This window comes from Mustela erminea, chromosome 13, assembly GCF_009829155.1.
Source record: "Mustela erminea isolate mMusErm1 chromosome 13, mMusErm1.Pri, whole genome shotgun sequence".
Taxonomy (NCBI): Eukaryota; Metazoa; Chordata; class Mammalia; order Carnivora; family Mustelidae; genus Mustela; species Mustela erminea.
In genome coordinates, this window is record NC_045626.1 from 62,019,529 (window position 1) to 62,080,893 (window position 61,365).

A 61,365-nucleotide genomic window follows, 5' to 3' on the forward strand; every position below is an offset into this window, starting at 1 on the left:
AGCCTTAGCTTTGCCACCTCCCTCAGGCCTCCCTTCACTCCTAAAAGCCTTCCCCTTCTCTGCCCCTCTGCTTCTGATGCCCTCCCTTCCAACATCGTGGGTGACGTGCCAACAGAGCTCCAAATATCATCTCCTGGGAGGGACCTGTCTTGACTGCCAACCAGAGCACCCTCTTCCCCATCACTCGCCCCTTGGCCCCTCCTACATCTCATCAGGACTTTCGGGCACCCGGGCAGGTGCTGGGTCTGACTGTAGGTGGCAGCCTCGCTCAGCCTCACTTGCCTTGTTCGACAGGCTCACTATATGCTTCATGCATTTCAGTGCATTGGATGTCATTGGGCACTGTTGACATTTGGGGCTGAATAATTCTTTGTTGTGGGGCAGATCTGGGCACTGCAGATGTTTATCAGTGGCCTCTACCCACCCGATTCCTCCTTCCCCCACACCTTACTCAGGTTCCTGGGGGACAGCATCATCACTGCTCTAGGTTGAGGGAGGCTTTCTGAAGCAGTCATGGTTTTTCTGCGCACTCTTGCTCCTGCTGAGGTTGGAGAGAAAAAAAGCAGAGACAAAAGAGACAGGTGAGTCAAGGCCTAGAGGCAGGAACTCAGGGATCCCTTCAGCAGCTTAGAAACTTAGCTCACCAAAAGCAGGTCAGCCTTGGCAGCTGGGGGTGGCCACCGGACTCCCCCTCTTTCCTTTCAGGGATGATCTTCCCTCCTCCTGAAAACCCTTCAGGGCTTCCCTACTGCCATCATGGCAAAGCTGCATGGCTCAGTCTGGCTCACCCACCATCAGCAGCTGGGCCCCTGCCCACACCCACCATCCCTCTCTCACCCACGCTGGTCATTTTGCCAGCCCCCCCAACCCCCTCCCTTGAGCTCAAAGCCACTGTTTGCATGTTGCTCTCAGGTACCTGTCCTTCCCCCTGCACCCCAGGCTCCTCCCTTCTACTCCTCAGGGTCCATTTGGCAGGCATGTCCCTGGCTAGGCATCGGCTTGGCTACAACTCCCTCTTCTGGCATTAGTTGCAGGCTTTAAACCTTAAAAATAAAGCTTCCAGTTATTTTGCCAACAAAAAATGGGTTTATTCTGGAAAAGCAGAGAATGGCAATTCGGGGAAGGGAAGATGGGGCAAAACCATAGGCAAGTCTGGAGAGAACAAAGGAACGGAATACTCTTTCATAGAGGAGAGAGGGCAATTGGGAAGGAACGGTTATGAACAAAGAAGTCCTTTGAAGTAAACAGGGAGTCTGAAGTATAGTGGCTGAGTTGCGACAGTCTCCTTCCCTGGCGTTGGTGGAGGAGGAGAAAAACCTCCTACTGGGGTACTGAGGCAGCTAAAGCAGCCCAGCCTTGCAGGAAGCTCCTCTTCCTGTTGGGTGTGAGAGCGCCCCCTGCTGGCCTCCTGACTCCATTTCTAAACCACTTTCCGTTCATTTTATTTATTTATTTATCTATCTATCTATCTATCTATCTAGGTCATTTTTTAAAAATTTTTTATTATTATTTATTTCTTATGTTAGTCACCACACAGTACGTTATTAGTTTTTGATGTAGTGTTCCGTGATTCATCGTTTGAGTATAACTCACAGTGCTCCATGCAACATTTTATTAATTTTCACATTGGTGACCCTGCCTGCCAAGCCCCAGCCAGCTGCCCTGTTCCCCACACTGCCTTTTAATGTGTCCTTATTGAATGAAGGAAGGAGCGAGCACGTATGACGTGGGAACCTTGACCCTCTGGCTCTAGGCTGCTGGCTGTGGGTTTGAGATGCAACTTCTGGGCCTGCCCTGACCCCTGAATCACCGTGGACCAAACCCAGCCCTTGCCCAGCATCCTGACTCCTGCTTTCCATGCAGACATCCCTTCGATGTTCCATTCTCTCCTCTGTTGTGATACCAACTGCCCAGTGTGCAGTGTTCTCCCAAGAGCATCTGTACCCAGGTACCACATTGGACCCAGATTCTCAGCAATCAGCCTCCCCCTAGGCATTGTGTATCAGGGGAAACAGTGCAACTGAGCAGGAGGCACAGTCTTGCCTCATGGACAGGTGCACACACCAGTCAACACTGGCGACATGCTGCCAGCAAACTCGGGGCAGGAGAAGGTCCCTAACCCTAACCCTCCCCACCAGGAGTCAGTACCATGCTCAGCCCATTTGGGGAATAATCCTGTTGATTCTATCTGCTCCTACCCAGGGAGCAGGACAGGGAGAAAGGAGTACCTTGGCACCACCAGCTGTGACACCTGTCACTGCCCTGATAATGGAGAAGGCTCATGACCATCCGTATCACATATTCTTTTGGCAAAATGATTGAGCACATGAAATGCCCACAGTCTAACGGTCCCATGCATCTCCCCCAACATGCCAGGCATCTCCACTCCTGCTCTGACTCAGGAAATACCAGAGTGGAATCTAAGCCAAAACAAAGTTGACAAGGTCAAGGCTAGGTCCAGGCAAAACTCACAGATGAGGTGGCCATTGTCAGGCGGTGGTCAGTGGCAGGGCCCATCCTGGCACCAGCACCCCAGCCACCTGGGACAATCCCTAGGCTTACTCAGTCCAGCCTCATGCAGGTGGAAGATCACACTGGATTCATCACCTCACACCTTACAGTAAAACATTCATTCTGTAACCTGTGGCTCAAAAGCGAAGGACTCAAAGATGGTGGCAGCAAAACAGTGGAGTAGGGAGCCCCCAGGAAGTCATCTCCCCAATGAATGAACAACTGAACTGTCTCAGGCAACTATTTTGGGACTCTGGAGCCTAGTAAACCACTTGCAGTCTCCAGGGGACAGGTGGATGAAGAAGCTGGTAAATTTCAGTCCATTTCAGTCAATTTCCACCTTCTTTGCAGCATCTACCAACGCCTCAGCCAGGGGCAAACAGCCTTGGGGACAGTGACGAGTAATTCCAGCTCCTGGCAGCACGATTCACAATAACCAAAATGTGGAAGCAAGCCAAGTGTCCACTGACGAGCGAACAGAGAAACAAAGTACAGCACATTCACACAGTGGGGTGTTACTTGGCCGGAAAAAGGGAATAGAGTGCTGATGCATGTTAGAAACTTAGAAAACACTATGCTAGATGAAAGAAGCCAGATGCAAGGGCCATGGGTTATGTGATTCTATTTACATGAAGTGTCCGAATAGGCAAGTCTATAGAGACCACAGGTAAATTAGTGGTTGCTACTAATAGGTATGGACTTTGGGTATGAAAGGTTCCAGAACTCAATAGTGGTGATGTTTGCTCAACCTGGCAAATTATATTAAAAACAATTAAGTTGAACCCTTGAAATGGGTGAGTTGTATAGTACGCAAATTCTTATAAAAGGGAAAGTGTTCACAGGGCATTTGCTTCAAGAAAGCCTGTGAGCTGGGGAGAGGGCACAGAAGCAGGACACACAGTGGTCGGTGAGATGGTCCGCTCACCTCCAGACTGAGGAAGGATGGGGCTGAGCATCACCGTGCACCAGGTCCCCAGGGCGGTTGATGTACCCTTCAGTGTCCCTGCAGAGACGAGGCTGGCCCTCAAGAAGCCAGCTGAATATGTACATAAATAAAACAACTGAGTTTTTCACAGGTGTTCAGCCAATGCTAAGACACCAATTCTGCTGGGAATGGTGGCTGGCATATTTTGAAGGAAGGAAGGCCCCCGGTCCAGAGATCCTGGTGGGAGTTTGCGTGGGGGCAGAGGGCTGGGATCCTGTCCTCTAGCTCTGAAGACGGAAATGGATCCAAGAGGGCCAGACTTCAGTGGATTCAGTCATGTGGCAGTCACCTGCTGATCACCCCGCCCCATCAAGTTTGAGCCAGCCAGCAGGTCCAGGGGTTCCCCGGGGAGGAACCAGCCAGGAGACAGACCTTAGCAGGCAGCCTGCCCAGCCATCACAGGACACTTACAGACCCCCCTTTTGCTGCAGTCATGTGTCATCTCTCTTCCCCGACAGCCCTCCCTCTGAACTCCTCCTGTGTCTTGTCTCATATGGATACTCAGTAAAATATTTGTTTTCACTTCAGCCATGAATTTGACATTGGAACTCTGTCAAAGTTATGATTTTGCTGCATGCCTCTTACCCATATTTCCTGAAACATCCGTCTACCCAAATCGTGGCCCCCGCATCAGAATTCAGTCTGATTTACTGCGTTTCGCCACTTGCTCTGTACCCATTTTTACTGATATATTTGCTCTGTCTGCTCGCAGAGGAATTCATTCACATTTGTTTAATTTGGGGCTTGTTTTCCCGTTATCGGCCTGCACCAAACACAGGCCAGTATTTGCTCCCCTGTCGTGTAAATTCCCTCATCGGCCCATTATCCCCTTATCCACTCCACGCCAGAATTCGCAGACTCTGCTCAAGCTTTGTTTGGCTAAGGGATGTTATTCATTGTTTTCAGAGCTAGTAAAACATGATTGTGTTTCCTGAAGTTAAGATTGTCTGCTGGATCCTTTGTACTGTGTTTATATGAACGCAGTCCCCTTCTGGCACACCTGCCATTTTGCTTGGTCACTTTCAATGCCTGCGTGAGAAAAGGCACTTGGATCCCAGCCGGGGAAGCAGGAATGTGGGAGCCCAGGAGGGGCACAGTCCTTGAGAGGGGGCCAAGGTCAAAGTACGCTCAGCCCCTGGCAGCAGAAGGGAAGCAAAAAAATGATAGGGTTGAGGCTGGATAAACATGTATGTCTTTGTGGTAAATGAAATAGAATTCTGCACATGAAGAAGGGGGGCGGGTTCCCGGCTCAGGATGCCTTTAACAGGATAAAGTAGGTGTGCATGCCACAGGAAGACTGCAAATAACGGCAGCGGCCACCCCAGCTCCCATTATGACCCAGGCATAAGCCTGCACCCGGAGGGCATGGATGACAGAGCTGGGCTGCAGCTCAACATCTAGGACCAGAGAGAGTCTGGGACTTCTCATGGGAAGTGAGAAGAGGAACAGTACCCATCTGTACCCAACAGTACCCAACAGTACGCATGGGAATAGTACCCATCCCTTGGGGTCATTGCCAAGAGTCGATGGGCCAAGAAGTGTTTAGCACAGGTCTGGCACCCACTAAGCTCCTGACAATCTAGACCCATGCCTTTGCCACCTGTGTGGGGTGCCTGAGAGGTGCAGGGAAGCCTCAGGAGACCAGGGTCCCCACAAGCTGGGTAGAGCTTCAGGGGAAAGCTCGCTGCTGCCTTGGAGAGATCAAGGCAGGGTTTGAAATTGAGCAGATTAGAGCTCAGGGGCCCCACGTGGAAGAGGATATTTGCTGCCAGCCCTAGACCTGAGGACAAGAAAGTGACAGAGCCCCCACCCCCAACAGGCTTCTTATATGGTGGCTGGTTGCCTGAGGGGAGGTGGCAGGTCACCAAGGACCTGGACCTTTGTGACAGGTTCTGGGCCAAGTCTTGGAGATGAAGCTATCCTAAGGAGTTTGACTTTGGCCTCCCTGCAGCCCTTTCTGAGGGGCCCCACACAGAGAGAGAAACTGTAGATCTGGGCAGGATGTCACAGACATGCCCCCATGGGTCCTGTGGGGTTGACCAGAAGCTGGTATACTCAGTGACACTGGGCCAGCCAGACCCTCTCAGCTTCAGCCTGGTGATGGTGACCCCAGCTCAGGTGGAGACTTCCCCAGGGAGTAGAGTCCTGGGGACACACTTGACCTCTCCCCCAAAGCCATGGGGCAGGATACAAAAAGACGCCTGTGGCAGATTGCTCTGGTGGGTTTGTGCCTAAGCCCCGTCGGGGGGTCTCCTGGGAGTGTGGTGGGACAGAAACAACCACTGGTTACTTTACATATCTCTGTCTACCTTTTTTTTTTTTTTAAGATTTTTTTATTTATTTGTCAGAGAGAAGAGGGAGAGAGAGCGAGCACAGGCAGACAGAATGGCAGGGAGAGGCAGAGGGAGAAGCAGGCTCCCTGCTGAGCAAGGAGCCCAATGTGGGACTCAATCCCAGGACGCTGGGATCATGACCTGAGCTGAAGGCAGCTGCTTAACCAATTGAGCCACCCAGGCGTCCCTCTGTCTACCTTTTTTTATCCCAACAAGCATGTGTGACTTCTGTGATAAAATATATGTACTGTGCTTAAGTAACAGCCATAGAAAGAAAAAGCAAAGCAGTGGCTTCTGGCTGAAGTCCTAGACGCTCGTGAGAGGCTGGCCTGAGTCTGGATTACGTGACCAGACTTTCATAGCTTTGGATACTGGTGGAAATGGCCCTCGCCCAGCCAGCTGCCTCACATAAGTAGAATGTCTTACTCCCTGCCCATGGCGGTCTGTCCGCCCAAGGCAGGCGCCCCCTAGTGTACAGGGATAAGCTTTTCCTCTTTCCCCAGGGCCAGGCCTGGCTGTATATGCCAAGCTGGCAGGTAGCCGGGGCCTCAGTGCTGGCTGTGTTTCCTGGGAACCATACAGTGACTGGAGGGCTTCCTAGAGGCAACAGCTGAGTTGAGATGCGGAGGACTCTGGCTCGATGAGGGAAAGCTGGAGCCTCAGGGGGTCACAGTGAAACTTGGAGATGGAGAAACTGGTACGCCCTCCGCTACCAGCCAGACTCCACCTGAGCTGCCCCTCTAGCGAGCAGAGTGCCCCAGAGGGGTGGCTCACAGTCTCGGCTTTTGATTTTTGACCCTTTGCCATGGGTACCCCATGCCCTTCTTCTCCCTCCAACCATGTAGGGATGAGCCCACCTCCAGCAGTCACCATCAGTCCCAGCTCCCAAACTAAGGGTGCCAAACAGCCCTCTTGTAGTGCTCTGGGCATAGTGGGGAGGCAAGGGGCTCCCTACGCTGCCTCCCCAATAGGTGCATCAGGACTTTCACGAGGATCCCTGACACGGGGCCCCTGGATAAAGTAGGGATGGAAAGGAGTTGTACACAGCATGGCTGAGGCCTCTGATCCCGCCTGCTGCCCCAGAGCTTCCCAGGGGCTTCAGGCCTTCTGTAGGGCTGGCTCCTTGGCTGCATGGGTTTCACCCCAGGTCTGGCTGAGGGTCGCTCAGAGGCCAGGGCAGAGCAGGCCTGGGAGCGGGGGTTGGGGTTGGTTTGGACCAGGGACTCATCCTGTACCCCCTGATAAAGATGGTTCAGGCCATCCCTAAATGTCACCACTGAGGGCGCCTGGGTGGCTCAGTCGGTTAAGCATCTGCTTTCAGCTCTGGTCGTGATCTCGGGGTCCTGGGATCGAGCCCCACATCAAGCTCCCGAGATCTACGTTGAGTCAGCTTCTCCCTTGGCCTCTGCCTCTGCTCCTCCCCACTTGTGCTCTCATTCTGTCTCTATCCCGCAAAGGGATAAATAAAATCTTTAAAAAAAAATAAAATCAATGTCACCGCTGGGGTTAAAGGTCAAGGGGCATCGTGGGGCATCCTTTTGATGGGAACATGAGCATTTATTTGGGTGTTAGCCTTGTGGGCACGTGTCACTGATACACAGGGAGGGAACACCCTTACATAAAGGTGGTGGGAAGGGAGGAAGAACACAAGAACTAAGGAAGGCAAGACTATGGATGACCCTTTCTTTACAAAGGTAATAACACCATAAAATAACCCTACAGCTTGGTTTTTAACATGTGATCATTCAGATCAGTTGGAGATGTGGGGTCACCAGGCAGATCCCAAGCAGGTGCCCTTCAACCCAGGCTCTCCGTCCCTTATCTGTGATTGATTGGTTGGCCCTGTCCAGGATGTCTTTGGATGCTATTCAAGGCCTCTGGCTGATCTCTGGGAAACGCCCCAGTGCACAGTCAGCACTTCTGCTCCCTGCAGAAGCCCGGCCACACCCAGTAGGTGGATGGGTTCTCCCAGGGTGGTTCACTGGCTGCCCCTTCTGCAGGGGCCCAGGGTCCGTGGAAAGGTTCTCAGGGCATGAGGAGCCCAGGCTGGTCTGGCACCCCCCTCTCCATCTGCACCCCACCCCCCGTAACCCCACCCTCCCCAACCCACCCTACCCCCGCTCCAATTCCCGCACTAGCGCATCTGAAGCCACAGTTAGTCTCCCAGCCCAACATCGATTTACATTCCTCACGCCAGCCACACTCTGATGTTGGTACACACTGTGCCTCCAGGTGCTGAGCGACAATGACCTTGGCCCCCTTGGCCCCGGCAGAGCACACGGCTGACGTCCACCTGTGCATCCGGGCACTCTCCCAAAGAGGCTGCAGCCAGCATCCACGCATAAGACCCGTCCCGCTGGCAATCCATGTTAGACTCTGTTATCACAGAAACCAGAGCAGTTCCCCCCTACACCCACCATTAATGTTTAAACACACATGGGGCAGGAAGGGAAAGCAGGGGGGAAAGGGGAGGTAGCAGGGAGGAGAACTGCGTCCCCGGCCAGCCCAGAGCCCGTCAGCTGGTGAGGTTGAAGGCAAAGCAGGAAGCCACAGTCCCACCCATGTCCTCTCAGGAGGCTGAACCTGGGGAGTGACGGTGCCCACCCCAGGCAAACTCCAGGGGCCAGGGGTGGGTCTGGAGGACTGGGGTGGGTGTCTTAGGGCAGTGTGGGGCTGTGAGGCACAGTGGGAAGGTCCCACCTCCGGGCCATAAGAAGGTCAGCCAAGAGGAGCCCTGGCAGAGACTAGCAGCCCAGAGGTTGTAGGGTAGCTAGTGGAGAAATATAATATAATTATAGATTATATAATATATAATATATAGATATATAATATAATCTATAATTATATTATATTTCTATATAGAGAGAAATATAATATACAAACACACGGTTCTAAAACAGAGCCCTGCAGTACCACCCCACTTCAGCCTTAATCTCTATCCCACTTTCCAGGGACCTGGTGCTGGATCAGCCAGGCCTCATCCTCAGCCTCTCGGAGGCCTTGTCTTGCTTTGAGCCCCCGTCAGATGTTTTGAAAATGCTCATTTCCTTTCTGATTATAGAACTAGCAGGTAGCTTTTTGTAGACATCTTGATAAAGAGACAGAAAGGCAGTGGACACAACGGCATCGTCTGGGACCCCAGCACCCGAGGTGGGAAGCCAGAGCTGAAATTCAGGGGTATCTCTCACCAATCTCTTTTCTTTGCAGGCATGACATACATGCATGCACACACATCGTGCATGGACGTGCACAGATCCACTCACACCTGCCTGTGCCCACCCGACACACTCACCCCACATCACGCATGTGCTCGCATGTGCACACATACCTTCCTTTCTGGGACTTCCCACCCCTCCTGGCTCCCAAATCCTGTGCTCCTGCTGCTTTCATAGCACCTTGTCCTCACGCGGACCTGCCTGCTACCCAGAACAAGCCACAGTGGGAGGGCGGCTCCTCCATTTAGACCGCAGCTCAAAGACCAAGAATGGGGAGCCGTTGCACAGAGCAGACAAGGTGACTGTTTCCTGTCCCCAGGCTGCAGCCACTGAAGAGGTCCTCCTGCTGCTGCCTCTCTTCAGAGGGCACATGCCAGGTGGCCCCTGCGGTCTGCCAGAGAGAATCCATCCTGGTGCTCCTGGTGGGAGTGAGGCTGGGTACGGGGCTTAGCACAGGTCCCCAGCCCCCTCAGACCTCAGCAGTTCAACCCCATGCTGGCCCCCAGCAGGGCCTGGGCTCCAGCTTCAAGGTTGAATCCCAAGCCTACAATGGCACAGCTGACCAGCAGAGGGCAGCAGAGGGTTATGGAGCCATCAGAGCAGAGAGCCCCCAGCCCGCCCCCAGCCCCACCCCTGCCCACTGGGACCTTGCCCTTCCTCCGCCACCCCTAGACCCTGACCCATGGCTGCAGGGAGATGTCAAGGCTCACCTTTCCTTATCCCCCTCCCAGGCAAGCTGTTAGCCTGCGGACTACCTCCCCTTTAGGCCGTTCTGCTGCCTGCCTCCAGCACCAGGCTCTTGGGATCCTTTCTCCACTGCCTCGCTCCCCCATCCCATACACACATATGCACACAATACGTATGTGTTGTGTACGTATGTGTCGCGCACACAATGCGCGAATCACCCTCCTGGACACTGTCCTGGCCAAGCCTGGAGCCCCACTCAGGGTTTTCCTTCTCCACTCGTGAGCCCCAGAGGGTGGGCTGAGTCTCAGAATGTTTCAAGTGGTGCTCATGATAAACACATCCCAGGGGCCGTACCGCCCAGCTAGGTTGCCGCTGCACCACACATCCCGAAGAATGTAACTTCCAGAGCCCAGAGACCTCGGCATGGCAGGTGAGCCAGTGGCACTCACAGTGGTGTTTATAGACAGACACCTGGTCCTCCCCCTTAGGCAGGGGCGCAACTTCGCAGAGCAGCCTCAGGGAGGGTGTTCCAGAATTTGCTGTTAACAGCCTCAAGCCCTCCTCCTCCCTGCTTCCGCCACTGGCCCTGCCTCAGTCCCAGGCCCTTCCCTTCGATGTCCACCTTCTTTCTGCGGCAAACATGTCCAGTGTCTTGGCCTTAACTAGGATCCACCACCAATACTAGCGAGGTCCATGGCCCTAACTCTAGCCTGGCCACTCGAAGGACCCACCCCTGGGTTCAGTTGGCTCTGCACCTGACTCTTCTAAAACTAGCCCTGGCCCTGTCCTCCCTAGCCACTCAACAGGACTACTGGCCCTAGAGATATTGCCCCCCATTCTCCTTCAATCACCCCCTCTTCTGCCCCCCCCACGCCCCCTCCACATTTGGTTGGCTTCTGTTCTGGACAGAAGCTTCTAACTGTCCTCCTGCCCCCACCTATGTCTGAGGAACTTCCCAGGGCCACTTGTTGCACTTAGAATGAACCTCAGCTGCCTCCCTGCCAACCGCATCAGCACCACCCCTTCCCTGCCTACAGCAGTTGGGACATAGCTGGGCCTGACCCTTTCCTGGTATGAGGACCAGGGCCTGGCTGGCTCAGCTCATCAGCACACACTTGTCCCTGCCATAGCAGTTGGTGCAGATCAGGTGACCCAAGACAATGTGTCCTGCCCTGGGTGTGGTGATGGTCCAGGTTGGTGCAATAAGAACGGAGCCCAGGGTGGCTACTGGATGGCTAGGTGAGAGATAGAGACTGAGGGTGACTGGGATGCATTGGGCCCACAGGGCAACACAGCTGAGGGGAACCCAAGGAGCAGAGCTAATTAAGCAGAGCCTTGATCAAGCATCACCTGAAGCCCAACTTGCTGCAAATCCTCCCAGCTACATAAGCTTGCAAGTTCCTTTCACCATCCCACTCAGTTTGCCGTGAGTTTTCTGTTCCTTGGAGCCGAAAACTCACTGTGGATATATCATCACCATCCACTCCCCCGCTCCTGCCCGATCGCCCCTACTCCAGGACACAGCTTCCCTCTTCAGCAGGCCAAATGAGTTCCAACTCCAACTGCAACTTTTTGCAGTTTTTATTCCTGTCTGGAGTGTACCCGAAGACCCTACTGCCTCTATGCCCACTGTCCCCTGACTCTGGCCAGGATATTTGCTGAGTGCTGGTCCCTCATTATTGATCTCGCACATCCCTTTCAAGTCAGAGGTGGCCAGGTTTGCCCTGGGTGAGCCACGCCCCCCAGGAGGTAGAGTGAGCTGGGGCATTACGCCCCCACCCTGGAGCCCTGGGGTTTGCAGTCAGAGGAACCCGCACCCATGTCAGGATTCACCACACTGGTCTTCTGTTTTCTTGGGGGCATGTGGGGGGGGGTGTTGTGACAGTTCAGGGGAATCATATTAGGGGCAGGGCACAAGCATTCCTTCTGTTTTGATAGGAAACTCGTGTTTTAGTTTTTCCTCTTCTGTTTCCCAACTAGGAGTGAGGAGGCCCAGGAGGGAGTGTGGCTGCTGGCCCTATTGACCTGCAGGATAAAATGCAAATATCCCCTTCACAGACAAGGGGCTGTTCTAGGCCATGGTGAGCTCTGGGTTAAGGACCACTCTAGATCTCAGAAAAAGAAGAGAGTCCCCAGGTATCTGCTCTGCCACACCTCAGTCGCCAAGAAAAAGCCATCTCCCTAGGTTGACAGTGGTACACCAGGGCTTCCAATTAGCTGTGGGGCACAGCAAGCCACTGAATCCCAGAGTCCCATTTCGGGAGGACGCATGCCAGCGCTTGGTTCCACGGGCCCGCCTCGTTAAAAGCCTGTCTTCCCAATTATCTGCAGCCCGCTTGCCTTGGGGATAATTGGCTCCCCGCAGCTCTTTTCGAGGTCCTCTGCCTCCAGAGGAAACAGGGGAGGGGCGGGTTGGGTGGTGCCCACCTGAGAACAATCACATTGGCCCACAACGAGTCCCAGAGGTGCCCATTGGCCCCCAAAGGCCCAGTGCCAACCAATAGCGATGTCCATCCGGAAGTCATTGCATAGAAGAGGAGAATGCCCCCAACCCAGACCCTCAGGTCCAGACTCTGGAAGGACCCCTAACATTCCCCCCATCCTGCTCCATTACCCAGGGGAGGCTGCCCCTCCACACCCCTCTGGCCGTATCCACTGCCCAACCCCCAGTCCACACCCTCTTCCTCAAGCACATTTTGTCCACCCTCGTGAGCGCACACCAAGAGTTTGCAACCCCCTACCCCCCTATGGAGAGCACCAGGGTGACAGGCCAGGCCAAATGTGCCTTGTGTGTGGTACTGGGTCTCTGGCTAGGCAGGTCAACAGAGCCATGGCCTCGGCTGGGTCTCTGATGAGTTCAAGAAGCTGGTCAAACCTATGAGGTCCCTCTGAGAAAGGGTACAAACAAATCCCGAAGCCAGCCTCCCTCCTCAGGGTGTTGGGATTGATACCCTCACCCTACATGGGGTTCCTCGGCAAATGTTTGCAGAGTAAGTGACAGCCCATGGTGGTGAAAGAGCCTTGGGGTGCACCTGGGGGCCCAACCCAGACCCCTGATCCTGGTGACACCAGGATTTCAGTCAGCCCCGTGGAGTGAGGGCTTGGCAGGATGGTCACTTCAAGCCTTCTCCACAGGGAACAGGTCTAACCCAGCTTCACTTTGCTCCATCCAAAGCACAGTGTTTTCAAGGACAAGGGCATTTTGTAATGAAAGCATTTGATGAGTAACAGAAACAACTTCTCACTTGCAACAAATTGAATAGAGCCCCGCTGCAGGCTCTGTGTGCAGACAGAGGCCTCCTACCAGGCTCTGCTCCCGGGAGGGGGTAAGGGAACCCTGCTGTCCCCCCTGCCCTTGGTGCCAGCCTTGGTTCTCTTATCCTGTCGCTGGGCTTCCTGGACCCCTTCCTCTACTGCCCTCCTCCACGGCCCCTGCTGACTGGGGACTCTGGCTGGTGTGGGGCACTGGCCACGGTCGCCCAACAGCCGAGAGCATCTCCAGGCAGTGGCTTCCGGGAGGGTGGAGAGGAGGCAAGACAGCCCACCCTGGCAGCCTGTGAGCATCCCCTCTGGGGGTGGAGGTGTGAGGGGTCTGCAGCTGAACAAGGGCGACTCTGGCCACCCAGAGGCCAGCAGAGGTGTGGCGAGCCCTGGGTGGCTCTGATGGGGACACTCCCCACCACCGTATCTGTAGGTGGGCAGGGTTCCGGCCTCATCGCAGACATGGCAAGAGAAAACCCTCAGTGGGGATGGGAGAAGCATGGATGGGATCTGGGGGGGGGGGGGGATTGACGGAGGGGACGCACTTGGTAGCCACAAGCCTTTTTTTCTGAGCATCAAGAGGAGCTGGGCTTGTCTGGGCTGGGGCCCTGCCATGGTGGGCAGTGGCTCAACTGGTATACACCATTTGTTGCCACCAGCAGTGTGGTTTGGGGAACCAAACCTCTAGGCTCCCTGGGCTGTAGGATCCCATCTTTGGAATGAAGAGGCGGGTGCTCTTCCAGACACAGTGCCCATGGGGAGGATAGGCTCTGGGCTAGCTTCCCAGTCCACCTTGGCCATCCTCTTCCCCCTGTGTGCAGGTCTGTGCTCACTGAGCCTGTATCCCGAGGCCTGTCGGCTGCCTTCTCTTCTCCCTTTCTCTTTCATCCTGCCTGGTCCCCTGGAGCTCTCCCTCCCCTGCCTCATGGTTCAGACCCCAAAGTCAAACACATGAGAGACCAAACTGACCCACAGGAAGGGAGGCAGCCTAGCTCAGCGCAAAGGTGGGAGTGGAAAAGTGTTGTCTCCAAATGTGATGTAAAGAAACCGCTCCAAGTGCCTTAAATTGCCTGAGGCTGATGTCTGGGGAGTCAGGAGTTGGGGAGAACACTGTGGAAGGTACCAAAAGCTTAGACGGGCCACACGGGTCTCAGGCTCCAGGCTCCAGGCTCCCCAAAGGACTTGCAGCTTCTCAGGAACCCTGACGCCAGGTCTCAGGCAGAGCATTTCCTACAAGCCCCTCTTAAGCTCCATGATTTGGCTTGTCAATAAGCTCTGAAGGCCGTGGGGGTGGGCACCCTCCCACCTCCCTCCCTCAGCTCAAACCAGAAAATGTGTGCATGGCTCACCGTATGGTTGGTTTTGATTTCCAGTGTGGTTCCTCCGATTTCACAAGATAATACCCCAGCAGAGACATTTACAAGGAAAGGAAATGAGACTGTTGTCGGTGGGTATGGGGGGAGCATCTATGGGGTTATGACACTCATCTGAAGTAGTCAGGACCCAAGGTACCCTCCCGGTGCCCAGGACCTCTGATGCCCGCGGCATGGAGCCAGTGGCCAGGTGTGGGGGAAGGACAGGCAGCAGTGGGTAGATCTGCCTCCTCTCACTCCTGCCTTTCCAACACTGTCCTGACGCAGGGTCCTCACACTACCAGTTCTCCTGCTCTTATCTGGCTCCTTCTGATCTCTCTTCTGAGAGATCCTTCTTCAGTACCCACTAAAGCAGCCCTCCCACCCCCCAAGTTCTGTTTCTGTAGCATCCCATTCACTTGTATTTCCTCACTGCCTGCCCCTGCCCTAGCACCTGGCATGCACCTGCCCTAGCACGTGTGCCTTATAGTGACTTCAGTGCAGTGGAGAGAGGGGCTCCCTTCCCCCTGGGGGACCTCTGGGGTCCTCTCTCAGGCTGAGTGCACAATGGACTCCATTTGCCCATGTTCTGTCCTCCCAACCAGACAGAGTATCTCAGTGGTGCTGGGAGGGTGCTGGGTCAGGGGCCTGGCTATGGGGCGGAAAGCACAGCCTCAAGATCTTGGCCTAGCTATGGGTGTGGGCGCAGCCCAGCTCCCCGACGCTCCCACCCCATAAATAAAAGATTCCCTTCCTCCTTCTAGCTTTGCGCAGCCGCTGCCTGCTTGTTGGCCCGGCCCTTTGTGCCCACGCGTTGCCATGGAGACAGCAATTCAAAGGCCTGGCACTTCAAGGTTTCCCTCCTCTCCTGGTGGGCCGGGCTGGGGCAGGGGTAGCCGGAATGGTTGCGGATGCCCTCCCCTTTCTCTGTCCAGCTAGAGGCTCAGCCCTGACCGGGCTGGGGTACCCACTCCCTCTCGCTCTAGTGCAGGTGGCCGACTGGCCTACCCAGGAACAGGTGCGCTCCTACAGGGACCTTATTCAGAGTTGGCTATCATGGGGAACCTGAAGTATGCTGAGCCCCAGTGAGACCTTGTTCCCCTTGGTCTCTCTGCAGCTTGGCCTGGTGCTTGGCACCGGGTGCACATAGAGGGTGCAGCAGCGTCACACAGTGGCAGCCCTGTGACTCCGGACGCGCCCTCCCCACCATCCAGCCCCATTTACCATCTGTACAGTGGGCTATTGTCTGCCTGGGCTTCCCCCAAGGGTCCCCGAGGCTCTGGGACACAAGCCCGCAGAGACACTGCCCCCTCCTCCATGCCCACAGTACACGAGGGCCTGGGGCTGGCAGGGGGCTGGGCTCCACGGGGCCCCTGATCCAGGACCAAGCCCATCCCTCCGCTCCTCCATGTTCCCTGTGGGAAGCCTGTCTCTGAGTCACCCCATCGAGAGCATAGCAGGGTCTTTGAGGCTCTCTCCCTTTCTCTACGTCCTGTGTATCACTCATACTTTTTATCTCCCCGCAATCCACCTTTAATCATCTCCTCTGACTCCTGCAACTAGAAAAATCCACAGCGGAATTTGCTGGTTGCAGCCACTGCCTCCCACCCACTCCAGCATGGCGAAGGGAGAGGCGGCCATTTGGGATTCACTGCCACTCAATGCAGCATTTGGGCACATCTGGGACGACTTAAATCCTGTTTCCTCTCCTGCATATGGAAGTGGCCGTCCACCCTTTAACAAATATGCACAGATGTGTGGGCCCAGGAACAGGATGCCCCATCTATTTGGGGAGACTCCAGCCCTTTGCTCCAATCCTGGAACTCTGGTGAGGGGGGCCAGCCATAGACCTTCCTCTTGCCCCCAAACCCAGGCAGGCTGGACCAACCAGGCACTTCCCTAGGAGTTTACAAATGGAGAGAAGGAAGCCAGAGAAAGGCAGAAGAGCTGGCTGTACCTTGGGCTAGCTGCCCTGGGCCTCGGCGTTGCAACCATCTTCCTTGGCAAGGGGTAAGGACACAAACAGGCCTGGTTGTACAAGCTAGGGCCATGTGACAGGGGACAGCAGAAGGTGGGCAGCTTTCCTAGAGGCTGTCCCAGCACAGCAGCTAGGCAACCCTCCGTGTTTTACCTTAACCTCCTAGGAGTAGGTTCCCACTCCTGGAAGGAATTAGGGATGGTTGGATGTCCCTTTGCAATACAGAGTCCCCTCATGACCAGACAGTGTCCAAAACGCAAGTTCAAGGTGTCTGATGACACCACTGGGCCCAATTCTATCAGACAGGAGGACACAGCCATCTCCAGGCACTGCCTGCTAGCATCTTGGGTCCAAAAATGGGTGTTTAAGTGGACACGGGTGCCTCAGGGCTGGGTCAGGGCTCCAGACTCCATAGAGAGAAAGAAGGTGTGCAGCTGCCAGCTTCTCGACGTGAGTCTGAGTTTTGGGCTCTGTTCCTCCGAGGCTCTGCTGTGGTTGAAATGGTTGCCCCCCCCCCCAATTTATAGGTTGAAATCTTAACCCCACAGATGATGATACTAGGAGGTGAGGCCTTTGGGAGATGTTTAAGCCAAGAGGGTGGAGCTCTAATGGATAGGATTAGTGACCTTATTTTTTTTTAAGATTTTATTTATTTATTCGACAGAGATATAGCACAAGTAGGCAAAGAAGCAGGCAGAGGGAGAGGGAGAAGCAGGTTCTCTGCTGAGCAGGGAGCCCGATGTGGGGCTCGATCCCAGGACCCTGGGATTATGACTTGAGCTGAAGGCAGACACTTAACCGACTGAGCCACTCAGGCCCCCCTATTAGTGACCTTATAAAAGAAGCTCCAGAGAGGTCCCTTACCCTCTCTGCCATGGGAGGACACAGGAAGCCTATGACCCAGAAAAGGGCTCTCACCCGACAGGGCTAACACCTGATTTCAGACTTCAGCCTCCGAAACTGTGATCAATAAATTTATGCTGTTTATAAACCAGCGGTGTTTTGTTATAGGAGCCTGACGAACTGCGACAGGCTCAGTATTCTTTCTCCACAGCAAAAGCCTCCAGTGGGCCCAAGCCCGGACCCCAGGACGTGTCTGGAAGGGATGAGGCTGAGTCAGACTCTCGGGACCTCTGGTGTGGTCCATCCTAGGGCCTGGAACAAAGCAGGTCATTAAAAGAGTTAGGCCTTTCCCCACCCTCACCCCCTAGTGCTCCATCATTCCCAAACACGAGCTATCACCAAGGCTAATCTGGGCTCCCCAGACCAATAAGCAGATCCCCTCTTGGCCCCACCTTGCGTAGGCATGGCTGGCTGAGCCCCCCGTCCAGGAGCCACCTCCCCTCTTGCTTCAAGGGAGCTAAAGGGGTGCTTGTCCCACCCACATCACTCAGTCAGGAAGGGTTAAGGTTACAGTGTAGGGGGGTTGAACCCAGCCTGTCCGAACGTCAGGACTAGGGGTCTCCCAGCACATTCTACTTTCCTCAGAAGACATGGAAGGAGGCCAGAGAGTCTGGGAGACGCCGTCACAGCCCGCAAAAGAGAGCCAGCTGGGTCTGAGTCCACTGCCCACTTGTGCCCTACCCCCACCCAGGAGCTCAGAAGGGGCCACCCCCTCCTTCAGCCATCTGCGAAGCGGCTGACCTCAGCCCACCAGGAAAGGGGCTTGGACAGGGGACCTCTGGAGAGTAAAAGCCAGATAGCTCAGAACTCACACTTTCATGTCCAACAGTGTGGAATGGATGGACGGATTCTACCCATGGGGCCTACCCACCGCCAGGAAGTGCAGTTCAGAGAGGGTCCCAGGCAGGACAGGTGTTGAGGAGAGGGGGGCAGAGGAGGGTGCTATGGGACTAGGCCCCACAGGGAGAAAAAATGGGCACATACAAACCACCTGAGCCACAGTCTGGGTCACCACTGGAGGGAGTGTGATCTCACTGCTCTCTTCTGTGTATCCCAGATTTTTTGCTAACAGACCTTTATATATATACACTTTTATTTTAGAACAGTTTTATATTTATAGAAAAATTGGGAAGATAGTCCAGGGAGATCCCATATACCACACACCCAGTTTTATCTATTGTTAACATCTTATGTTAGGATCTGTAATTGATGAACCAATGTTAATATGTGATTATCAGCCAAAGCCCATCCTTTATTCCTATTTCCTTAGCTTTTACCTGATGTTCTCTTTCTATTCCATGATCTGCCTGAGTTTTAGTCACTGAAACTCCCCAAGAGCGAAGGAACATGGAAGTGTGGTTGGCTAGGGGGTCCTCCAGCTCTTACCTCCCCCAGCACCCACCCCACCCCCCTCCCCAGGGCCACAGGCATCTCAGCCTCCCCAAGAGGCAGACCTAGACAAAATAAAGAAAGAGACTCACCGCACATCTGGTTTGGCGCCCTTCCCCACTCCTTACTCCCAGGGCCTCAGTTTCTTCATCTGTGACATGGGCCCAGGCTGCTGTCACATCCCCACCCTGCTCCGGCAGGCAGCAGAGCCTTCCTTCTTGATTTTGGCTGTGGCCAGATACTTTTGGAGGCTGGATTCCCCACTTCCAAGAGTCTGGGTCCCCCAGATATGGTGTCCCTGTCCTGGGGCTTGGGAGAAGGGGGCGCACCTAGCCTGCTCCTCGCAGGGCCACACAGGAGGTGTGTGTTTCCTCACCTGGCAGGTGGAGTAGCTCCTGGAGGTACCTCCCCCAGTTCTTACTCCCCCCAACCAGTGCCGCCATCCTCCCATCTCCAGCTCAGCCTCCAGTGAACAGGTGACCTTTTCCACAGAAAGCTCTGCCAGGACAAGACAAGCTGGTAAGTTATGGGGCAGGGGAGATCCACGTGCTCTGCTTCGGCAAGAGTGGCTCTCCCATCTCTGGTCCCAGAAGCTCAGCCCTAGGGCTGTCCAGAGCTCCAGCTTCTCAGGCACTCCCCCCAACCTTGGACATGAGTAGATAAAGGGCGGCCATGTGGATCCCTGCAGAATGGACAACTCAGGCTTCACCAGCTGGCTCGGTGCTTAGGAGCTAGCAATCCGACTCTTCCAAGCGGCCCTCCCTAGGTCACTGGCCCCTTCTCCCAACTGATCTATACCTCTAGACATCCCTAGGTAGGCCCTGCAAAATCAGGGACTCTTGACCTGTTTGGGGACACCTCCCCCCCTGTTTGGGGACACCTCCCCCCTGTTTGGGGACACCTCCCCCTCAGGGGTGTTGTTCCCCTCCACGTTCCACTCCTCTTGTCCTCCCTTTTCCTGTTGATTCTCCCTCATATGAAATAGGTCTCAGCCCATTTTGCCATCAGAGAAACTGAGGCGAGGAGGGACAGGGACTGTTCAGAGACACGTGGCCAGTCTGTGGGATGCCTGGGATTTGCTGGCCACCTGTGACAATTGGCGACAGCTGGGGCTGATAATGTGATATGGGCGAGGAGAAGCACCGAGGGCTGGAGGACCCAACAAGGAGGAGCACCGAGGGCTAGAGGCCAACCAGGGCAAGCCCACGTGAATGTGGTACTGCTCCCCAGAAGCAAAACAAGAGACCAACTAAAGCAGGCCTCTGCCAGCACAGCACCAAATGAAGACAAAGGGGGAGCACATGCCTATAGGTGCTTTTCAGCAGCTCCCCACGTGTGGGACAGCCAGGAGAGCCCCTGCCTGCTGCCTTGTCCGGATTGGTACACAAGAGGAGATGGTGTCATTTGTTTTATTTTAAAATAATGCTTTATTTCCTATTTTGGATCCCCCGGACTGTGATATGGAATAAAAGGAGCACAAAGAAGCATCTCCCTCCCTCCCCATCTCCAGTCACCTGATACCCTCAGCCCTGCCTTCAGGTGTCCCCTCACTTCCCCGCACCAGCAATAAAAGTGGGTGTCCTCCTCGTCACTCTCAGAGCCCTACCTGCAAATGTCCTCTCCCTCACCACCTCCAGTCATACATAGAGGTGTCCCCTCGCTCATCACCCCCAGCCATACATACAGTTGTCTCCTCCCTCCTAACAGTAGCTGCAGGAGCCCCCCTCACCAGAGCCAGTACCCCACCTTGATGAACTCGCTGCCCCATCAGGGGGATGGGGTAACAGCATCTCGTTGTAATTTAAATTTGCATCTTTCTCATTCCAAGTGAAGTTGAGCCTGTCTTTTGGGTTCATTTCAGGTCTTGGCCCATTTTTCTCTTGGGTAGTTGGTCTTTTTCTTACTGATTTGTAAAAATTTGTTACAGCGAACAGTGGCCCTTTGAGAAATGAGTTGCCTGTATTCCTGGTTTCTTGTTTATCTTTTTATTCTGTGCCCCCTGCCAGGCATCTGCCTTTTATTTTCATGAGAGTGAATATATCCATCTTTTATTTTATGGCTTCTAGGTTTTGCGTAATTCTTAGAATGATTCAAAATTACAGACTTTTTTAAATCCTTCTAGTAGTTTTACAGTTTTGTTTCTCCTTTTAAAGCTTTGATCCATTTGGAACTATTTTAGTGTCAAGGAGTGAGGTAGATTTCCCCCAAATGTCTATGTTTAGTTGTCCCAAGACCCTATATTTATATTATGTATTTTGAACTAGTTATTGAATTATCCATTGTTTTCTCCTGGATTTCACCTGCTCCCTTCTCATATTTGCACCAGAGTCTCTTGCTGGATTTTCTTTCCTGTCATCTGACTGTCCATGGGCTGTGTTAATTATTGTGGTTCTAGAACATATTTTAGGATCCCACATGGCTGGTCTACCTCGGTTAGCTTATTTTTAAAATTTTTCCTGGGTTTCTTTGCTCACATATTCTTTCATGTGAACTTCAGAATTGCTTTGGCAGGGCCTCTTGATTTATTCAGAGAACAAGCAGTTAGGACTTCAGCAAAGCCAGAGGAAACGCAGCACCCAGGGACCAGCACCGGCTTCTTCGAGCTGACCTGTGCACGCCCCCCGCCCCCGCCCCTGCTCTCCAGGCCGACCACGCCCCGGGGTGGAGTGCGCAGGCGCAGTGCTGTCCAGGGTGCTGGGCTGTGGTTCGGCCCCTGGCCTTGGAAGGAGAGTGTCTCAACAGAAGAGCAGAGGCCCAGGACCTAAAATCTGGATGTCCTCACTTGCCTATGGAAAGGGAGTTAGTCGTGGGGTTCTTTGGACCCAAATGTGAGTCGTTCTGTCACATGTCCCTGAGCAGAGTCAGCCAGGTCCCATGGCCAGAGCAGGTGGGCAGCACTGGGCACAGAGGTCCAGGTGAGGATCCAGGCCTTTGGAAGGTGGCTCTGGTCACTCCACTGAACACTCATTCCAGAAAAGGCCTACGGGCAGGTGGGAGGCAGCAGCCAGTATACCCTCAGTATTAACTTGTGTATGCTCAGCCCAGAGCCTAGAGCCTGGGACCTGGGGCCTGGGCACTGATTGAAGCCTTCCAGGAACCTGCCCCCCAGGCTGGTCAAGAGTGGTGACTGGAGACTTGCATCCAGGACATGGGTAGCCCATGGTTCTACGCCGAGGCCTCTCTTACCTGTTCCTCAGCTGCATCCCCTGGGGCCCAGTTTCAGTTTTCATAGTGGCTGACCTGGGAGAGCCTCACCTGGGAGAAACCAGCCACTTGGATGGGCTGGTGAGGCAACGGCACTGAGCAGGGGCTAGGCTGGGGTGAGTAGACCCCAGATGTTCTGATGTAGGCTGGAAAAGCGTCTCTGCAGCTGGCAACAAACCTCGGCCAACCTGGACTGTCAGCAGGAATCCTGACTAAAAATACCCCAGTCTCAGAGGCCCGCCTGCTGCCACTGCCTCAGAACCCCTCCTCACACCAGGCACCAAAAACATGCCCTTCAACCCCTGTGCAAGACACTGACGACAGGACCCATTGAACAGATGAGAAAACCTGGGCCCTGGGCCCGGTGAGCCCCAGCCCAATCCCCAGTCTCCAAGACCAGCCGTAGAGAACAAGCTCAGTGATGCAGAACAAAGCCTTCCTCCCTGGGGCTCAGTTTCCCTATGTGTATCTTGTGAGGGTGAGGGGAATGGGAATCTAGCTGAGCTATGAAGGTATCTGGAATTGGCCTCCCAGTGTGCTGAGTGTGTGTTGAATGACTGAATTACTGAGCAAGAGAGCAGATGAAAGCATTGAAGGGAACAAGGTGAAGGGGTCCTCCATAGCACCCTATGGGTGGGAGTTCTGAGCTCTAAGGGGGGGCTGACACTTCTCTGCCTTCAAACACTCCATCTGGTAAATGGAGTACATCTGCTTGTCTGTGGATCATGGCAGCTCAGAGGAGGGGCTCAGGGAGCCGTAGGTAGAGCAATAAAGGGCACTGAGTCTGAGTCCAACAGAAGACTCCTCACTGTGGCCCCAGAATGGATCTGGATCTGTGATGCCTGCCTTGCCTTTCACTCCTTTCCACTCCAGCTGACAGCTGGTGCCACACCTAGTCCCGCCTTCCCCAGCCCCCAGGTCCCTTCACCAGGTGTACCCCCGGCCCAGTTTTGACCACCTCCTGGGCTCCTAGTGTGAACAGTGCATCCCAATTTAGATGTCACTGTTCGGTGGGTGGCTCTGGAAGGATCCACATTCCCTGCAGGGGTGGAAGAGGGGATGAATCAAATGCTGATGCTTTGTGCACAGTCTGGGTACCCCATCTTCCAGAACTTTGCCCCACACCAGACTTTGGGTCCTCAGGGACCAGAAGTCTTTTACTCATCCCTAGCTGAGAGACCACCAATCTGCTGTACCTGCTAGGAGGAGACCCTGAGTTCACCCTTCAGTGACCACCAGGGAGCCCTGCGATTTTATGTCTCCCTTTGGAAGCCAGGAGACTGGGCAAATCTAGCCTTGGGAGCCAAGTGCCATCAATATATGTCCCAATCACCCTGAGTCTCCTCCCCTCTTCAGGCTCAGTCTCCTATCCTGGAGTCTGGCCACAGGAGTTCCGGGTCAGCCGCAAGGGGCAGAGCAAGGTAGTGTGGTGAGAGTCACCACTGTGCAATGTATATGCTTCACCTGCAATCCCCAGCAGCCTTCTGGAGGTCAGGGTGCACATGGCTTAAGGGGCACACCTAGCATGAAAGAATCTGGGGCTCTGTCCTGTAGGAGGAAGCCCCTGTTCAATGCAGAGGTTGGAGGTATTTGGAGATGAGCAGACTGGTGGGATACCTTGGGATGTTGCCAGGGGTCAGGCTGTCATCCCCTTCCCTATAATGGTTCCAATTGCTGCTGTATATGGCTTTAATGAATAAGAGATGAGGAAGGAGATTAATTATGGCATAATATGCACCAAAGTTGGGTAGAGGGACTCCTCAGGGGTGCAGGGCTGATGACAGAAGACCAAGACACCCCCTGAAGCCATGAGGTTGGGGATGGTAAGGGGCTTATTGGGAAAGCAGTGACTTTGGGCAAAGGTGGCTTTGGGAGGGGTTTCCAGAAGGTGGGTCAACCTAAACTCCCCTGACCTCTGTTTTCCTGTCTATAAAATGGGTAGTGGTAGTGGTGTCTCCACCACAGGACAGAATGGAACGATGCACTTAGCTGGCTTGGCATAGAGTCATCTCAGGCCTCAGGCAGGCAGCCACCCTCTGTGGTGCCAGCAGATGGCAGGCTGGTGCCCCCCAGCTCCCTGGCACTGGGACCATATTCCCAGCCGCCCACTCAGAGTGCCAGGAAGGGTCACATTGGAGCAGCGCCTAGATGGCAGGCACAGGTTTGCTGCAGGAACTTTGAACTTCCTTCCAGGTCTCTCTTTGCACTGCCCTAGGGTGGCCCAGAATGTGTGCAACAGAGGCCATGTCCCTTGCTTCCCCACCCACTCCCTGGGAAGACACTGGAGTAGAGAATGCCTGTAGCTCCCCCTCTGGGCTGCCCAAGCAAAGCCACCACAGGCCTGTCTCTCCAGGATAGAAACAGGCTTCTAGGGTGCCTGCGTGGCTCAGTCATTGAGTGTCTGCCTTCAGCTCAGGTTATGATCCTAGGGTCCTGGGATTGAGCCCTGTTTTGGGCTTCGAGCAGGAAGCCTGCTTCTCCCTCTCCCACTCCCCTGCTTGTGTTTCCTCTCTCGCTGTCTCTCTGTCAAATGAATAAATAAATTTTTTTTTAAAAGAAAGAAAGAAAGAAAAAAGAAACAGGCTTCTGGGAGCCTGTGGAAGCAGCAGCCTTCTAAGGAGTTGAATTGTGTCCCTGTCAACACAGGACCAGCCACAGCAAAAGGGTCCCCGTGTCCAAGTTGGATTCTATGAGTAAACGTGGAGGTCTGAGTGAAAATCCCACACTGTCCATTAGGGTCCCGATCAACCCTCTCATGGGATAGAAATGGACAAACGAGTGACAGCGACCAGGTGACCTAGCCCAGGAAGCATCAGCATCTGCTTTGCCTACAGACTGCACTGAGCCCAGAGAGGCCAAGGGGCTGGCCCAAGGTCACACAGCTAGGAGAACTTTCTCATGCTTGACATGCTGATGGCGAAGTCCGGTCCCCAGGATGGTGGTGGTGGTGAGGCCGCCACACAGCAGTACCAGGTCTCACTGGTGGGGTGGGTGGGCTGGCAGAGCTAGCAGAAGGCCATAACCTACATGTGATATATCTAAGGGGAGCAATGGCGGGCAGAAGCCCAGCTCAGGTAGGAGTGACAGGTCTGTGTAGCCTAGAGAGCAGAGCTATAGTCCTCAGACCATGCCTATTCTTGGTCCCCAGGGCTATGTGTCCAGAAAGCCTAGGGAACTCAGATCACTGGGACCCAAGTGGCCTGTCATCTCGGCACCCCTGCTGGACCTTCCAGGAACTGATCGGTGTAGACTACGTTAAATAAAGGGGCAGTGTGTGGCCAAACTCTTCCCACAGGCTCTCTGGCTTCTGCCATGGGGGTTGCCCTCAGGGCTGGCTGCAGCCCCTGTCAGCCCTCCCCGCTGACTCCTCACCAACTGTCATGTGCCCTCTCTCTCTCTCGCCTTTGGGCCCTGGGTGATAATGGCTCCCCATCTGCTCTCCTGGGAAGTGTGCACTGTACCTCCTGCTGTCCCACACCTGCCCACGTCCTGATAATTGTGCCTTACCAAACCTTTCCCACATCTCCAGCCTGAGGAGTGAGCCTTATCTTGCTGGAGGCTGAATGACTGCCACCCAGCCCTGCTCAGCAGCCTCTCTACCTGCCTTCAGCCCCCTCAGGACTGGCCCACACCTACCCACCCCAGCAAACATCTGCAGCCAACACCCAGGAGTCATCCCACAGGTCTGGTTGCCCACAAGGAAGGTGCTGCCCAAGGTACTGACTGGGAGCCCAGGAAACCTGTCCTATGCCCCACGGGGTGGGCTTTCACTGCACAGACCTGTGGGCAGGTGGGAGGCCCAGGTGCCAGCTCAGAGCAGCCAGAAACATCCGGGCTTGGCAGCTGGAGAGGCTCCTGGTGCCAGAATCCTCCATACGGCAACACTGGCTCCCTGTTCCCTCCTATGTGCACTTGTGCCCCAGAATGACTGTCCCCAACTGCCCTCAGGAGAAGACTTTGAAATTACAGGAAAATGGGGTCACAATCTTCAGCAGCGGTGGGCCAGCCTGGGGTCCTGGATCATTATAGCCACCAAGGAGCCCGAGATTCTGATCCACACTAGCTCAGACCTCAGACTGATGGCCAGTGCCACATGACTCTTCATTTGGTCTAAGGTGGCCTTGTGGAGAGAACTTTCCCTGATCTGGGAGCTTCTGCATGCAAGGACCCCAGAGGAAGGGTGCTAACACAGGGACAATTCTCAGCCCCTGGCTGGCTCTGTGAGTTTGGCCTCAGCTTCCCCACTTGTACAATGGGGGACACACCTCCCGTGTGGCTGTGGCAAGGATTCACGGGTGGCAATCTGCACCCAGCACCCACTGGAGAGGCGACTGTGGGTACATGGCTGGGGGCAGGAGCAAGTGCACAGATACTGGAGTAGTCTGAGCTCCACCTCACCACCTGTTGTGTCTGGGAATTAAAGATACTCTACAATGACCTGGTAAACCAAGGCAGGGATGAGAGCAACAGGGACAGAGCAGGCGAAGGTGCGGGCTGGGCTGCAGTGTGCCCTCAGGGATCTGGGCAGGGCAGCTTCTACTGGGGGCCAGCCCAGCATGGGCAACCCCATTGGTCTCCACCCCATGAGGTTGCCTGCAACACCATGCTCAGATGGGAGCACTGAGCTCAGGGTGTTACCTACTTTCCCTTGGTGAGGCTGGCAGGCCACCAACCCAGCACTCTGCCGACCTCTCCTAATGCCACCTCTGTGGTCAGGAGGCTTGGTCTGGTGGGGAGGCAGAGTGCACTAGGATTTCTAGTGACCAGGTCTCTCGGATTCACGTCACCAGGTGACACTGGCTAGGACTCCCAGGGGGACCACCAAGTCCTCGGCCACCATGATATATTCACTGGGAAGGATCCAGAGCCTTCCCTGGACACAGGGTCCTACGGATTGGAACCAACTTTGCCAGCCAATCTCTTATCCACCTGACTCAGAGAGGCCCAGGCCAGGCTGATCAGCTCCCAGCACTCGCGGCCTAGTAGCTGGCTGAAGACTCCAGATGCACCCAGGAGCTTATCTGTGAGGCCAGATAGATCCCCTGAGGACACGGACAGAGGGAAATCTGTGCAGGTGTGTGTGCGCAGAAGGGGCAGGTTCAGTGGTTTCTCTGGCCCTTGAGAGTGGGCTGGCTTTGTGGAGGGTGGGGTTACTAAGCAGGTGGGCTGGACAGGAATCTCCTGGACTTCCCCACTCCAAAGAAGGGAACAGTTGGTGTGCACCTGTGAGTAAGGTCAGGACTGTGACTGCGTCCCCTCCTTGGGTTGGTGCAGAGAGGGCTACAAAGACGTCTGTTGGGGGCTTCAGAAGTCTGTTGAGCTTAGAGTCTCAGTGTTCTATCTGAAAAATGGAGCAATCCTACTCCAGCAAAAGGTTGTTCTGCCTTTGGGCGGGGAGGCTCCAGAATTTAGTGAAGCGAGGAAGCGAGTGCGCCAGGCAGAGGCGTGCCCCGATCCCTAAGCCTCGGGACAAAGTCATTACCGGTGGCTGGACCTATCGGGGATCCCCACACGGGCCGCCACGCCCTCGGGCCCACGCCCTCGGGCCAGCGCCCCCAGCCGGCTACCGCTGGCGCCGCCATCCCCGCGGCCGCCTGCAGGGGCCGCCGCCTCTTCAGAAATGCGCCGCCTTTGTCTGGGGCCGCGCGGCGCCGGTGCACCGGGCGGGCTGAACGCCTCCTGCTGCCCGGCCTCCGCGCCCCGGGACCCCGCGCCGCCCACACTCCCTCCCCGGTTCCCCGCCCCGCACCCCTTAACGCACCCCGCCCGGCCCGCGCCCAGGTGAGCGCCCCGCCCGCCTCGAGGCCCCGCCCCGCCCCGCCCCCGCCCCGCCCCGGCCCGGCCGGCGGGGGGGACCGGGCGGATTCCTCGCGCGTCAAACCACATGATCCCATAAAACATTCATCCGCTCCCGGCCCGCGCCGCGAGCGCCCCGCCAGTCCGCGCCGCCGCCGCCGCCCTCGCCCTCCGCGCCCGCGGCCCCGCCAGCCCAGCCGACCCGGGGAGCGGAGCGCGTCCAGCCTCGTCCCGCGGCCGGGCCGGGGCCGGGCCGGAGCGGCGGCGCCTGGATGCGGACCCGGCCGCGGGGAGACGGGCGCCGGCCCCGAAGCGACTTTCGGTCCCCGTCGCGCCCCGCCCGACCCCTAAGATGAAGAGGGCGTCCGCCGGAGGTGAGTGCCGTTCCGCACCCGAGCCGGGCCGGCGGGGTGGGGACGGTGGAGACGGCACCTCCCAGAGCCGCAGGGCCAGGCCGGGGCTTCCGAGGCAGGCATAAGGGTCACCCGGCGGCCGTGAGGGCCACCGCAGTGCCGCGCCGGGCTGGGGCCGCGAGCGCCCTGGCCCCGGGAGGGCGGAGCCCGCGGCAGCAGGAAAAGTTGCCGCTTCCCGGGAAAGTTGGCCGCGGCGGCGGGGCCAGGGATGGCGGGGCCGAGTGGCCCCGGACGCCCGACCGGGGCAGGGGTGGGGTCTGCCGGCTAGAAGGGCGGGGTCCAGCGTCGGAGCGTCCCGGCCTCGAAGGGGTTAATGAGCAGGGTTGCAGAAACGTGGGTACCAAGCAGGGGTGGGGGTATCGGGTCGCTTCCACCCTTGCCCGGAGGACTCCGCTCAGGACCTCTGGTTTTTTCTGGGGTCAGGCCGCAGCAGGATGAGTGGGGGCGTTGGCGACCGTAGAGGGCGTGGGGGGCGGAGCTGACCCAGAGCTGCCCCCCCAGGGGGCTGGCTAGGTGGAGAAGAGGCCGCCTTAGCAGCCTCCACCCGCAGCCTGAGGACCCCGGGAGAGGGGGTGCTCAGATAAGAGGCTCCAGAAGTGATGGGGCTTGCAGCATCCCCTCCCTGGCAGCCCTCATGGGACGCCTTCCGCTCCCTGCTGCGAGGCCCTGAAACAGGGGTCTGGGCGAGGGGGGTCGAGGGGGGGACCTCCTGGGTGGGAACTTGGGCATGCCCTGCCTGGAGAGTGCTCCTTTGGTGCCCACCCAGACCGCCCTGCTGATGTCCACCGTGCCGCAGGCGGCACACACGTTTCCTTGCACGTGCACGTGTCTACAAGGGCTGCACACTTGTACACCGCGTGTGCACATGCATGCCAGGCTGCCCCAGTGTGCACACACACACACATGCGCGTGCGCGTGCTGTGGACGCACATCCATGTCCTCGCCCCCGCCTGCACGCCCACAGCCACACATGCGTGCACATAGCATGCCTGCTGTGGTCCCCACACTTGGCACATGCTGGGGCCCCTTAGCGGACCCGCTTCCTTGCCTACATGCACATGTGTTGAGGGGGAGGCTCTGGGCAGCCAAAGCTCACAGATGGAGGGGTGAGAATCCGGCTACGGGAGCATGGCCCCCTCTGTCTGCCTTCTGCCCGTGTCCTGGGAGTCTCCCCTCCACAGCCCCTTGGGTCTTTGTGTGTGTGTGTGTGTGTGTGTGTGTGTGTGTCTATGCTTCTGCACGTGTGTGTCTCTGCACGCATGCCCGTATGTGCCTGTGGTCACATCCCTGTGTGGGTCTTTGCCTCCAGTGTGGGTGCCCTCGTACACCCAGACAGACTGTGAGCAGGTTTTACCCAAATCCTTAGCAGCGGCACTAGGGGTGTGTGCCAGGGAGATAATTCAGGGCACCCAGCCCAAGTTGTGAGGCCAAAGGGCTCCCAGCCCCTCTTCCCCTGCCCCCTGGGCTGGCAATGGAGGCTGATGGGGGCAGGGACTCACCTGGGCAGGGAAGGCCCATTTCAAACCTGGAGGTCAACACAGTGACAAAGAGACCAGACCCTTCTTCCATGCTCTGTAGTCACTGCCACTAAGCCCAAGGGGAGCAGGTGTATGTTCACCCTGAGGTTGACCCAGGGTGACCTCAGGAAGGCCCTGCCCTCCGGGCTCAGTCTCTCCGTGGTAGGAGCCTTATCAGTAAGGGATTCTGTGTTAGGTCACCTGCCTCAGGTGTTGTATGGGGCTCAGGTGCTGTGTGGGGTACTGAGTAAGGGTGTGGGTGACCCACTCTCACTGCAGTGAGGAGGACATTGGGCCAGGGTCTTAGAGAGGTGGGGCCATCCTGACTGGTCCCCATCTGTGTCCTTGTCTAGAGAATGGAGACAAGTGGGTCATCCTTCTAGAATGTGTGGGGGTGAAACAGAGGGGTGGGCCAGAGGTTGGGCCCCATGGCCAGGTAGGCTAAGGGGCTGGCCGCTCCTCTCTTCTAAGCCAAACAAGGTGAGAGAGAAGCAAGCTCCAGGGGACGGACTGAGCCAGGTGGTGGTCAGCACACAACCACCTGGCAGAGGGCAGGGATCACAGAACTTCCTGGATTTGGGTCCTGGTGCAGCCACCCGTTGGTTGTATGACCTTGGGTATGACAGTTCACCTCCGTGTGCCTCAGCCTTCTCACCCGTGACACGGGCCAGGAATCAGGGTTCTGATGCCAGTGTTTTTAACTTCAAAATACCCAAAACGTCACCCACCCACCCCACCCCCCACACCCACCACCCCAGGCAGTGACTCCCACAAATGGAAGTCCTCCCAGAACTCTTGCACTGCCAGCCGGACCTCTTTTCCACCTCTTTGCAGATGGGGAAACAAAGGCACATAGAGGTCATAGGGGAGTTGAAAGGTGTGACGGGCAGTTGGGGTGCAGGAAGTGAGAGCACTGCAAAAGGTGGGGGGTGGCCAGCCGCGTGCTTCCCAAGCGGCTCTGCCCCTCACCAGCAGGAAGCCTGCAGAACATCTGAGCCTCAGTTTCTCTATGTGAGGATTAACAGCCAGCTGGGTGTCCTGCAGTTGGGACTGGCCCTCTCCCTGTAGTCTCAGATGAAAGGTGGGGGAGAGGGCCCAGTGCGTCTCAGGAAGCAAGAGGGCTTATGGGAGTGTCTGTAGAAGAGCCCCACCTCAGGATATGCTAGGGCTCTGGAAGGCAGAAGAGGGAGTCTTGCTGTCTGAGGAACCTGAGGGCTGGCCCGAGACCCAGGTTTGCCTTTACTCATTGTGAGTGACAGACCACTGGGGGCTAGCCTCGTGCGGCCCTGGTTCCCCCATGCTCTCTGGACTCCAAGCTCCCTCTCCATCTGCTGCTCCCAGGCCAGGGGACTCGGGCTCACGGTGCTCCCGGTGGCCAGTGCTGCCTCTTGGCTCCAGCCCCTCCTTGCTCCCTGCCCCAGACCTAAATCCACTGCTTTGTGGCACGGATGCCCGTGGCAGCTGGTGCAGCACCGGGAGGGTCCCGGCTGGTGGAGGCAGAAGGAACCCATCCCCCGGGGCTGCATTTCCTGCTCTCCTGGGCCTGTGGCCAGAGAGTCTCCACAGAGCCTCAGTCTGTGCAGCCGGAAAGGGGTTAGGAGAACAGGAGCACCAGGAAAGGAGTTCCACAATGAATAAGTGAATGGCTTTGAATGAGTGAAAGGGAGTGTGAGGGGAGCGTGTATGAGTGTGACACTCCTGCCCCTGGGCCCTGCTGGGGCTCCTCCATGGGCTCTTGGCTGTGCCTGCCTAACGAGTTCTTGCCACCCCGCCCTCAGCCTGGTGGACCCTGACCTCTGACTGTGCCTGTCCCAGGGAGGGCTGCCTGTCCCTTGGTGGCTACCCAGGGCTTGGGCCTTAAGGTCCATAGGAGCTGGCCTGGCTGCCCATACCCCCCTACCCCATCCCTTCAGTCGTACTGGAGCACTGGCCCCTCAGCCCCCCACTTCCCCTCTCAAGGTAACCCCTCGAAAACACCCCTTGGTGTCCCCCAACCCTGTGACCCAGCTGCCCCATTCCAGACGTCTAGACATCCGTTCATTTACTCGTTCATTTGTCCCTAGCCTGTCAGACTCTGTTTGGAGCCAGGCAAATACAGGGATGTGATCCTTGCCCTCCTGAGTTCATAGGATCAAATGCTTTAAAGGACAGGTGGTCCCAGAGCCAAAAATAGAAGCCCAGCCAGAGGGTGGGCACGCTGTCCACACACCCTGCTTCTCCGCGAACCGTCACCGGAGCGTGTGGGCCCGGCCGGGTGTTGTGTGCTGCAGTTTCTTCTTTTGTCGCTGTATTTTAAACACTTTGCACATCGGGAACTATTCTTGTGCAATCATGGGTTTACTGGTGTATGTGGAATCCCTTCCTGAGGATTCGCCATCATTTATTTATCTGAACTTGCCTCAGCTTCTCAAGTTATCCATGGTCTGGTGGCCGGCCCCCCGGGGAGGGGCTCTCAGCCCATGTCCCCGCTGTCCTCACTGCAGGCCTGGCCACAGGCACCCCGTCCCCACTGCAAAGGCGGCAGGCCCTGATCCCCACCCCCTCCCAACATTTCATGGGTGGGCTCTGCAAGTCGTAAAATCTGCTTCTGGGCTTTGATCAGGATTCTGACTCTGGGGATGGCCTTTGTGCATCTGGATTTCTGGCTGCCTCTCGTCTGCCCCCTTCACACACCTCTGCCTTCACCCTGCAGCATCCTGATGGTCCTGTCTCCACGTGGGCCCGCTGCCTTGCTCTGCTCAGAGGGTGGAGGAGGGGCCATGCGGCACCATCCTACAGGCTTGACTCCCCCCCACCCGACCCCCGCCCAAAGACTGGGCAGCCAGGCCTAGGAGGTACAGCTGAAAGGCCGGACTATGGGCAGACCTTCTGGAGGGGCCATGGAAGGTGCTATCTGGGCAAAGGCCAGGGGCTTGGGTTGGCTCAGGTGGGCTGGGCAGACTATGAGCCCTGTCGGGGCCCAGGCACATGGAGCTGGGCCAGCAGTGATGTGGGGAGCCCGAGCAGAGAGTCTGGGTTGTCAGGAGCTGACCCAGCTTTGTTCAAGCAGCCCACCCAGCTCCCTTGGTGTGCTCCTCTGCTCTCTGGTCAGCACCTAGGCATTCCCAACCGACCATCACAGGTCACACTCCGCATAATTGAAGTTCTACAGAATGTTGGTGGCGACTGAGCAAGGGTTTCGCAGTCAAGCAAATTTGGGACTGGCTGGGTTGGGTGGCACGGGCAGATCTCCTTTACCGCAGGGTGTCTGGGGGCCTCGGGTTTGCAAACAGATGGGGTAGGGCCTCTGAAAGACACCCCTATGCGACACACTTCGGGCACTGGTGTGCCCAGAAACTGTTTTGGGTAACAGTGGCTGAGATTTCTCAGAGGGCCTGGGAGGGAGACCTTCGGGCCCCCAGTAAGGGATCCAGGGATGGGCGGGCCATCCTACACAAACCCTGCAGCCACAGCACCTGGTGGGTGGAGGGACCACACTTCTCCTGGCAGTGTGAGGCAATGTGCAAATTTAACCTTTGGGTTTATGACTCTATTTCTTTGCAGCAAATGTCACGGGAAATGTCAGACTGAGGCTGAAGCTAGTGAAGGGCCCATCGAGGAAGGGGGTGGAGTGCCGAGGGGCTCAGGCCAAGGCAGGGTTCTGGGCCCCTCACCTCCTCCAGGGAGCCTTCTCGGATTGCCCCTCTCTTGCCTCGTCCCAGCGCCGTGTCCTCCATCTGTCCCAACTATTGTGACCTTGTTGAGATGTTGCCTTTATTCACCTCCTGCCAGGGCCCAGATGGGGCGGGCTCAGAGACCTGCCAGAAGTCTCCCCATCCCAAGTCTGGGCAGGCATTGCATTAGCCTGTGCAGCGCCGGCTCGCTGTGTGACCTTGGGCAGCACCCGCCCTTTCCTGGTCACCAGAGGCTTCATCCATAATCCACGGCTGTTGACCAGAGGTGGTGCTTCTGGCTCAGTGCCTTCGTGGGTGGGAAAACGCTTGAGCCTGAGGTGTGTAGGGTGCTGGACTCTGGGGGAGAGAGATGGGGGCTAGGTGGCTGGCTCCTGGTATCGTGTCGCAGCCCCAAGCACACAGTAGGTGCTGTGTAAAGAGCAAGGGACAGTGAGTCAACATGGAAGGTGAGGTGGTGATGGGGGGCACAAGACCAGCCGGGAATCCAGAGCCCCCCAGACTCTCTTGCCTCCCCACCCACACACCAAGGCCAGTTCTGAGGCCCCGCTTGGCCTGTCACTGAGTTCTGCTGTGGCCCTCAGGTCCCAGTGATTGCTTAGCAAGCATTTACTGCCTTCCTGCTGTATGCCAGGCCCATGAAGCTGAGCAGGGGTCTCGGGCCCCTAGGCTGTCCCCCACCCAGCAGTTCCACATATATTTTCCCTGCATGTGTAGCTGGACTCCAGTGGAATCACAGATCCAGTCGGTCTGGTGCTAATCACCCCTGTACCCCCTGCCCCTCCAGTCCCAATATCTACCCACCAAGGCCCAGGGTCCTGGCTGCCTCCCATCTCCAAAGGCCCGTCCAGGATCAGGTTGTGTTCCAGGGAAATCCATCCCCTTTTATGCCTCAGTGAGGGCCTGCTGCGGACCGGTCCCCGCCCAGGTCCATGGTCACAGACGCCCACAGCTGCCTGCCTGCCATCTTGTCCTCCCTTCAGGTTCTGAGATGCTTTCCCAAAACATGTTGCCTGCCAGCCAGGCCCCCTCCTGCTTAAACTCTCCCATGTCTTACCCCGGGAGGAGCCCCCATTATTTTCAGGGCCTGGGCCAAGGAGTCTCCTTTGGGAACCTCCTCTTCCACCCCCACGAGAGGAGGCCTCCAGCTCCCTGGTCTAGCACCTGCCATGCACACCTGTGCCTGCCTTCCCGTCTCCACAGCCCTGAGTCCAGCTGAGGCCTGGCACTGGGACACAGGAAGTGAGCTCCCAGGTGACGCAGGAGCTGGCAGTCCTGGCCCCCGGGGACGGCTGCTGGTCGTCAGGGGCAGGCCAGCTGTCCCAGGTGGCTGCAAGAAGGCAGCCCCTCTCCAGAATTCAGATGACCAAAGGCATAGCTCTAAAGAGAGACAGAGATGCCATCTGATGGGGGAAGCCCTCCAGGTAAAGCCTGGGCAGGCAGTGTCTGGCCTTGGGACCCTCCTGGCTTTAGCCCAGAGCCAGCTGAGCACCTGGGTATGTCAGTCACCTTCTGAGTCTTTCTGTCACACAGGAAACTCTGAAGGGGGAATCAGTGTTGAATGCAGCCCACAAGGCCCAGCCCCTTATGGGAGCTTGATGGTCCCATTCAGGTGGGACCCGCTGCCCTAGGCTAGAACTTCCTATGGAGATGGAGGTTGGTGATGGGACATCCAGGGCCCTCAGTGGGTCATGGGGTCCCCACATTCCAGGGGGGATAACAGGATGTTATCAAGTCTTACAGCTGTTCTTCCCTGAGGGGGGTAGTATATGGTGGAGCATGGGCAGCAGGGTAAAGAAGCATGTGTTGGCAACTGTGATTCCTGGAGCAGAAGACTCAGTTGAGCCGTGGGAGCACAGAGGAGGAACCCCTGTCTGGGCCTGCCACTCCCCCCATCAGTCCTCCTGCCATGAGGGTCTTTGCTGCCTGTCCCAAGGGGAGTCTGTGACTTATCCATTCATGCCATGGGGAGCCAAGTGAGGAATAGGGTTGGGACGCCATTCCTCACTTGGTGGTGGGCTGGGGATGGGATGTGCAAAAGTCCAGGCAGGGCCAGTGGCAGGGGAGTCTGGAGGGGCATCTGGGACCCCCAGAAGGTGAGTAGTCTCCAAGTCCCACCCTGGGGCAGGTGGGCACTGGTCCTGGTCACCCCATACCGACTCAGAAGGAAATTCAAGGTCCCTCTGCCTTCACAATGTGGAGACTTCTGCCCCTACAGCTCACCTTGCAGCAGCTTTGTGTTATGATGGAAGGGGTGTCGTGTGGTCTTTGGGCGGGGTGGAGTGCAGGCAGCCAGACGTTGGGCCATCTGCCCCCCCTAGGTTTGGCTACCATCCTGAAAGCACCTTCCATCCCCAGCAATGTAGCTGGAAGCAGAATTACAGAGAAAGGCTAGTCCTAGCCAGCCACCAGAATGGGCTGGGCACATCTTCGCAGTCTTGGGGGGGCCGTGGGCCCCACTGGATGCTCACACCCAGCTCTCCCACCTGCTTCCACAGGCCTTCACCTGCCACCACAGCACACCCCAGCCAGGAACTGGGAGTGGCCCTGATGCTCCGCCCTGCCCTCACCCTTCCCAGAGCCCGGCCCCATGCTTCTTGCAGCTCTCTACTGTCCACTTCCCTCAGCCGCCCTGCTCGAGGCCTCCGTGGTCTCCCAGGACATATTCAGCCCCCTCCTTGTCCTTAGAGAGCACAGTGCTGCCTAGTCACAGCCCTGCCCAGCCCTCACCCCCAGGATCCATGGGGCCTCCCAAGGAATGAGGCTGTGTGAGGCAGTGGCCTATGAGCCTCTTGGGAATTGGGCTCTTAGGTTTCCTTGGGGGCTGAGGCCAAGACCCCCAGGGCCATCTGAGGAAGATGCAGGACTGTCACTCTCTCCCTGGCGGTGAGCACTGTTTAGCCCATGGCATGGGTGACAGGGATGATGGAGGAGCTAAGGGGGACCCTGGGGTGTGGTTCTGGAGTATGGCCTGGCAACTGGTCCCCCAGCATCCCCTGGGCAGAGCCCTCCCCACCCTCCAGGGGATTAGCCAGGTACCAAGATGTACCCTGGGAGGGGCACCTGGGTGGCTCAGTGGGTTAAAGCCTCTGCCTTCGGCTCGGGTCATGATCTCAGGGTCCTGGGATCGAGTCCCGCATCGGGCTCTCTGCTCAGCAGGGAGCCTGCTTCCTCCCCTCTCTCTCTGCCTGCCTCTCTGCCTACTTGTGATCTCTGTCTGTCAAATAAATAAATAAAATCTTTAAAAAAAAAAAGATGTACCCTGGGAGTGGGGGCTGGTCCTGGGCAGGTCCCAGAGGGTCACTTGTCTTTCCATTCTCTTGGTGAAGTGTTTTCTAGCCTTTAGTTTCAGGCCAGCCCTGTGTTAGGCAGCAGGGACCCCTAGATTCTTGCGATGCATTCTGCCCCCCAAGGCCCCTCAGGTCCCAGGAAGATACCCCAAAGTCCATGAGGGTCCCAGGAGAAAGAAGTACTAGTGGGGGTGCAGTGAGGACTCTGAAGGCTAGGCCTCCGCCCTGAGGTCACACTGGCCCTGGGTCTTAAAGAGACATTAGAGCTATTGGTCTAGGTTGGGGGAGCTCCTACGGGGAGCAGAAGACAGGAAACTCTGGGACAGCGGACTCCAGGCCGGGTGGCTGGGACTGCTGAGCTGGGCCAGGACTGTTTGGCAGGGAGAGGAGGAGATGGGAGTTAGGTGAGGAGCTTGTGGGGGCCAAGAGGGGAGCCGAGAGGGGGGTTTTGGGGGGATCTAAGGCTGGAAAGACAGGGTGGAGTGGACAGTGGCCTGCCCCTCCCCCGCCCAGCCCCAGTGGGAGGCCAGCCCCCGCTCTCTGTGCTCCCGGCCGTATGACACGTGGCCACTGCACACCGGTCGTGTCCAGGCTGTCTTTCATCTCCCTGCCTCAGCCCCAATTTATGTCAGGCAGAGGCTGACACGGGGACAGGTGTGACAAGTGTCTGGCTTCCTGTTCGAAAATTGGCAAAAGAAAAACTCTCCCCATAAAGATATTCCATCTACATACCTCCTGGATGTCACCGAGAGGACCCATCACGGCTGAGACAGATGGTGGCCCTAATGGACTCCATTCTTTACCTGCTGCTGGAGCCACGGCCCAGTCCCCAGGGTGGCCCAGGGTGGGTGGTGGCTGTGTGTGCGTGTGTGTGTGTGTGCACATGCACGTCAGGGTCCCCGTAGAGCCCTTCCCAGTGCCGTGGCTGACTCTTTCTCCACTCCAGATCACAGGAAGCCTGAGAGAGGCATGACCCTCCTCATCAGAGACAAGGGGACCCCGGCAGATGGGGGGTTGCAGTATGTTCCTAGAGCAGGTGGTGGCAATTAGGGAGTGAGGGGCTGAAGACCTTCCCCCTCAGGCCCTGCCAGGTGGCCAACACCAGCACCGCTAAGTGCACTATCCCCACATTTCCCCGAGGCCCAGGTGGGGTCAAGACTGGCTTGGCATGTCACTCACTTGAGAACCCTCAGGCCTAGCTGATGCTTCCCCCCCCCAACCCCGCCATGTAACCCTTAGTGAGAACCCATGAGCGGTGACCCTGGCCAGTCTCTAGGGCTCACTCTGCTTATTTACCTGCTCCCTTTAGTGGCCCCATCAGAGTCGAGTCCAGCATTGGGGACAGGACTGAATGTGATTGTGGTGCCAGAGGAGAACATGTTGGGAAGGCCTCCAAGGGCTGGCATGATGGGACTCTGAGGAGAAGAGCCCTTCTAGAGGAATGTGTTGGGAATAGGGCAGGCATTCTGGAAAGGGGGACTGTCTGAGCAAAGGCACAACCGAGCATGCCCTTTCTAGCTGTGACTTGAGCTCCCTTCTGTCAGGTGGGGACGGTGGCTCCCTGCCGGGGGTGACATGCAGCACTCCTGAGATGATCCCACAGGTGAGCCAGGCATTTCCAGTGTACCCGCTGTGCACCAGCCCTGTGTGGGCTGCGTGGTCTCTCCATTCCCTGTGAGATTATCCCCATTCTCCAGATGATGGAACAGAGCCCAAGAGGTTGGAAGACCTACCTGAGTCCCCAGGGAGGCAGAGTGGGCACCAAAGCCCTGACCTTCTCCAGCCATCCCACAGGGCCAGCTGTGGTCGGCAGGGACCCCGTGGCATAGGGAGGTCTTGCAAGGGGGCTCCCACTAACAGAGGACTTCCTCACTCACCCTTCTCAGGGCAGGGCTGCCCCATCCAGCGTTGGCACAGGAGACCAAACAAACCAAACTGAAAATGTTCCTGATTTTACCGGTTCGTGTGTGTTGGAAAAAATCTGGGAAGACATATCAGAGATGTAAGAAAGAAGTTGTATTAGTCAGCTCAGGCTGTCATAACAAAATACCGCAGACTGGGTGGCTTAAACAACAGAAATTTATTTGCTCACAGTTCTGGAGGCGGGCAGTCTGAGATCGGGGAGCCAGCGCGGTCCAGTTCTGGTGAGAACTTTCTTCCTGGCTTGCAGATGGCCACCTTCTCGCCATGTCCCCATGCAGAGATAGTGAAAACAAGTCCTCCAGTATCTCTTCTTATAAGGGCCCTCATTCTATCATGGGGACCCCACCCACATGACCTCCTCGGGGTTCCCTTCTCTCAAAGCCCCTTTTCCAAATGCCATCACACTGGGGGTTTGGGCTTCAACATAGGAATCTGGGGGAGACAAAAACCTTTCTGTAATACAGGTGAAATTGGCATTGGCTTCCAGGTGCTATTGCCCTGCCCCCATGGGGACGTGGGTACCCCATAGACTCTCCTGGGGACTCTCCAAACACATCCTTGGGGAACGCTGTCCCCAAGCCTCACAGAGTCTGCAACTTTCCTGTCTGTAGTGGTGGACATTTCTTACACTCCTGTGTGACAAACATTTATGGTGTGTGCTGGTCACCAGCTGTGGCTCCTGTCCCTGTGGAGCCCACAGCCCAGAGCACAGCTCATTGAGGGGCTCGACAGAAGGAAGCAAGCACCTGCTAAGCTGGGTGCATGGTGAAATGGGTGCGCCCCGGCAGTGCACGGAGGTGGGGGGTGGTATCAGGGACCCTGAGTCCACCAAATGCCTCTAGCCCTGGGGATTTGTCAGGTTTTCAGACCCAAGCTCTCCAGTTCACCGCTGACCAAGCCAGACCTGAGAGTCAAGGTCCCTGGTGTCTGGTGTCTGGGCTGAGCTGGGCAACATGGCGGAGCTTAGGAGGTGTCCCAGCCTCTCAGACCTGTAACTGCCGCACTGGGGGTGGCAGGGAGGCAGCTGGGGAGAAACAGGAGCGCGGAGAGGTGGGCACAGCCTGGTTTCCTGCAGCCTGGCCTGGGAGGGAGCGTTGAGCTGGGGGAGGAGGGAGTGAGGATGGGGGCAGGGCTTGGGCTTTCAGGGGCTCCTCCCCCAGCCTGACCCTTCTTTGGCGTCAAGTGGGGTAGGCTGGGCCTCTTGGGAGCCTCCGGCAGGTATTGGAGGTGGGGAGAGGCCATGCTGGAGCACCTGCCCAGACCCCTCCCAGGTCTCAGGGGCAGGTGCTGGGGAATAAGGCCGCCCTACCTAGCCCCCGCCCCCCAGGCAGCCAACCCCCTTCCACACGCCAGCTCCTGGCGCATCAGCCTCAGGAAGTAGCCGAAATACACTGACCTGCTTTTCCAGGAGGCGGCGGCGCCTGGTCCTCCCACCCTCACTGGTGAGAAGCCGCCAACAATTTCCATCCCAAATTGATTTCAAATAAGGAAGAGTTATCACACACAATCATATAGGAATAATTTATCACTCGTTAATAAAAGAGCAATTACTTATTCACGTCGCCCCTGCCTGTGTGCCTGTGTGCCGCGGGTTCGGTGGCAGAAATGCAACTGGGGCTCTTGAAGCTGAGGAAAGCCTGTTTGCGCTCAGCCAAGGTCAGGGCAAGCCCTCCCCGAGGCCACAGACTCCCACTCCTGAGGCCCCATGTGCACACAGCCCCCTGCCAGGTTTATCTGCTGGGCTCCCTGCTCTTGGGGGGCCCTCAGTCTGAGGTGGGGGGTGGGGTCTCATGTCTGTGAACAGGGCAGAGATGAGAAGGAGATGGGGTGGGCCTTTGTCCAGATGTGGGAGGCCTGAGCACTCAGCTGAATATTTAGGCCAGAAGCTGTCCCATCAAGTGTACTTAGGAGATGGGGGATACACTTTATTTTCTCTTTTTTATTTCTATTTCTGAGATTTCAGCACCAAATATGCAGTCATTTTGAAAAGATAAAATGGTCAACCATATCTTGCTCAAAGTTAAAACCTGCACCCAGTCCTTTAGGGCTAGTCTGAGAATTGGCTTGCTCTGCCCCAGCCCCCGTTCCTCCTTGAAGGCAGCCACTGTTGCTCTGTTCCCTGTTTTTCCAAGTGGTTGCCTTCATAGTTCCATGGCTCCTACCCCAGCTCCCTCTTCCCTAGCATACTTCCCAGTGGGGTTGTCTCACCACCATCAGTCCTAGTGTTTTCCAACCGAAGTCACATAAATGCGCTTCACCACCCCACCACAGGTTGGAGGAGCAGGGGGTACTTTGGTGACCGTTCTGCTCTTGTATGGCCTTTGGTTTCCCTGGAGTTTACAGTTGACTTTGTCTTTTCTCCCATGTCCCATCTACTACCCTCATGTGCCTTCTCTTTCCACCTCAGGTGTTCTACTGGTTGTCTCATTTAACTCCAGGGAGGTCTGACCCCAGGCCTTGCTGTCTTGCTGTCCCCACATGGACCAGGCATGCTGTGGTTTACTCATAACTGCCCAGGACTGCCATTATCACCCAATGTTTCCTGGGCCCCACATTTTCCTCTTTCTGGGTTTATATCCTAGCTCTAGCTGAAGCACATCCCCAACTAACTCTCTAAGAAATTCACTGTGAAGAATCATTCTGTGAGTCCTCATATATTAGCAAACCTATTCCATGTTGAAAATAATGTCCCAGGGCATCTGGGAGGTTCAGTCGTTAAGCATCTGCCTTTGGCTCAGGTCATGATCCCAAGGTCCTGGGATCAAGTCCCACATTGGGTTCCCTACTTGGCAGGAAGCCTGCTTCTCACTTTCCCTCTGCTTGTGTTCCCTCTCTTGCTGTGTCTTTCTCTGTCAAATAAATAAATAAAATCTTTAAAAAAAAAAAAAAAAGAAAAGAAAAGAAAGAAAGAAGAAAAGAAAGTCCCTCAGAATTTTGAAACCATTGCCATTTTGTTATCTTCTTGGCATCCAGTGTTCTGTAGAGAGGTCTTATGCCACATTGCTTTTCCCTTGGGAGCTTCGGACTTCTTTTGACCCCTGGGGGACTGAAATCACATTGTGAATGTCATCTGTTATGCTAGACACTTGCCCAGTGGAGGGCTGGGTCTTCAGCTTTGGGAGATTTTCTGGTATTATTTCTTTGATAACTTTTTTCTCCTCTATTTTCTCTGTTTTCTCAGATATTTGACCTATATTTGTCTTCTGAATCTCGTCAATTTTTTTCTTTCTTTCTCTTTCTGTTTTCCTTTCTGGAAGACTTCCTTGACCTTGTTTTCCAACTCTTCTATTGATTTCTTTTTTTTTTTTTTTTTTTAGTAATTTTAGTAATTCTATTTTTAACTTCCAGTTACTCTTCTTGTTTTCTCAGGGCTCCTTGTTCATAGCACCCTGTTCTTGTTTTAAATCTCCTTCTATCCCTGAGAAGACATTGATTAGATTTTTCCCCTGACTTTTACCTATTCCCCGTGCTGTCTCTGCTTCCTCTACAGTTGTTTTCCCTCTTGTCTGCCTTCAAGTTTTTTCCAGGTGCCTCGTTTTCTGGTCGTGTGTTCTAGGGAAGCACTGCTAAGAGCAGGGCTTATAAACTGACAGGTTTGGGGTGATCAGGCAGGGGCTACCCTGAGCACCCCCAGAAGCCCACAGTGGAGACCCTTTCTCTGGATGTTTCTCCAGGGGAGCAGCCCCATTTCCGTGGTCCTTGCCCTTCTTAACACGTACTTCATCATCATCATCTCGGCTCTTGAGGAAGGGGGATGACCACGTGTCTGTAACACAGGTGGTGGGTGGGCAAGGAGGAAAACCACCAAGGAAGAAAATCTCAAGGAACCACCAGTGTTCCTTGAGAAGCAGCAAGAACTTGAGGCCACGCTGAGCAAGGCAGGGTTCTCTCATGACTCAAGTTGGGCTGCACAGGCCTGTCTGGGAGCCTCCTCACTCCATTGAGGCTGAGCCTGAAGCTGGGGATGGGATGGTGGCTCTAGGCAAGCTTACAGTGTACAGCCTCGCTGCTGGGCCCACAACCCATACCTTCCTCCTACTTGGATGCCACCTCTCCTGGACAAAGCAGGACCCTCTGGCCAGGCTACCAATCACGATGTCTCTGGGATGCCACCTCTGAGCTATAGGCCTCACCACCGTGGGTTCCTCACCTGAGATGGGACTTGACCGAAGGTCCTCTGGGGAGGCAGGACACCAGCCACAGAGCTGGAGGCATCTCAGGGTCCCGGAAAGGCTGTTGCTAGCCTGTTGTCCTCCCCAGATCTCACGGTGTTGAGACAGACCCAGAGCTGGCCAGCCGCTTCCACATCCACTGCCCAAAGGGGTACAGAGCCCTCATTCTGAGCCTGGGACTACCAGACCCCAGAGCCCACTAGCTCAGGGAACAACAGGCTTGGACTGAGAATGAGGGGCGTGGGGGCCAGGTTGCTCAGAGCGTGGGGATGTGCTCAGCAGCTGGCCTCTCAGGGGTTCTGAGATCCTGTCCCCTGGCTTCAGCTGGTACACATGATCACCTCACCTCACTAGGCTTCAGTGCCCTTGTCTGGAAGTGGGGTCAATGGTCATCCCCTTTCTGTGCTGTGGGATGTCATGAGACCTCAGGGAGTCTATGCCTTGAGCAGTCCTGGGAGACAGGGAAGCCAAGGGCTCTATCTCTCCCCTCTCCCTCCCTCTCACCTGGTACAGGCCCTGTGTGGACTGACTTGGCCAAGGCACTGAAGCTGGAATGGGCATCCTTGGGCCACAACCCTCCTCAGGGATGTCTGGTGCCCACCTCACACTGGCCCGCTGCTCACCTACTTCTGGGGCTCCCCACCCTTGTGCGAGGCTGGCTGCACTCCATCCTGGCCTCAGGTTGGTCCCAGGCTGCTTCTGAACTGCCTGCGGTCTGAGGGACTGGCCCATGACTAGTGTGGTGACGATGATAGTGTTATTGGTGACAAGGATCATGGACCGCCGGGCATCTGGGTGGCTCAGTTGGTTGGGTGACAGCCTTCGGCTCAGGTCATGATCCTGGAGTCCCAGGATCAAGTCCTGCATCCAGCTCCCTGCTCAGTGGGGAGTCTGCTTCTCCTCTGACCCTCTCCCTTCTTTCACACTCGCTCTCTCTCTCATTCTCTCTGAAATAAATAAAATCTTTAAAAAAAAAAAAAAAAAAAAGATCATAGACCTCCATGACCGACTTTCCATTCAAGATTCTGGCCAGAGGTCCACAGAATGGTCTGGGAAGCCTGCTTGCAAGAAGGCCCCTACACTCTGTGCCTCTCTCCTTTTCTTGACAGACTCATCCCACCTGTACTTTTTCTTTGTTCTCAGATGGGAAGATTCTGTCAGCTGAGGCCTGGACCTTGTCATCCTGGGAAGTGCCTCAAACCTGACCTGCCATGTCCCCTCCTCCCAGCCCAAGTGGACAGGCTGATGGTAGTGGGCCAGCGGGCTGGCCTCCATGTGACCTGGCCACAGAGCCCCTAGAGGAGGGCACAGGGATTGGCATGGAGGGGGTTGTAGCCCAGAGACTCCAAGATCACCTCCCAAGATTGTCTTCCTGCAGCACAAGCAGATGCCATGTGGATCAGTGCCTCCTCCCCCCACTACCCCAGACCCTGAGGACATCCTCCTCTACAGCCGGCTTTGTCCGAGAGTGTTGTAAGCGTCCTCTTTAACGCGTGTTTGATCACCAGTCCCTCAAAGGCCTCTTTAGCAAAATCATTGTGTTTCTTTTGACCTACACACCATTTGGGGCTCACCTTCCCTCCAGCCCCGTGAGAGGGACTCTGTCCATCCCAGCAATGTGCTCTCAGCAAGACAGTGGCCTTCTCTGACCTTTGGTTTACTTTTCGTTAGGTGGGCGGGGGGGCAGGGTTTCAAGTGACCTCTGTAGGACCACTATGAGGGTGAGAGTGGCAGTACCCACAGGCATCAGGTACTCTGCGTACTCCAATCACAAGCCAGATTGGCAGACTGTCTCTCTAAAGGGCCAGATCCCGAACAATGCCAGCTCTGTGGGCCACACCACGTGTGGGGACTACTCCACTAAGCTGTGGGGACGCTAGAGCAGCACAGTAAGCACCCAGGTGTGGCTGTATGCTAATAACCTGTTATTTACAAAGATAGGTGGTGGCTGGTAGGCTGGTTTGCCAGATGCTGATGGAAGAGGAGGCATGAGGACCCACTGGCTCAGACAGGGGCTTCACTCTGGTCACCTGGACACAGTGCCCTGGCCAGTGGTGACCCAAATGGGAGCATCTCGTCACTGCCTCTGGAAACACTTGTCCCCTGGAAAGGGCCAGACCCTGTGGCCCTTCCCACTTGTCTCTGTCCAGAGGTCCTCGCCAGCCCCCACTGGGCCTCTCCATGGCCTCAGCAGGTGCTGCCCCCGACCTCACCACCCCAGTTCAGTTACAAAGCCCCTAAGCACCCTTGATTCTTTACCTCCCTTCCCGAGGCCTGACTGCCCTGTTCAGAGTGTTTGCAAGAGCTCAGCTGTCCTGGGACAGTTCAGGTAGGCGGCAATCCAGCTCCGCGCGCCACCCCCCCCAAACGGGACTAGGGCTGATCAGAGACAGACAGCCAAGGGGCGGAACTGGTGGATCCCAGGAGGCGAGGGGCTGCACGCCTCCCGAGACCTGCACTTGTCACCTCGTAGAAGAATGAACCCCAGTCATACAGAGGCCACCGGCCTGCCTTGCCCGTGATGTTTGACAAATGCCCAGGGCTCCTGAGCCTCCTAGCCCTCCGGTCTAGTCCCACTCTGGCCTCATCACAGCAGCTCTCTGCTATATGGCCAACTCACCCACTGTGCCCTGACCCACCCAGGCCCTGGCAGCCGAAGGCCCAGAAGTGTACGCCTGTTGTGTGTTCCTGTAGCGTGCACCCCGAGTGTGTGTTCCCATAGCGTGTGCCCGCGGTGGGTGTTACTCTTGTACACACCCCTGGTGTGCATTCTGACAAGTGTACCCAAGAGTGCACTCCTGCACTGTGTCTGCCTGTTGGAGGCTCTATCAGTCCCCTCTCCCCTATCTGGGCCTCACAGGGACGGTAAACTTTGGGAAGGTATCAGATAGATGCAGGGTCCTGGGAGGAGGTGGGGTGTATTGGGGTGGGGCTGGGCGCCCAGTTCTGGGTGAGAGCTGGCAGGGGGAAGGGGTCAGGGAGGGCAGATGGGCATGGTGGCAGGTACGTGGCAGGGCGGGTCCCAGGCCCCAACCCTGGGAGAGCCCCATTCCTGAACTGCGCCCCCTGCCGGGGCAGACCAGGGCCATATTGGCCCCCGGCTGATACCTCATTCACATCCTCCGGGACTCGAGCCCACGCTGGCCACCAGATTGAATGAGCTGAGAGGCCAACTGATGAGATGTTGTGGAAACAGATTCTCCAGGTAATTGGACAATGGGTGTTTGTTGGTGGTCTCGATGGAGGGGGTAGGGGATGCCCACCTGCGAGGGAGAGGTTGCTGTCTGAATCCCTTCAGTGGGGGGAGGGGGTTCTGCATGCTGGGTGGGTTTTCAGGTAAACAGAGCCTCCAGAGGCCGACATCATCAGCCTCCGGTGTGGGGCTCCCTGGGGCAGGGGCCAAGGGAGGTGGGCTTCAGATGGAAATATAGACAGGATGAGCTCCCAGAGCCCTCAGTTCCAGCAGGCCAGCCTTGACCAAGGATGGATTCCTAAGGCATGATTACAGGGCCCAGGATCCCACCCATCGGAGGATCTGCCTGGATGCTCACCTTGGCAGTGGGCTCTGGTGCCCCTCCCTGGTGTCCCCCTGATGTCTGGAGCCAGGGCGGGATTCCATGGTCCCTTAAATTCCCATTGTGGCACGTGCCATGCAGCAGGGTGACTCCCTATGGTCAGCATTATAAGCCGGGGACTGGTCTCAAGCTGACAGCGTCCAATGGGGCCCCTATCGTGTGGGATCCCCTCGGGGACATACCCTTAATGCAAGCTGTGCACCCAGGACCTCAAGCTCTCAGGTGGACCGGCCCCTCCCCTGGCCTTGGTTTCTTGCCTTTGAAAGGGACCCAGGGCGCTCCCAGGTGCTGTGTCAGCTGGAAATTTTAAGGGGGAACGTAGCTTGTGTTCGGAGGTGGGGGTAATGGAAAGGTGGGGAGGGGGAGCTTCAACTCCCTACTGCCACGCAAGCCCTTTTAGTGATTAGACACCATGGGGCTGGGAATCCTATTAGTCCCGGTTCTGTGAGCAAGTGCTTTCCCCTACCAAACCTCATTTTCACCCCCCGTAAGATAGGAAAACAAAATAGCCTCCTAGGTGGATTCAGTAGACCTCTGTCGGCCCTCCATCCACCTGGGCGCTGGGTGCATTCAGGAGGCTGCTCCTGCTCGCTTGGCCTACGCTGGGCCTCAGTTTCCCCACTGCATGCAGCTTGGCGTGCTGGAACTGCTCAGCCCTGGGTCCAGTGCCCTCCTTCCCTGACAGGTGACCTTGCCTGTTATCGAGCTGGCCTGCCCCTGCAGCTACTGCCCCGAGAAGATCAATAAGGAGTGGGGCCTTGAGGGGCATGACCGGCAGTGGGGGCTGGCAGCCATACCCCTGGGAGAGGCAGGCCCTTTCACGAGTGGGCTGCCCCTCTCCTCCCCCCGCCCCCCGGAGCCAAGGAAGGGGGCAGGGAAACGCCAAGGGCATGCACATGGTCTAGAAGTTGGGAGGTGAATGTGAGCGAGAAGTGAAGACTGAGGAGGGGACCAATGGACGGTGGGGGGTGAGCCCATCACTGGTGGAGGGCTGGCAGGGCTGGGGAGCAGGCACGGGACAGGAAAGAGAGAGTACAGCACTGCTGGGGTGCCCTGACCCCTCTAAGATGTGTCAATGCCACCAGCCCCCCACCCCCTCCCAGAGCTATTTCTGGCCTTGGTGTGCTGAGCTGTGGCCTCTTGTTCTGCCGTGTAACTGCGGTCTGTGACGTGACCCTTCTGGGGACGTTCTTGGTGCTCGAGAGGGTCCTGAGCTGACCAGTGTCCTGGTTGTGCCCCAGCTGTGTAACCTCCCCTCTCTCAGCTTACTCACCCCGGTCTTCTGGGAGTGAGGGGGGCGGCAAGCAGCCACTCAGAGCCTCCCTGGAGATGTCCCTTCCCAGCCACAGATGGCCCAGGAGGGAGCTATGTACCCCTGGTGCCTGCCTACACCCTCGCAGCCTGGGCTCCATCCCTGGCTTGGCTGGATGTGGCCCCTTCTTTTGCCCATCCTTCCTCCTGGACCATCTCCAGGTTGGAGCAATCCGGGGCTTAACTGCTCTCTACCTCAGTCTCCTAATCTGTAAAATGGGCTTGTGATATTATAAAGAAAATGGATTCTTAGGCAGCTCTGACTCATGCCTTCTATGCCAACTGGTAGAATCTCATGTGGCCCCCTGGAATAGGGTGTTTCTGCCACCCTATTGCCACAAGGAGAACCAAGGGCACTGAGCAAACAAGGTGGCCAGTCCTGTGCTGTATCTATGACCTCATGGGGTGGGGGCGGCAGGCGGCAACAGAAGGGTCCCCGAGGACCTGGGGGGAGCCGCACACCCCAGCCCAGGCTAGGAGACCCCCGAGAGAAGTAAAGGCAAGGAAGCAGAGACCTCCCCTGCACCTATAGCCTCTGGCAATCTCCGCTCCCAAGCTGCTGACCTCAGCAGCTGCCTGTCCGCCCGCCCACTGGCTCCTGCGGCTGCTGGTGAGTCCCCAGAAGTCTCCCGCCCCTCCTGGCTCCTCTCCCTACTCCTCCCCTTCCTTCCCCCCACACCCTGCAGTGCCCATGAAGGAGAACCTGGGCCCTTTGCTGCCCTGGCGCAGGGGCAGCAATGCAGGTGCTCTTTGGGACCACACCCAGACCTGATGGGATTTAGGCCACATGGCCTCGTTAGTGGTCATTCCTGCTTTGTCCAGCTGCCCTAGTGGGAGAGGCCCTGAGCAGAAGCCAGTCACTGCCTCCCCCCCCCACAGCCTCCCAGGCAGAAATGGCCAGTCCTTCCCCAGTGGTGGCCTTTGTGCCATCAGCACTGCTCCTGTGGCAGAACTGAGCTAAGGGAGAAGTCCCTCCCATGAACCCATGGGTAGGGCACTGGAGAAGCCCCCTAACCTGACAGGGCCATTCTGAGGTGAGGACTAAGGAAAAGAGGAGGCCCGAGTCAGCCCCAGGGAAGTCAGGAAAAGGACCGGCTCCAGTCTGTGCGAGGCTCAGGGGGCCAGGCGGCCTGGTGCGGGAGTGTGCCTTTGCTGTGAGTGAACCAGGGCTGGGGCAGGGCTGTTTTCTTGTCATGTGCTTGGAGGCGAGCTGGTATTGAATGCTCTCTGAGAGCAGGAGCCCAGTGAGGCTGGGTACAAGTGGGAGGTGGGACTGAGGGGATGGGCTAGGAGGACAGGTTAGGGGACAGGATCGGGAGACCAGATGGCAGGGGCACTTTTTAGGGTTCGGAGGGGGTTAGATGAGTGACTGGGTCCAGCCCCTGGGGTGGGGTCAGGGATCACCATCCCGAAACCTGGCAGGGCCTCCTGTGTCCCTAGGGCCCCTGCCGTGAGTAGGAACACAGGCCGCAAAGTTGAGTTTGATTATCTCATAAAAAGATGCCCCCTCTGCTTGCTCAGCGGAGGGGTTGCCATGGAGACCAGCAGGCAGGCCCCAAGGGGGGCCAGACTGGAGCCAATTACCGAGGCTGCAGCAAGGAGCAAGCCCACCACTGGCCGCTGCACTGACAGCACAGCCGTGCAGAGGGACCGACCCTCAGAAGTTGGCTTCCGAAAAGCGGTCAGCTCAGCAGGAATGGAGCCATGCCTGACGCCAGATTCCCAGCAGGGCCAAGCCACACTGCTGCTCTGCCACTTATCCCCATGGCATAGCTCAGCCCTGGAGCCTCGCTTGGGCCATTCCTGGAGTGGGTGTACCCCAAGCACGTGGCTTACAGCCTGCTGGGGGCCTGGGCAGGGGAGGGCTGGAGGCTGGAGGAGCAGCTGGTTCTGGGGAAGTCAGCTGAACCTGACACCAGCCCAGCTCCCAGACCATGGCTTCAGGCCTGCCTGGCAGCGGGGAGAACCAGCTCAGATGGTGGCAAACATGGTTACGACGGGTGGCTGCCCACATAGCCTGCTGGGTGGTGTGGCCCAGTTGGGGTGGCCGGGTGCGGCTGATGACATTGGCATGCCTGTGATGTAGCACGGTTGGTGACGTGGCCCATCCGTGGTGGTGAAGTCCAGAGCCCAGCCTGGTGAGTACCCGGAGCCCCCATCCCACCCCATCCCACGTCTTCCTCTTCCGTGAGTCCTCGGGGACAGGAAGTGCTGTTTTCAGAGCGTAGTGACAGGTGAGACGCTGGGGTAAGGGCTGGCATAATCAGGCCCGACTTCCCTGAGAAGCCCCATCAGGAGAGAGCCTGCAGAGGATGTCAGCAGTTTAAGTAGCACAGGAGGCTGAGGGGCCCTCACAGCCTCCTGGGCATGGCCAGCCTGGCGAGGGGTGTCCTGGGTATGGGGAGTTCTATACCAGGCTTGCCTCTCTGGACCCCCCCTCCAATCCTTACCGGGCAGTTAACAAACAGCCCCATTGGGGAGGCTGACGGAACACAAGGGACAGATGAGTCCCAGGAAGTGGGTGCCTATATCCTGGGGACCAAAGCCCAGGAGGGCAGACTGTTTATGATCATGAAACATGCTGGCCTTGCTATGGCTCTGGGCCTGGGGCATGCATCTGTGCCGGCCCAGATAGGATCCAGTGTGGCGAGGGCCCCAGCATGAATGGGGGGCCCCAAGTTCACAGGTCTGGGAGGGGGAAGCTGGTCCGTGGTCCCGTCCTTCCTCCCACCCGTCTCCAGCCCCAGCCCTCAGCCGGCCTCCTGTGTGCGGAATCCTGCTCTGCGCTAACTGCCAAGAAAGGTGTTAGCTGTCAATGCAGGTGTTATCTGTCAACGAAGGTGTTAGCTGATAAGCCATAACCCTCCCAGGGGGATTCACGTTTTAATAGGCTTGCTCCTGAAGGAGGAAAGAACCTTCGACATTGGAAGAGGGGGGCTGTAATGGTGGGATGAGAGGCAGTGAGCTTCGTATTTGGCTGTGTGGCCCCAGTGGGGGAGACCAGGGTGGATGCAGTGCCCCAAGAGTGTAGGTCTTTGGTGAGGCCCTGTGTGGGTCTGGCCTCGAGATGGTGGTGGGGCAGGGAGGGGGGATGGATAGGAGGAACTGTGCAGGCATCGATTGGTGGGAAGGAGTAAGCTCCTCACCCAGGGAGGAGATCAAGCAGAGAATGAGGCCGAAGGGAGGAGGCTGCAGGAGGAGTTCCATGCCAAGTCAGGATGTGTGGAGGAGGGAGCAGCCTGCCTGGAGGGGGCTTATGGGGCGGGCAGGGCTGCACCTGCCTGGCTCCCTTGCCCCTGCCCTTGGGCGTCCAGGCTCCTGATCCTATAAGAGCAGAGTTGCTCCGGAGCCCATGGTGCCTGTAAGTTTCGTGTCCTGTGCTGGTGGGACCCAGACCCCCTACAGGAGGGCTGCTAGGGGTTGTGGCTCGCGGCTCTGAGGCCCTTGCGGTTTCTTCATTAAAGCACAGCTTTGTGCCATGGTGAGGTCTCCTCAGAATCCGGGCAGCCCTCGGGCCTTAGGGGCTCTGGGAACCTGGGCAGGGGGCCTGCACAGGGCACAGAGTCTGAGCCCCAGTGCACCCTCCCCCCCACCCCGACCTTCCTGCAGCCTGGGAGGGCCCTCAGGAGGAGCTGCTGCAGAAGCAGCTGGAAGCCCGGCAGCTGGCTGCCTGGCAGACCTGGGCATGAGCCTCAGCCCTGTGTGAGCTCAGCTGACCTGGTCCTTTGTGTTTACCAAGGGCTTCTCTCCCAGCCTGGCTAATGGGGCAGGGCTGACAGGGATGGTGGGCAGGCCCGCGGCGCTCCCTGGTGTACTGAGAAGATGTCTGCAGGCTTGAGTGTCCATCTCAGGAGGGCTTCCAGTGGGCCTTGGTGGTGATCCAACCAACCTCGAGTGGCTGGTGATCCAACCATCCTTGAGGATGCCCAGTGCAGAGTGTGGAACCCCCTGGTAGGTTTCAGCAAAGTTGTTTCCATGTGGCAGGCGGAACAAGGATCCCAGCCTCTGAGTCTTCAGGGCTGACAGCATGTCCTGGGCCCTGCTCAAGACCATCCCAAGGACTGATCCCAGGGGCCAGCCTGGCTCCAGCATGCCCACCAGCCTCACGGGGCCCTCAGCCCATTAACCGCTGTCTCCTCTGCCCACAGGGAGCCAGCTGCTGGCCTGGGTGCTGTGGCTACAGGCGTGGCGGGTGGCAGCCCCGTGCCCGGGGGCCTGTGTATGCTACAATGAGCCCAAGGTGACAACAAGCTGTCCGCAGCAAGGCCTCCTGGCCGTGCCCACCGACATCCCGGCCGCCAGCCAGCGCGTCTTCCTGCATGGCAACCGCATCGCTCACGTGCCCGCCGCCAGCTTCCGTGCCTGTCGCAACCTCACCATCCTGTGGCTGCATTCAAACGCGCTGGCCCGCATTGACGCAGCTGCCTTCAGCGGCCTGGCCCTCCTCGAGCAGCTGGACCTCAGCGACAATGCGCAGCTGCGTGCCGTGGACCCCACCACATTCCGCGGCCTGAGCCGCCTGCACACCCTGCACCTGGACCGCTGCGGCCTGCAGGAGCTCGGCCCCGGGCTGTTCCGCGGCCTTGCTGCCCTGCAGTACCTCTACCTGCAGGACAACGGGCTGCAGGCGCTGCCAGATGACGCCTTCCGCGACCTGGGCAACCTCACACACCTCTTCCTGCACGGCAACCGCATCCCCAGTGTGCCCGAGCGCGCCTTCCGTGGCCTGCACAGCCTCGACCGCCTCCTTCTGCATCAGAACCGCGTGGCCCGCGTGCACCCGCATGCCTTCCGTGACCTCGGCCGCCTCATGACGCTCTACCTGTTTGCTAACAACCTGTCAGCACTGCCAGCTGAGGCCCTGGCACCCCTGCGCGGCCTGCAGTACCTGCGGCTTAATGACAACCCCTGGGTGTGTGACTGCCGGGCACGCCCGCTCTGGGCCTGGCTGCAGCAGTTCCGTGGCTCCTCGTCTGAGCTGCTCTGCAGCCTGCCCCTGCGCCTGGCCGGCCGTGACCTCAAGCGCCTGGCCGCCGCTGACCTGGAGGGCTGCGCCATGGTGGCCCGGCCCTCGCGTCCCGTCTGGACTGGCAGGCCTGCTGACGAAGAGCTTCTGGGGCTGCCCAAGTGCTGCCAGCCCGATGCCGCAGACAAGGCCTTGGTGTTTGAGGCTGGGAGCCCGGCCTCTGCCGGCAATGCACTCAAGGGACGGGTGCCGTCCGGGGACAGCCCGCCGGGCAACGGCTCTGGCCCGCGGCACATCAACGACTCCCCCTTTGGGACCCTGCCTGGCTCGGCCGAGCCCCCGCTGAGCAGGATGCGGCCTGAGGGCTCCGAGCCCCCTGGACCCCCCACCACCGGCCCTCGCCGGAAGCCAGGCTGTTCCCGCAAGAACCGCACCCGCAGTCAGTGCCGCCTGGGCCAGGCAGGCAGCGGGGGCGGCGGGGCCGGGGACGCAGAGGGCTCGGGCGCCCTGCCCAGCCTCACCCACAGCCTGGCCCCGCTGGGCCTCGCGCTGGTGCTGTGGACAGTGCTCAGGCCCTGCTGACCAGCCACCGAGTGGGAGGCCCTTCTCAACAGTCAGGTGTGTGTACATACGGGGTCCCCTCGGTGCCACCAGCCAGCACCAGGCAGCAGGCCCTCCCTGATGGACGCGTCCCGCCCGCCCACCCCATCTGCACCCCGTCATGTTTACAGGGTTGGGCGGAGCGTTTGTTCCAGAACGCCACCTCCCACCCGGATCGCGGTATATAGAGATATGCATTTTATTTTACTTGTGTAAAAATATCGGACGACGTGGAATAAAGAGATCTTTTCTTAAGCCGTGGCCTCTCAGGCTGGGGTGTGGTGGGCAGGGAGAGGCAGGTGGACCCTGGAGGGGCAGCCTTGCCCCGGTCACAGGCCCATAGAGGCCCGAAAGGGAAGGGAGCTGCCTGCTGCTGCATCCTGCCATTTCAACCCAGTAGCACCCATGGTGGTCACCAGGGATGCGTCACACCCCTACCCACCTCCCCACCCCCTGCACCCCAGCCCTGAAGATTAACGTCCGTTAGTCCATCAGGCAACTTAGCCACCTTCCCTTCAAGCTGGGTTGATAGCTGCATCTGTCTAGGGAGAGGTGTGAATCTGGCTGGACCACACACCAGGTGTAGCTAGTGCCCCCCCAGCTCCCCCACCTGCAGCTCCATGTGGGTTGTGGGGCGGGGTCCCAGGAGGACCTTGTGCGGGCAGACAGGGTGGCCCTGAAGGAGAGCTGAGTGGGTGAGGCCAGACCCCTCTGGCAGGGTCATGTGTACTCTCACACCACGGCTCACGGTCTCATTCCAGACCCGCGGCCAGGCCTGCCTAGGCTCATGCCCGGGTACATAAGTGTGCATTCACACCATGCCAACCCCAGACGCGGCCCTGCATGGGTCTACATGACCCCGCATACCCATGCACACCCACGGCAAGCACACGGGCAGGGCAAGGACCATGCGCGTGCTCACACAAGCACGCACACGTGTGCTTGCAGACACAGCACCCACAGCGCAGGCAAAAATATGCACACGCACGTTTTCTCAAGGCCTGGGCCCGTGAGGACGCAGACACAAAAGGGAAAGAGGCCACGTGGCCCATGGCTGAAGTTCCCCCATCCCCCTGGGGCAGGGGCCTCAGGGAGCAGGGTGAGGGAGGAAGCACAGTGAGTTGGGGGAGGGAGTAGGGGGAGCGTTGCTGGTGGAACCAGATGGCGGTGGGGGCGGCCAGGGCTCCAGAAGCCCAAGGGAGGGAGGAGGAGGGGGACTTGCTCAGCAACCAGGCTCCCGGCTCCCCTACCCAGCTCCTCAGTGCCCACAGTGTGGGCTCAGACCCTCCCCACCCTGGGGATGAGGACAGAGCCAAGGGACTCTTGATCCTGGGTGCACCAGCGCTGCCTGCGCCAACCCCCCCCCCCCACTCACCCACTGGTATGGGCCCTCACTGTTTGTCCTTCTGCACAAAGGATGTCAGCATATTTGAGCTCAAAGACCTGACTGCTTTGAGACTCCCCAGGCTCAGAGGGGGCAGCTCAGGCAGGCCCGCACAGGGGTAGGGACACTGGTGGTGCAAAGCTCCTGTTCCAGCCCCTCTGGACCTGGAGACCCTATTACTGTTCCTTGATCGCCTTTGCAGCGGCAGCTCTGTGGAGTCTGGTGTGGAGGTGTTGGATAGCCTCAGCCCTGTGCCTCAAGGCCTGCCATCAATGCTCCCCGGTTCCTGGTCCCTGGGCATCAGTGGGCAGAGCTAGGATGAGGGTTTTTTAAATCCAGCTTTCCCCAGAGCAGACCCTGCCACACCCAAGCAGATGCAGCCAAACTGCTAGGTCTGGGGAAGGGCTCCAAGCTGAGGCTGAGGGGTTTGCATAGCATGGTGGCCCCTGGGCTTCCACCACCTTCCTGGCGGTCAGGAAATGGCAGATGCCCCTTTGCAAAAAGCAGCTGCCCACCTGAACTACTCAGCTTGCATACCTCTCAGGACAGGGCACTCACTCACTAAGTTGAGCCTGCTCCTCAGTGAGAGATACCTCAAGGCACTTTGAAGGCTGATTGTGTCTGTCTTCACCAGCTGGCCCTCACATGGGGGCTGGAAGCCCACTGGCACCTTGGAAGAGCCTGGGGCCCCATCCTGAGCCACGCCTTGCCTGACCGCCCCTGCCCCCAAGTCCTTGCCGGGCCCTGCCTCCATAGCACATGTTCCTAGAGGTGCCATCAGAGCTCACAGCCCCGACTTTGGGACTCTGCTCCCTCTTTCCCCCTGGGAGGGAGAAACCTAGGCCATGGCAAGGAGCAGGGACAAGAGGCCAACTAGGTTTTCAGAGGGTGAAGCAGGTGGTGGGAGCCCAGGTGGAACTGGAGGGACTAGAGGGTCATATCCCACAGGTCTTGAAGCTTTGTCCTGAGATGGGCAAAGACAGGATCTGATTTCCAGAGAAGGTCCGTTAGGCTGCTGTGTGCCCAACAGAGGCTTATGCAGTGGGGAGGGGGACCGGGGCCCAAGCAGGGTGTGGTAAGGGGATCAGGAGGGACATGGCTGCATTTCGATTTGGATCTGGCAGAAGGCAGAGATGGTGGGCAGGGCTCCCGGCGTCTGCCCTGAGCAGCCGGCATGGGGTGCCCCTCCCCGAGATGGGGGTGCAGGAGGAGCGGCCACCGTTGTCGAGGCCCAGAAGACATCTGGGCGGGGGTGTCGCGTGGGCTGTGCGGGCTGAGCTCAGGAGAGGGGCCTGGGCTGGAGGACAATTTGGGAGTCGTGAGCGTTTGGGTGATATTTACAGCCCAGGAAGTGATGAGATCACCGGCCGGTGCTGGTGAGGGGCAGGGAGGGGTGGGAGTGCTGAGCCCAGGGCTGCAGGCTCAGCTCCTGTCTTCCCCCACCCAATCCCCAACCCTCAAGCGACTCCCTGCAGATTCCCTGAGGTGGGGTCCCTGCCCACCCTCGGTGGGCGGGCGGCTGAGGTCCAGCCTCAGTCTCTGGAACCCTGAGATCTGTGCAGGAAGCTAATTAAACCCATGAGAAGTGGTGCTGGGTGTCAGCACCCCTCACCCCAACAGTGGCTGCCGGTTTACAGTGAGTGCTCCTGGACTCCATCCAAAGATGCCAGGCCAACCACAAGGCAACCTGTGGACAGAGCACCCTTCACAGCTCACAGGTCAACACCGCCAAGAGCAAGCAGGGGAGGGTGACCCCTGGTGCCGGGATTTGCTGGGGGTCCATGGGGTGGGGTAGCAGCCCTCCTGGGGTGCCCCCAAGGGTCACTTCTCTGCCAGCCCTGATTCCGGGGCCCTAGGAACATAGTGAGGTGCCCCCTCAGGCCCTCTGGAAGCCAAGGGGTCCCTGAGGCCGCCCTGTGTTGCCATCCACCCAGGACCTGCAGGGTTGGCTCAGGTCCTGGGATAGAAGCTTCTGCCCCCATTTATCTGGCTGCCAGGGCTTTGCCCAGTAATCAAAAGAATTACTTTTTAATGCTTAAATTAGTTCTGAAATAACAGAAGCAGCAGAATGTCCAGCAGTTGATGGTCAACTGATGTCCAGCGAGACCAAGAACATGCCGGAAACTTGCTTACGGAGAAGTGTTTATTTGTTGGCCAAGCTGGGGCCTGGGGCAGCGGGGGGGCTCTCACAGCCAGGGCGCCTGCCCTGCTCACGGCCCTGCCCCAGCGGGGACAGCTCACACGCATTGCCTCATTTCAGGTTCTCACAGGAAGAGGCTGCTGACGCCCCCAGTGTGCAGACGAGGACACTGAGGCCGTGGGGTGGGCAGGGAGGCGCCTGGGCAGCACTGGGCCTACCCGAGGCCAGTGCGCTTGTGCAGACGCACCCGCTGCCCACACGGCTCGGCCCCGAGCGCTGTGGCCAGCACATGGCTTCCTCGCTGCCTCAGCAGTCTCGCCCCAGTGCCAGGACAGCACACGAACCGAGGAGTATTCTCTCTGCCTTGTGCCAGTCAGCCTGGGCTGTCCCTCGGCCTGAGGGCAGCCCTCAGCCCCGTAGGCAGATAGACTCCGAGCTGAGGTAGACATGGGACCACAATGATGCAACTCGTCCCCCTCCCAGCCAGCCTCTCCAGCAGCCTTGCTCTTGGTCCGCCTTGTTCCACAACCCATCTCTCTTCTCCCACCCTGGATGACAGGAGCCCTGGATGACAAGACTGGTCATCACATGCAGCACAGCCTGGCAAGGCTCCCCACAAAAGACATGGGCAGCCCCCGGGGGACAGCAGCATTCTGGTTGCGGCTGCCCGCCCCCCATGTGGCCAAGCTGGAATCCCTGAGGGAATCCCGGGATCCGGCTTCATCTCTCACTTCTTTCGCCCACCCCAGCTCCCAGTGCTGGAATGCCTCAGAATCCTCTTCCCAATACCCTCCCCTTTGCTTCAACCCTTCGCTCCAATTCAACCCTCTCCTCCAGGAAGTCCTCCATGATCTCCCAGGCCCAGCCAGGTGGTCACGGAATAGATCCATATCACCCAGACCTTGCACAGCCAAAGCTCAGGGAGGTCCAGAATTGGGTTCTGGCCCAGGGCAGGCAGGTCACCACACCTCACTGGCTCTCAGTTTTCCAGCCAGTCATGAGGAGTGAGTAAATCCTCACGGCAGGGGTCCCCACAGCCCACAAAGCTGCTATGAGAGAAGCCCAGTTCAGATGGACCACGGAGAGGCTCGAAGGCTGCCAGGATGGCTGAGGTGCCAACCAGTGGGGCTGGTTGATGTGTTCCTGCTACGCCATCCCAAGGCAGTCCCATCCTCCAGCCGACTCACACACTGCAGGCATGTCACTTGTCCCTCGGATCTCTGCGCAGAACACACTCTTGGACCCTCAGGCCTAGACAAGCCAGGGGAGTCTCCTGAGGCCATGCAGCCGGGGGCATGGCCAGGCCGGGCCACCTGAGCACCACTCACCCCAGTGGGACTGCTGGAGCTGGCCTCAGGGACCCCTTACCCTGACGTCATCCGGGTGCCCAGTCTGCCGCTATCCTGAGCATTGCACACGCAGCACTTCCTTCCTTCCTGCAGCCGACAGGGGGGCAGGGAGGCTAGGCGAGGACCTGCCGACAACAGGAGGGCAGCAGGACTCAAAGCCAGCTGTTGGGGTGACCTGGCCTCCTTGCTGGGGTGAGGTCTCCTCCAGCACGTGGCTGGGTTGGGCTCAGTACAGGGGATCTTTACGCTCTGGCCCAGGTTGGGGAAGGGCGGGGCCCTTTCATCCAGAAACCTCCCAGTTCACCATGCATTTATTGGGTACCTACTGTGTGCCAAGTGGAACTAACGGGACTCCTTCCTAGAGACCAGCACAGGTCCTGCTGGGGCCTCTACTGTCTACCCCCGAGCCACCTGGGCAGGAAGGGTCAGCCTGGGACTGGGTGAGGAGAAGCCAGTTACACAGGTCCGGCGTGTTGAATCCACACAGACGGAGGCAGGAGGGGGGAGCCTTCTGTTGTCCCTGCACGCGCCCCAGCCTCGGTTCCCCTAGACAAAGCACAGGGACAGTGAAAGTCTCCTTCCCTGGCCCAAGCCCAGCCCGCTCCTCTGCGGGGAGGGCTAATTAAACCCGCCGCCGACAAACACCGGGGAACTGGAGGCCTCCGATCTGTCTTCACAAAGGGCTGTGCTGAGATTTATGGGCAATAAAGGAACATCCATCTCGGGGCAGTCAGAGGAGCGGCAGCAGGGCAGGAGGGGTGGGGAGGGGAGGCAGCCCCCTCCCAAGGAGCATGCCAGCCGCATTTTGATGCCAGCAAAAGAGGGGTGGGGGCCAAGACTTCAAGGGATGCTCACCAAGAAGAGAGAGAAACTAATGTGAACAATTAAGGAATGATGAAGACCTTACAGAGAAAACACCTTGACACACACATCTCGGCCTGGGAGGGTCTCAGGGAGGCAGAGCCAGCAACGGGGTGGGGGGGGCGGGCAGCCTGACAAGGAGCAGCTCAGTGACAGCATGATGCCACACAATTATTTTTGAAAAATGATGGAACAGAGAGAGAGCAGAATCGGGGGGTGGGGGTGGGGGGCTGCTGTGGCCTCCAAGGTTTCAGGGGCCTCTGGGAGGGAGTTGCTCTATTGAGAGGGGCGGAGCTCAGAATCACCAGGGCCTCTGAGAAAGGAGCAGGTCCCTTGGCCACCAGGAACAGCCACAGCCACACCCATGCACCTGGAGGTTCTCACCTACCAGCACTCTCTGGCTCTCTGCCCAACCTCACCTCCACCCCAGGACCCCTCTCCTGTGGCTGGCTAGGCTCCAGTCAGGACTGGACCCTCCCTGCGTGCCAATTGCCCTGTTCATGCATCGGATCCTCCTGCCTGTCTTTCCACCCACCACTCAGCCCATCGATAACACCATCCCTGCTCTTCTCAATAGGTCCCACTCTGTCAGTTACGTGCTGGTTGGGGGACTGTGGTTTTCCCATCCCCAAGGTCAATATCATCCAGGACATGCTCTCCCGCTCCAACCACAGAAACACCCCCCCCACCCCCCGCCGAGAAGTGCAGAGGGACAAACTGGTCACAAGTTCACATCCCGGGCCAAACGGACCCAGAGTGACCACCCATGCTGTCCCAGTGGGGCTATTGCCCCCGTTTCTGCCTTGCCAAAGGAAGGCTGTTGGCCACCCTTCTCCCCACCCCCATCAACAGCTGAGTCTGGTCTGTTCAAGGGCCTGGGCCTGGAGGATGTGGATGACTTCAGCCCTGACATGCCTAAGGGGCAAAATGCCCCCCAAACCCGCAGGTTAACTGGAACACAAAGACTTGCAGATTTTCCCACCCCTTTAGGCTCATTCTGTAAAAACCATCCCCAATTAACACACCAAATAGAAGCACCCAGCACCAGCGCCGCATTCTAGAAATAGGACATGTGCTGGGGTGAGAACGGTGGTGGGGGCGAAGTGAGGGGGCGCCCGGCATCCACCGTCTCCACGGTAGCATCTCGGGAGAGTCTCAGTGTCCTCACCGCTGACGTGGGCATTCCAGACAGCAAGCATAGCGTCTGGCACCCAGTATTCCCCACCCAGTGAGCGCTACAGATGCTCTAAGACCAGGCTCTGAGGCCACCTCCTCCTGGAAGCCAGCTTTGACAGGACTCCCTCAGCCCTGGAGTCTGAGCCCTCACCCAGCGCTACATCCACTGCTGACAAAGCCCAGATTGTGTTAGGTATTGACTCAAACTCTCCAAATGTAATCCAGGGTGACCCTGTCTGCTCCCTGGGATGGGCAAGGGTCGGGCATGCCCTGGATGCTTCTGGAAAGGATTCCTTAGTCTGGAAAAGGAATGAGAACAAAGGTGACACCTAGAACAGCATCCAGCTTCCTGGGACTGTAGGACAAGCCTGAAACAGAACCAGGCACTGAGGACACTTGGCACCGCTAAGGCGGGACCCTGGTATCCACTTAGGAGGAGTCCGTTCCTCCTCCTGCTGGCTGAGACCCAGCCGCCTACCATGCAATCAGTCATCTGTCTCAGTCAGGGTCTCTCTCCTGTAGCTCTCAGGGGCTGGGACCCACCATCACCAGTAGGAGGAGGGGACTTGGAAGGACAAAGGAGGAAAAGTTGGGGCGGGCAGGGGGGGCGGCCAGTGCAGCTTGGATGGGAGACAGCTCTCGTCCGGGGACCCTGCACCAGCAGACCCTCATCTCTCACCCAAAGAACTGCTGAAAGCCAGTGGGGAGCTAAGGAGCAGATGACCCTCCAGATGTGGGGGTCCCAGCCCTGCCAGAGAAACTAAAAACCATTTCTCTTGGCCCTGTGGAGACCCAGCCTGTGGTCAATGGCATCCTCTCCTATGCGTGTCACAGCTGCTCATCCCTGAGGGCCCCATGGAAGGAGGGACTCACTCCTACCCACCCTCACCTGGCCAAGCACCAGGAAGGCCATCCTGGCAAAAGGAACAGCCTGTGCGTGGCCTGACACAGGACAGTAAGAGGCCAATGGCTTACCCTAAGCTTGGGGAGCCTCCGTGGGGGATGGGACAGGGCAGGGACCTGAGCCAGGTGTGCATGGGCTCACCTGACTTCCTTACCAGCAGCCTATGTAGGGTTGGGGCAGGGTGTCCCCAGGAAATCCAGTAAAGGGTGCTGAGCAGAGCCAGGGTGAGGCTGAGAACAGAGAGAGGTGACCCTGGACCCCTGTAGAAGGATAAAGCTGTAAGGTTTGCCTCACTTGCCTCTGGGGTCCCCAGGCCCCTTTGATGGGTGACTGCTGTTGCCTGACACAAAGCCTTCCTTGCTCCCAGCTGGCCTCTAGCTTGGCTGGCTGCCTATCAAGCTGGAGATCCGAGCAGGCGCTCAATAATGCAGGATTTGACTTGCAAAATTGGCGAAGCAGCGCTAATAAGAGGACGCACTCATATGGGAGTGGGGGTAGG

The 61,365-nt window shown here is 57.5% G+C and overlaps 1 protein-coding gene and 1 long non-coding RNA gene across 2 annotated transcripts; both read left to right on the plus strand.

Moving 5' to 3' along the window:
• The first annotated feature begins 27,671 nt into the window (after positions 1-27,671).
• RTN4R (reticulon 4 receptor) lies at positions 27,672-53,307 on the plus strand. The gene is made up of 2 exons (XM_032310275.1): positions 27,672-27,988; positions 51,635-53,307. Exons 1-2 carry the CDS (start codon positions 27,967-27,969, stop codon positions 53,032-53,034), a joined length of 1,422 nt encoding a protein of 473 aa, XP_032166166.1. The 5' UTR covers positions 27,672-27,966; the 3' UTR covers positions 53,035-53,307.
• Positions 38,047-49,082, plus strand: LOC116571850. The gene is made up of 3 exons (XR_004278016.1): positions 38,047-38,058; positions 43,047-43,048; positions 45,159-49,082. It is a non-coding gene; the product is annotated as an uncharacterized LOC116571850 (long non-coding RNA).
• Positions 53,308-61,365: the final 8,058 nt, after the last annotated feature.

Excerpts from the sequence above, each read along its gene's own strand:
- RTN4R (XM_032310275.1), top strand. The coding sequence starts at position 27,967 with ATGAAGAGGGCGTCCGCCGGAG. Across the intron at positions 27,989-51,634 it reads GAAGAGGGCGTCCGCCGGAG|GGAGCCAGCTGCTGGCCTGG; the intron begins GTGAGTGCCGTT and ends CTCTGCCCACAG.